We start from the raw sequence: 72,089 nt of genomic DNA, 5'->3' as shown, positions 1-72,089 counted from the left end.
TAACCTGGCTATTGCATTTACTATTAATTCATTTTTGCCACAATTCAATTCAACAAACATTTTTGCCAAGAATTATGAAGTGGAATCAAAAACATTTCCTGTTCCTATGACTAAATTACAGCATCCAAGTCATACAAAATTCAGGCACAAATGGTCCAAAGTGCTATCATCATGATAAACATATGTAAGAATGTTTCTCCACTGGATGATTTAACAACAGAATTATTGAAAGCACCTACTTTGGAGTCAACTGATGTTAGTCACTTTTTTCCTCCTAAGTTCAACCTTTATCCAAACTTTATTATTTCTGTCTATAGCCTATATAAACTAATCCCAATTCCTACTCACACTGGACAAGCTGGATCCCCACGAGGCAGTTGCATTTCCCCTTTAGTGTTGTAGAAGTATCTGTGAGGAGTTATGGGATTTTTATTATCAGTTCACCCCTCCATTGTGATGGCAGCTAGGTGACAAGGTGGATTACGAGACCAGGAGTCAGGAAAACCTCCAAATCAAATCTGACTTCAGACACTATTGCTATGTGATCCTGGGTAAGTCACCTATTTTCCCTCTACTTCCTTTTTCTTCTCTACAAACTAGACATTATAATAGCACTTTCCTCCCAGGGGGTTTTATGTAGATAAAATAAGATATTTGTAAAGTGCTTTACAAATCTTAAAACACAACATAAATGGTGCTATTATTATTATCATCATTATTCTCCCCAATATAAATTGCCAGTTACCTCTACAGTATTATAGATACCATTGATTAGCATCCCACTTTCAATTTAATTGGGCAGCTAGGTAGAGCAGTGGATAGAGCATTGGCTCTGGAGTTAAAAGAACTTGAGTTCAAATCCAACTTCAGACACTAGCTGTGTGACTCTGGGCAAGTCACTCAGCCCTGCTTGCCTCAGATTCCTCATCTGTAAAATGATCTGGAAAAAGAAAAGGCAAACCATTCCAGTGTCTTTGCCAAGAAAATCCCAAATGTGGTCACAGATATTGAAACAATTCAACAACATCAATTTAACCAGTATAGTGAGATGACTTAGTGGAATGAGGAAAACTCATCTTCTTAAATTCAAATCTGACCTCAGCCATTAGCTGTGTGATTCTAAGTAAGTTACATAACCCTGTTTGTCTCAGTTTTCTCATCTGTAAAATTAGATAAAGAAGGAAATAACAAATCACTCCAGTATCTTTGCTCAAAACTGAACAACAAATCAATTTAGCCAATTAATAATAGTTTTTCCAAAAGATATTTACTGAAAATATATGAAAAGAACAAATGCAAAATACAAAAATATTACCTTTCAAATGAAGGCACACTGTCCCTTCCACTATATGGGGAGGTGGGGGGGGTGAGTAAATTTAAAACATTTTCTACAAAGAACTTGTCCCACCAAATTCATTTTTGAATACAGCATATGAACTTTGCTTCAAGAAACAGTGTTTGAGCTCCCAGATTATATACTACAGGCCTGAATAAAGAACACTTTGCTAGGGACATCCTTCTCTGAATTGCTGTTCCTTTTATATTCCTATTCTAGGAAGAAAGAAACAGAAGATAGCTCCATTTCATATAGAGGTTTGACTAGAAGGCCATGTGCTTATGGTCCAGCTCAGGGAAGAGCAAAGAAAAGAATATCCTACACATATAAGCTCCCCAGAAATCAAAGATGCCCTTTCTCCTCATGACCAGTAGGAAAAAAAAAAGGAAGCAAGTTTCTCCTTTGGGGTCTTTTGTATGCGCTCTTATTTCCAGCTCAGAAGCCTACAAAAAGGCCCTTTGTTTACCATTCATGAAAAGAAGAGGGAAAAAGTCATCCCATGCCTGTGCATACTCTGAAGTAGAGAGCCAAGTTCTCTATTCCATATCATCATACACTTCTAGAAGAAGTCTCATGAAACAGCCATGTGGGCTTCCTGCATGTGTCCCAGGCTGGGCGCTCAGTGAATCCCATATTACATGTCAAGAATATCACCATCTTTCCAATCATTGAAGTTTGTTTTAAAAAAAAAATGTTATTCTCAACTCTTCACTTTCCCTCACACCCTATATCCAATGAAATGCTACATCTTGTGGATTTTTTTTATTATTATTAAAGCTTTTTATTTTCAAAATATATGCATAGATAATTTTCGCCACTTGCCACATGCAACCTTTCCTCTTTAGGATCCCTCCCCCCCGTAGAGTCCCTCCCCTTTTCTTAAACCTTTCCCCTATTATTTCTGTTTTCCCTTCTATTTAGTCTACCCCTTCCCTTTTTGCTTTTCCCCTCCCTCTTTTCAATGAAGTGGGAGAAATTTCTCTGTGAAATAAATAAGTCTAATATTTTCTCTTTGAGCCAATTCTGATGAAGTAAAATTCACATTATGTTCATCCCCATCCCTTTTTTTCCCCCTTGGATATAATAAGTTTCCTTTGCCTCTTCATGAGATATAGTACCTCCATTTTTCCCTTTTTCTGGTACAATTTTCTTTCCATCTCTAGATCCTTTTCATATTATAACAGTAATACTAAATTATACATGTACTCTTTATGTATACTCATAACAGAAATACAGTTCTCAAGAGTTCTTTTTACCTTTTTATGCTTCTCTTGAGTCCTATATTTGGAGGTTAAACTTTTTGTTTAACTCTGGTTTTTTTGTCAGAAATAAATGAAATTCACCTATTTCATTGAATGTCCATCTTCTTCCCTGGAAGAAAATCCTCAGTTTGGCTGGGTAAGTTATTCTTGGCTGTGTACCAAGTTCCTTTGTCTTTTGGAATATAAGATTCCATGTCCTTCAATCTTTAATGTAGATGCTGCTAGATCCTTAGTAATCCTTATTGTGGCTCCTCTGTATTTGAATTTTTTTTTCTGGCTGTTTGCAGTATTTTTTCTTTGGTCTGATAGTTCTGGAATTTAGCTACAATATTTCTTGGAGATTTGATTCGGGGATCTCCTTCACTAGGTGATCGATGAATTCTTTAAATGTCTATTTTACCTTCTGTTTCTATAACATCTGGGCAGTTCTCTTTGATGATTTCCTGAAAAATAGGGTCTAGGCTATTTTTTTATTATAATTTTCAGGGAGTCCAATAAACCTTAGATCATCTCTCCTAAATCTATTTTCCAGGTCTGTTGTTTTCCCAAGTAGATATTTAACATTTTTTTCTATTTTTTTCATTTTTTTGGTTTTGCTTGAGTGATTCTTGGTGTCTCCTCAAGTCATTCATTTCCATTTGTTCAATTCTGATTTTTAATTAATTATTTTCTTCATTTGTTTATTTTTTATTTTATTTTATTTTTTGTAATTGTCCAATTGAGTTTTTAAATGAGTTGTTTTATTCTATGGACTTTTTCCCCATTTTGCCAATTTTATTTTTTAAGGAGTTATTTTCTTTTTCCAATTCATTAATTCTGTTTTTCAGGGAGTTGTTTTCTTCTTCCACTCTATCTTTTAATGACTTACATGTCTTATCCAGATCCTCTTGCAAAGTTTCCCTTTCCTTTCCCCAATTTTTTTTTAGCTCTTTTTAAAGATCTTCTTAAATTTCTTCTTCACCTTTGGATGTAGAGACAAACTGTTTTTAGTCTCCTCAGGGTTTGAAATCTGCTCTCTTTCAGTATAGAAGCTATCTATAGTTAGAGCTGGCTTTGCCTTTTTACTCATTTTAACAACAACAAAAAAGCTGCAGTCTGCTTTTGGAGTAACATGGGGTTACGGTTGTCCACTGATATTGTGCTGAGTCCCTCCCAGTGCTAGATGAGTATGTCCAGGTCCCAAGAGACCCTCCTCCAGTCTGCTCAGCGTGAGCTGTTTTCTGTGCTCTCCCTGCCTATCTGCCTGAGTCTGTACCAGGCTTAGCCCTGTCCTGTTCCCGTGCAAGAGCAAAAACAGACCTTTTCTGGAAAATTTCAAGATTATCTTCTATTGGGAATGTGTGGTACTCCCAATGATAGTCAAGCATTAATTCCAAGGCTGAGTTTCATAAAAATAGTTTGAGGGTAAAGGAGAGAGCTCAAAAAGACACCTGTGTCTGCTCTACCATCTTGGCTCCACCTCCTGAATGGATAATTTTCGATGTTCACCTTTGCAAAACCTTTTCCTCACTCCCTCCCCTAGAGCACAAGTAATCCAATATATGTTAAACATACACAATTCTTCTATACAGATCTTCACAAATATCATGCTGAAAAACCCGAAAAGGAATAAAAATGAGAAAGAAAACAAAATGCAAAAACCAACAACAAAAAGAGTGAAAATACTATGTGGTGGTCCACATTCAGTTCTCACTCCTCTCTCTGGATGTAAATGGCTCTCTTCATCACAAGATCAATGGAACTGGCTTGAATTATCTCATTGTTGAAGAGCCCCATCCATCAGAATAGATCATCATATAACCTTGTTATTGCTGTGTGTAATGATGTCTTGGTTACACTCACTTCACTTAACAGGAGTGCATGTAAGTCTCTCCAGGCATCTCTGAAATCATCCTGTTGGTCATTTCTTACAGAACAATAATATTCCATAACATTCATATAACAATTTATTCAGCCATTATCCAATTAATGGGTATCCACTCAGTTTCCAGTTTCTTGCCACTACAAAAAGGACTGCCACAAACATTTTTGCACATGGGGGTTCCTTTCCCTTCTTTATGATCTCTTTAAGATACAGTCCTGTAGATTCTTACAAAGGCCAAAGGGCACTTGGGGCTATCTCCAGTCTGACCATTGGACCCAGATGGCTCTGGAGGAGGGAGAGATTGGTGGCTCTGCACAGCCCACCTCACTTAAATCCAACTCACTTGCATGTCATGACCTGATGTCATGGTCCACTCCAGAAGGAAGGACAATCAGCAACAACAATCTATTTCCACATTATTGGCCCTCATCACCTTTCACCCAGATTTGCTGCCAGAGCTTCCTATTTGGACTCCCAGCTTCCATTTTCTCCTATCTCCAATTCTCTAATAATAATAATAATAATAATAATAATAATAATAATAATAATAATCCTAAATCATGTCTGAATATATCATTCCCCTGTTCATCAAAACATTGACTCACTATTGCCTCTAGAATAAAATAAAAACCCTTCTGCTTGGCATTTAAAGTACTTAATGGTCTAGTTTCCACAAACTTTCCAGGCTTATTATGTGTCCGTTCCATTCACTTTATAACGAGACATCTTTCTATTCCTTCTTAACCCTCCCTTGCTTCCCCTTCCTCCATCAACTGAGAACTCTGCCTCATATTTCATTGACAAAACAGAGGCCATTTGCCAAAAGCTCCTTTTCCCTGTCTCCCATCTTACATCCCACACACATTTTCTGCCACAATCTCCTCCTTCATCTTTCTCTTACATAAAGGATTGGTCCTCCTCCTTGCCAAGGCAAAACTCATCTATATGTAATTTCATTCCATTCCATCTCTTCCAGCTAAATGTTATATCAGCCCCATTCTCTTCAATCTCTTGCTTTCTGGCAATTACTTCTCTACTCCCTATAAACACATCTATATCTCCCCATCCTTGAAAAACCCTCATTTTATCCATCTATCACTGGGCTTCAAAAATAGGTCTTCTGATGCCCAGGACAACATTTTTTCTATTATATATCATACTGCTTCCTTCATATATGTCAGGATGGGGACTTATCTGCCAGAGCACATGACCTGGAGGAGGGACTGACAGGAAGGTTATTTATATTGGAGCAATTGAAATGACTTGTGCAGAGTAGAACCAAACAACATTCAGTTCCTTTCAGGGGTACCCAGATTGTAGCACAGAAATGATTACAACCAGGCATAAGAAACCTTGTCGGCAATAAGATAAGCAGGATCTCTTTCTCAAATTTCAAAACAATTTACAGTTTTATGGAAATAAAGCCAAAGATGACCACAATGAAGTTCCCTGCTCCTTTCCTTATCCCAACTGTAAAGAGACCTCTCCTTTTTCAAGTCACAAGTTTTTTGGAAGAGCTTGTTTCCCAAGCTAATCTGGGGGAAAGTAGAAGAATACTGTAGGTTTGCCTCTTTTCCAACTTGACAGAGAAGTAAGGATTTAGTCTGCTGGGGCAGGGATAGAAGAAGTAAGCAATGAAAAATTACCAGAAGAGGAAGCCGGATCCAGGACACCCAAGGGTTAAGACTAAGAAGGTACCTTTCTTGGTCACCAGAAATATGAACTGAAGGGAATTTAGAATCTCAAGATCAGAGAAATGGAAGGGATTTCAGGGTGCAACAAAGGTGGGTTTCCCCTGAACTGGACATGTCCTAAAACTCCTGGGCTGGAAGTGGCTCATGTACTATTTAGGGTAAACAGACTTTTGGATACATCTTATTTGCTTAACATGGAACCCACTGTGCCAGGTCCAACTGGCTTATTGGTTTTGTCTCCACCTATAAATGGGCAAATGAGTATAGACGACACAACACGGTTATCACTGATGTTTGACTGATACATTTGGTTAGGGCCAATTTTTATTTTTAACAGCAGGGGGCTAAGTCAGGACTCAATGTGAACTGAACCTTCTGAAGGGTGATTTTTTTCTGTTTAGTGTCCTGTTGTTGGAAGGGTCCTCCAAACACTTGGTTAATCCAGGTTATCAGAGATTCTGTAACTGGCCTTGTGAAGGAGAACCTGCCATTGTTCCACCCTATATAGAAAAACAATGTTAATTTTTCTTTTTTTTTTTTTTAATTTATTTTTAAAATTAATTTTATAATTATAACTTTTTTTTGACAGTACATATGCATGGGTAATTTTTTATAACATTATCTCTTGCACTCACTTCTGTTGTGAATTTTACCCCTAGATGGCAGACAGTCCCATACATGTTAAATATGTTATGCTATATCCTAGATACAACATATGTGTGCAGAACCGAATTTCTTGTTGCACAGGAAGAATTGGATTCAGAAGGTAAAAATAACCTGGGAAGAAAGACAAAAATGCAAATAGTTTACACTCATTTCCCAGTATTCCTTCTCTGGGTGTAGCTGATTCTGTCCATCATTGATCAATTGGAACTGAATTGGATCTTCTTTATGTTGAAGATATCTACTTCCATCAGAATACATCCTCATTCAGTATTATTGTTGAAGTGTATAATGATCTCCTGGTTCAATATTAATTTTTCAGAAAGGACATATAATATCTGAATAACTCACTAGGTGCTGGCCTACTTGTTTAATAACTTGTAAATTATTTTCTAGTGCCTCTAAAAGATAGTCCTTTCCTAAAGGTAACAATATATCACCACTGGACACTAGATTACCCCTTGTCTAGCAAAGACTGAAATTTATCTCGGGGACTGAATACAAAATTGCTCAAGATATTAGAATATTAAATCAGCTACCTATAATCTAATTCATGAACTTCTATCCTATCTGCTTTCTCTGTTCACTGTTCCCTACTTTCAAAGGTTTAGAATATTACTAAGCTGTAATCATACAGCTTATTGGAGATAGAATAAAGGGGGAAAAGATCTATGTCAAGATTTATCTCCAGTCAACTCCAGGCTCACCTTTAAGTTGTCCTCCCAGATTCTAGGGAGGATTATTCCTACTATATTCACTGATGACTCATAGAAAAGGTTTAGAAGAAAGAGAATGCTTTCTTTATCTCAGGATTATAGATAAGTAACAAGAGAAGACTATTTCATTCAGTTTATCCTCCTGCAGACCAGATATATGGGAATTCTGCTGGCTGCTAGATGTTGTTTCTGGATAGTAGAGAGACTATCCAATAATCCCTCTTGCCAATTATGCCATATATGCTTAGTCTCCACTTCTGGCACTGCCATCTTAAAGGACAGAGAAATGTCAGAGAAAGAAGATTGTGAAAGAAGTAACAGGGGAAAAAAAAAACAGGAAAAGAGTAGAAAAATCCAACATCATACATCATTTGCCCCCTTTTAATTTCTCTGGCTTTCTGTGCAGAGCAGCTTCTGCTGTCCCTCTTTCTCTAGCTTTTCTCTAATCTCCCTAAGGGTAGTGCCTTGCAAATTATCTTTTAGCCATTTCCTTCTCTCCAAAATTTTCTTGTTACAAAGATATCCTGAGAAATAGAAAGGGGTGGGGGGTGGGTGGGATTCAGAGCCACCAGCTTCAGAAATAAGGAAGCTACACTTCATCAATTAAGTGACTTAATCAAGTTCACACTAACTCCTCTAGTTCACTTCTCTCATCTGGCTTAGGGATCTAAGAATTAAATATACATTAAATCTGATCAAGTATGTGTTGAGTGACTATGATGTATCAGGCATCTGGAGATAGGAAGAAAGGCAAAAGACAGCCACTTCTCTTGAAGAGGTCCCAGTCTAAAGAGGGAGAAAATATGCAAACAAGCTCAATACAGGAACATCAGAAAGAAGGCATTAGCAATGAAGAGGTCTAGGAAAGATTCCTTTTATAAAGTAAGACTTTAATCCATGTAGTGCCTAGATGGATGAATATTGGTTGATAGATGATTGATTGACCAAAAAATGGGTGATAGACTGATGATTGATAGATGACAAATAAATGACTGATGATAAATAAGGTACAAACACAGAGACAGAGACAAATGGCATTTATTGTATGTCAAACACTGTGTTAAGAAATTAAGAATATAAATTCAAGCAAAAAAGACAGACCCTAACTTCAAGTAGCTTATATTCAAAAGAGGGAACTATGAGACTTCATAAGTTGATTATTAAATAGATATTAAATAACTATTTGCTGTAAAAAATGCTATGTTACTACTCCCAATTTTGGATTGTAAGAGACCAAATTAATGTCTAATTGTAGAATTCTAGGTTAGGCAGATAGAGAAGATAATATTAGTAAGAGAATCTTCCTGAAGTCTTTCAAATCACCCCACTGATGACTACTTACTTTATATACACATATGATTAAAGCCAAACACTTTTACTTTGAGACAATTGTTTATTAAGTTACTTGCCCAGATTTACACACATATATTGTAACTAGGTTATACTGTAACACATGTAAAATGTATGGGATTACCTGTCATCAAGGGGAGGGAGTAGAGGGAGGGAGGGGATAATTTGGAAAAATGAATACAAGGGATAATGTTATTAAAAAAAATTGCTCATGCATATATACTGTCAAAATTTATAAATAAAAAGTACTTAGTAAAAAAAAAGAAATTCGGTTCTGCACACATATATTGTATCTAGGATATACTATAACACATTTAACATGTATGGGACTGCCTGACATCTGGGGGAGGGGGTGGAGGGAAGGAAGGGAAAATTCAGACCGGAAGTGAGTGCAAGGGATAATGTTGTAAAAATTACCCATGCATATGTACTGTCAAAAAAAAAAAAAGGTTATAATTATAAAATTAATAAAAAATAAAGTATAAAAAGTTACTTGCCCAGGACATGGCTGTCCCGAGACCATAAACTTATGGAGAGATTCAGACATTCACTTAGCATAGGAGAAATAATGGAAGTATCAAATATAAGGAACATAAAGAAGATTAGTTTGGCCAATTTTAGAATATGGGGGGCAGGGTAGGGAGGGAAGTAATATATAATAAAGTTGGAAAGGTAAACTGGAGCCAAATATTCTCTCCAAACTATAAATTAAATAGAAAGATTTCTACGTATATACATAAAGATGCACACAATGTATGTATGTGCATATGTGTGTGTTTTAAAAGGCAGTATACCCATTGCAGAAAGACCTGGGGATAGAAACATAGGTCCTGTGACTCTGGCCTAACAAGCCATGCAGCTCTCTAAGGCTCTACATTGCAGAAAAGGTGTCATCCTACATTGGTGGGCAGAGTTTTCTCATGTAGGAATTCTCTATCAATAATATCATAAGTCCACTCCCTATCTCTGCTACCATGTGTATACACATACACACACACATACATTTTCGTTTTTCCTACTACTATATTCCTGCTACCCCCTTCCAACATAAGCTGCATAAATGACTGGCCATTCTAGGTTTCTCACAAGACTGTTAAGTACCTTATATTAGGGAAATGGCCCTTTCTTAGCCATCACCCCCTCACACAGAATTTGGCTTGCATATATAGTAAATATATGACACTTAATATGGATTGATGGATGGCTTAGTTCTGGGTCACAGCAATGTGGCAGTTAAGAGGAACAGCCAGAATGGAATCAGAGAGGAGCTCAGAGTTCTGACTGGGCCCTGTTTCCACAGAGACTCTATGGGATGAGGGTCTTCTCAGCAATAACCAGTAATTGATGCTGAAAGGAATTCTTATTTTTTGGGACAAGACGGTGGAGAAGTAAGGAGGCAAAGCTGTCCAAAAGGCTAAACCTCCTCCTGCGGGATTCCTTGACATTAATTCGGGCCCAGGTTCAGACTCTTTCCACTGAAGCCGGGTTATCACTCTGTGGTAGCCCTGGAGCACCGCAGCCGTCACCGAGGAGCCGGCCTCGGCCGAACCCCTGGACTCCAGAGCCGACCTCCCAGATCCCCACTCCCTCTCTATGTGGACCAGGAAGGAAGGGAGGGGCAGGAGTGGGAGCGGGAGCGGGAGCGGGAGTTACAGCGCCAGAGAGCCCCGGTCTATGGCACCCATGAGGCTGAAGAATTGCCTGAAGGTGTCTTCGGTAAGGACCCAAAAGTAATAATCTCTTCATCCCCTTCCTCCTCACTTTCAAAAACATCTGGCTACTTCACAGGCGAGGGAGGGGCAGGAGACCGCAGATATCGGATAGCACCTGAGAACTAGGTGAGGGATAATTGAGAAGGGAGTGATATGTAGATATGTATGAAAGTTACTGAGCAAATACAGCGGAGCAGAAGTCCAGCATTGAGTCAAGAGCTGAAAGCAATCTTAGACATTACCTAACCCAATATTTACATTCAAGGTAGCCCAAGGCAACATTGGGACTTGGGAAGAAAAACGCTTGTAATGAGAAGACTCGGACTATTTTTGGTCATTTGTAGCAGGACTTCTGGGGAAAGAAAATCTCTTTTGAGCTTTCTAGGCTCCCTTTCTAGGGCAAAAGGTCCCCTTGGGAAAGTGTAGTGATTAGGGGTTCTCTCGGCTCTCCATCCGCGGCTGGGGACGTTTATGCGGCCTGCGGGGTTATGGCAAATGGCTGAGGGGCGGAGAAAGAGTCCGGCCCTCCCCCAGTCTGAGGGACAGTGAGCTGGCCCCCTATTTAAAAAGCTTGAGGACTGGGGCAGCTAGGTGGCGCAGTGGATAGAGCACCTTCCCTGAATTAAGGAGGACCGGAGTTCAAATTTGATCTCAGACACTTAACACTTCCTAGTTGTGTGACCCTGGGCAAGTCACTTAACCCCAGCCTCAGGGGGGAAAAAAGAAAAAAAATTTGAGGACCATTGGTCCTTTCAGTTAAAGAAGTTCAGATAAATATATTCTCACTAAAGTATCAACAACAATCCTCAAATTAAAAAAAAAAAAGTTAACAAAATAAGGCAATGTCTAATATAAAGGTATGAGATTAGAATAATATAATTCCAATTTTCAACCCCAATAGTGGGGTTGATTATATTTTGGAGGACTTCAAAACCATCCCAAGGAGCATCTTCCCTTCTGCCCATGTCAGCATATGGCCCACCCAACAGCCCTGTAATAAATGAGATAATATAAGGTACTTTGTCTTAAAGCTGTAAACAGGCATTTGGAGGAGCTCAAGCAGATCAAGGTATCCAAAACGTTATTAATAGTTGAAAAGATAAGACACAACTTGGAGCTAGATTACTGCAAAATTGATTATGGGATCTTAGTTTATACAGAATTCTTTTCTCCATGGAGTAAATCACCGGGACAGTTTTTCTCAAAGGAAAATTTTGCTATCTCCTTGGTTCTTTCCGTGTATTTGTAATTTTGTATTATGTGGCATTTTTACTTCTAAAAGTGACCGCTGGAAATGAAGAAATATCCCTCTTCAAACTGGTCCAAGAGGGCCGGTTCCGAAATCGGAGGGCTGGACTTGTCGCTAGATGATGGGAAGACTGATCAGCAATGGGAGTCCCTGACTCAGTTTCTCCATCTGTAAAATGAGGAGAACCGTTAAGGATCAGAAGCAATCTGCGTGGAGCTCGAGACCACCTTATCTCACTTTGTAAATGCCATTAGAGATAGCCTCAGCGCCACCTGCTAGGTGCTGACGCGTTTAGCCCGAGGCTAGTACCTAACTAGGCTGAGAGTGTGGTTTTCTGTAAAATCCGCTGGTTGGGCGGACGGGTAAGCGCGGGGAGCTTCGGCTTTACGCTAACTAAAAACAAAGAGACGGATGGCGAACGCTAAGGAAAAGACAGAGTTGTTCTGGTTTGGGACGGTATGAATGGATGTTGAAGAGCCTGCTGGGCCGTACCAGGAACGCCACAAGCGCATTCCCAGGCTGATGACCGCAGGGCTCCTCAAGCTGCCAAAGGCATCGGTATCCATGGGCGACTAAGCGCCTAGAAAGCACCAAACGAGGGTGCGCGCCTCGGGACCGAGCCTTTCACCTTCCCGCTCCAGGCCCGAGGCGCCCGTGTGGTAGGGATGAGAGAGGGGGAAGGAGGAGTGAGAAGCGGCTCCCGAGAACGCGCTTTCCAGGCACTGACACGTCGCGCAGAGCTCCCCGCCCCCCTTTTTTTTTAATCCCTTCCCGGGCTAAGGGCCGGGAGCAGCAATCCAGACCGAGGCCGCAGGTCCTGCGCTTGCAGCCCCCAGCACTGTCTCCACAAGGGCCCGCCCGGATGCGCGCGCACCCACAGCGTGGCGGGTGAGCGGGCGGGCGGACGCGAACGTGCAGAGCCGCTTCTCTTGCGTGGCGATGGAGGACTGGGTCCGACCCCGCGGGCTGCGCCGCCGCGGGCGGGGGGAGGCCGCGCCGCTGCTGATGGCGGTGCTGCTGCTGCTGCAGGCTGCGCCCGGGCGGGGCAAGGCTACCCAGGAGCCCGCCGAGCAGCAGCGGCCCCGGGCCCCCGAGGGCGAGTGCCACTTCTACGCCGGAGGTCAAGTGTACCCGGGGGAGGCGGCCCGCGTGCCGGTGTCGGACCACTCTCTGCACCTCAGCAAGGCTAAGAGTAGGTGCTGCCTCAGTCCGGGGTCGGGGGGGGGGGGGTCAGGGCTGGACCCGCACGGGCGGGGCCCTCGGATGTGGGACTGCACCCCTAACCGCAACGCGGTCTGCGCCGGCCACACTGGGATTAGGGGAAGCGCTAAGGATGTTGTGACACGGGAAGCGTCTGCTTAATAAGCCACCGCCGGCCCCGCGACCCGATTGTCCCCAGGGCCCGTTAGCTTGTGTGGAGTTATAAATCTGTGCCCCATCCCGGCTTTGGAATAAGTTTTGCACGTGCCGTTGTGTTCTGGGACAAAAGGAAAGCGCGCGCTAGCGGACATTTAAAGCCACGGGCTAATCCGATCTGTGCCACTTCGTGTTTGGGTGACTTTGGGCAAATTGCTTTGCCACTGGGCCTCAGTTTCCCCACCTGCAAGATAAAGGGGTTTCCCATTAAATTCCCATCTAGTTCTAAATTTGTGATAGTGGTAGTGATGATGTGGTAGTAGTAGTAATAGTGGTAGAAGTGGTGGTAGTAGTAGTTAGTAGTGGTAGTAGTAACAGTAATTAGGGTGATTGGATTATAGCTTCTAGGTTCTCTTTCTGCTTCAAATGTATTGTCCTGTTATCTAAGGGCAATAAAATGATTCCTTTCCAGACCAATAACTTTAATGTTTCTTACATTTTTTGTGTGTGTGTTTCCCAAAACTAATATAGTACTCTTAAGGGACCAGTGGAAGAGGAAGTGGAATGGGTAAATTGCATTAAATTTAGGTTCATAAACCTTTGTTCCCAGCCAGTTTGATTATTTGCCTTTCTAGCCTACTTTAAAAAGGACACGTCAGTGATACTACGTTCAAGTCGTGAGAACTAGATTGTGTGCCCCTGTTAAGAGATTAAAGACTAACACTTGGAGGAAAGACTATCATTTTTAGTATTTTTGGTCAAATTAGTTTAACATCAAAGGTAAATATGTAATTTATTTGTTCGACCAGCACAGTTCTGAAGGCAAGCAAATGTTTGTGGATTGATTAAAAATCCACCATTTTTAATCCACCAATTAAATCCACCAGAACTGTATCTGGAGACACCCTTTTAGTTTAGAAAAATCATACTCTTTGTAAGTGGAAACAATTGCTTAAGATACTTTGCAAATCTTAAAAAATCAGTCTAAATGTGAGTTGTCATGATCACAATCACTAAGTGGCCCATATTGCAGGTATAAATGTACTCAGAGACAAATCTGAACTGAAACAAGTCCAAACATTTAAGCTGATATTATCATTTTGCTTTCTAAAACTTTTTTATTTTCAAGCATAATTCTGTATATTTGCATGCTTCCAATATAATCATACTTTGATGGAATGGCATGGCATGGAGAGGACCCTTGATTTCTCAAGAGTTAAGCCTGGTAATTTTTCTAAGTTCAGGGAAATTCATCACCAATTTTGCTAAGTGGTATTTTTCAATTACAATAAATTTCAAATATAATATATATTGGGGCAGCTAGGTGGCGCAGTGGACAGAACACCAGCCCTGAATTCAGGAGGACCCAAGTTCAAATGTGGTCTCAGACACTTAACACTTCCTAGCTGTGTGACCCTGGGCAAGTCACTTAACCCCAGCCTCAGAAAAATAAAAAAAATAATAATATATATTATTGAGGGAATGCTGGCTGCATTGAAGGGACTTCCCACATAAGTATTTAAAAGATCTTTGAAATAATGTAGACATACACATACTTTTAAGAAGACATTTATAAATCTTGCTATATCAGATCCCTTGTCATTATTCCACAGGGAAAGTGAATCTATATATTTATGGCTTTTATTTTGAAAAAAATTACTGTCACTTCTGAACAATTGTAATTTCCAAATTTTACTGATTTTCTTTAGCCTAGTAAGGTACCTTAAAATGTTTGTGGCATCTAGGCATTTACTAAACAAATTATACCTATCCATGACTTCTCATGAAAACCAAAGTTTCCTCTTTGCCTGAAAGCACATTTTACTTTTATGTATTTGCTTCATTTCTATATAGGCACTTAACAAATTGACACTTCCAAGAGCCCTAGCTGGAGTTCAGTTCATATATATAACTTGCCTCTGAATGTCTACATAGTTTTTCCAAGTACATATATATTCAAGTAATGATACAGGCAAACCTGACTTTGCAAAAATCAAAACTTGCTGAATAAAAGTTAACAATTTTTTTTCTTTTTTCTTTAATCACCTAGGTAATTTTCATTAATCACTTATGAGCATCCCCATATTTTGATCCCTACTGACTCCTTATTTTGATAATTTGATCATTATAATAATCCTTTTAATACTTTCTTAGCACAAAACATAAAATTCAATTCAAATCTGCTATTTGTGAGTGTCTTTGCCCATTGTTGAAACTGCAAAGATTTATTATACTTTAGAAAAATTTATAAATGGGTACTAGCTTTGGAAAGTAGAAAAAACTGGGTCCTTTCTACTTAAAGCATCTTGTTTATCAATATTTGCTGAATACCTGCCATATTTTGGGTGCTGCTGTTTCAAAGTCCAATTCTTTTTGTACAGCAAAATAACTGTTTGGACATGTATACGTATATTGTATTTAACTTATACTTTAACATATTTAACATGTATTGCTCAATGCCATCTGGGGGGGGATGGGGAAGGAGGGGAAAATTGGAACAAAAGGTTTTGCAATTGTCAAATACTGAAAAATTACCCATGCATATTTCTTGTAAGTAAAAAGCTATAATAAAAAAATTTGGGGGGTTCTGTACTGAAAACATAATCTCTGCTTTCCAGAAATTTCAGGGAAACATCATTGTCTTATGAGCCTTCAGAAGCCAAACAGCTATCTAATTTATTCATTATCTATTTTAGTGAAGTTTTAAGATTCTGACAAATGGCATCAAGTAGTAATGATAACTAAATTCTGGAAATCTCTCATGGACCTAGGAGCCCTCTTCCAAAAAACAAGCATATGAAACTTGTCATTCAGTCTTCTGTAACTCTGTGGGCCTTGTTTTGTGTCAAAAGTATTCATTAGTATGAAAGACGATTTTCTAGGAAGCAACCTCAGGCAATTTCTCCAGCAAGTCTCTGTGACATAACCTTTCAGATTAACAATGTGTGCAATTTCTCTCTCTCTCTCTTTCTGTTTTTTTTTTTTTTTTTTTTTTTTTTAAGTTTCAAAGTCAGCACCTTATTGGGAAGGAACAGCTGTGATAAATGGAGAATTTAAGGAGCTCAAACTAAGTGATTATCGAGGAAAATATTTGGTTTTCTTCTTCTATCCACTTGACTTGTAAGTAAGACTCTCCAAAGTATTATACATCAAAACTTCAGTTACTTAGTATCCAATAAAGCAGAACTCTCATGTCAGTTAACCAGAAATTTTTCTCAACATTCAGCTTTTGGAACTATGCAAACTCAAACACAGTAATTCCAATATCCTACATTTACTCTAACTACAGCATTTTTATTCACAGTTATTAAAATGCCTTAGAGGAAAGAGAAATTGGACTTAGAGTCAGGAGGGAGATTTTGAATCCCAGTTGTGACAAGTCATGTAACCATAAGCATGTCACTTAATTTAGTGACTTTACCTGAGCTTTAGTTTTCGCCAAGAAAATGGCCAAGTATGACATTTTCAAACTGCATGAAAATAAGAGTATGCAAAAATAACCCCGGGTTTCCTATTTGAATACAATTTCTAATATTCCATAAAAGCTCTTTTAAAGTGCTTCCTCATGGCATGGAGCTGACTCTGGTTTCTTGAAGTTCATGCCAGAGGAGCATAAGCAAAAGAAGGTTTGAGTTCAGACTTAGTGATGGATTGCATGTTGTCAGATGTTAGCTGAGCTAACTTCTGATAGAATCATCACCATATAAGCTTCAGAATGATGTGCTTTAAGCCCTGCAATTTGAAAGACCATCTAAGCCACAGTGAGGGATTTTTTTTTAATCAAAATCCATAGAGGGAGTACCCATATTGGCAAAATTACAATTTATTGACTTATTTATGATGCCAAAAAAGGAAATAGAAAAATGCTTCCTGGCATATCTGCAACAAATTAATTTTATCGTTTCATTTGAATTCACTTGAAATTCCTTCAGTATAGTTTAAGCTTACTGGGAGACTACATAAGCCCATTTCTATTGGTTCCTCCTTAGATTCCTCCAAATTGGGAAGATTTGGCATTACACTCCATGAATTCTACCAAATCAACTTTATTAAGCTGTTTAGCTGAACAGATCTGTAAGAAAAAATTTCTAATTAAAGTAACATTTGAACAACTGCAGTGTGTAATATGACAATCTAGTAAAAACTCAAACTGAAAAATGCCTATATATGAATGCACAAAATAGGGGTGTGCTAGTAAATGTTTAGCAAACAAGTTCTCCTGGTATTACACATTTTTAAAAATACAATCTGCATTATTAGCACTTTAAAGTAGCAAAGCAATAAATCAAGCCCAGATTTGTACCAGTTGTCAATTTTTGAGGGGTAAATCTCGCCCTGAAAATTTAGCAATCAGGTTCTCCTATTAAAGCTAATTTATGGATAAAATAAGAATGAACATTTAGAATTTGTTATAGTAAGAAGGCTCAGTTGCTTTCACTATAAGGACAAAAAAACCACCTTGGATTGATAAAATAAAATTTTTAAAAGTAGTCTAAGGCAACTGAAAAGGTGTTTGCAATTCTGATTTGTTTTTTAAAAACTCAATAGGAAACAAGTAGTTATTATTCTACAAGTACAAAACATGTCAGTTTTCCTATCCTGGGCATGTTCCCTGGAAAGAGTCCTGAGGTTTTGTCCCAAAAGCTATGTTTTGTGCCTTTCAACAAAGTGATGAAATGCCTGGCCTTTTTTCTGCTACTATTTTTATTTATCTGCCCTAAGTCATTTGGGGAAATCTGGCTGAGAAACCAAAATATTGGAAAATTTAAATTGAGTAAAGGAAACAATTCACTCCTCAATATAACCAGTGTTTCTCCCAGTGAGGAGAGAAATAGCTTTTGGAGAAGACAAAGGGTTGTAAAAACTCTTTAATTACCTAAAAGCTGGATAAGTTCCTTGCAGTAGTCAAATATTAAGTTTTAAGCACTGTTCAAATCACTGGGGACACGAAAAGTTAGAGAGTTCCTCCTCTCATGGAGCTCATAATCTACTGCTGGAGATGGTTTGCAAATAACCAAGCTATATACAAGATACAAGAAATAATCCGCAGAGAAGAATTATCATTAAGGAGGATTAGGAAAGTCTTTCTGTAGAAGGTGGAAAGCCAAAAGGCAGAGTTGAAGGAGGAGAGCCTTGCATGCTTGGGGAAACAGCTGGTGGAATGCCCAGTCAGGACATGAAGTGTCTTGTTCAAAGAACAGTAAGGAAGTCAGTGTCATCACTGGATCACAGAGAAATGAAGGAGGAAGTGGCTTTTGTAGGATATTGAAATGAGTTCTAGGATTCTTGAAGAAAGTGTCGGTCATCTCTAATAAGTTCTGGTATATAAAAGTTTCTGGAATCATCAAAAATATCTTCTAAATTGATTACTGTGTGTGGTAATTTCATATCTAAAACTGATATTAAGTGTATATTAAGCCTCTTAGAGTCTAGAGAATGTTCTGGAGAAAATGGAAATTGTTTTGATACTAAACAAATATGAATAATTTCTGAGAAAACTGAATTGCTTTTTCTTTTTTTTTTTTTTTTTTCTATCTTTCAGCACTTTTGTATGTCCTACTGAAATTATCGCTTTTGGTGATAGAATTGAAGAATTCAAAGCAATAAATACAGAGGTGGTTGCATGCTCTGTTGATTCACAGTTTACCCATTTAGCATGGTATGTGATTTACCTTTACATGTTTTTTACTTTTTTTTAAAAAAGAAGTAGCTATTAATTTATAGATTGGATTCCTTTATGGCAATAAAAATGTACTTAAGGTTTTATATCAGAATATTCAGTAATTGATTTATAAAGTGGGTAATGAACTACTGATCTAATCAAATTAAAATATGAATGCCTAAGAAGACTTATTTACTTTTTAAATGGCAAAAGTGGATTAAATGCAAAATTTATGAAAAGATAAAAATATATGTTTTTGGATGTGGCCAATGTGGGGGTGGATCAAGCCTCTCCAAAAGGAGAGGGTAAATTCAATGATAAGAGAACTATTTCCAAAGGAGAAAGCTTAGCAAAGAAGAAGGGACAAAAAGCATTCATAGAAGTGTAACACAAGTTTTGCTTGTTTTGTTTAATTGTATATTTATTATATATACTTTTTTTTTTTCCAGTAGAGGTGGGGAGGAGAGAAAAAGATAATTGTTCAATTAAACTATACTTTTAAAGAAGGAAAACATGATGTTGATGGGGGAAAATGCTGGATTTTTAAAATTGTGCCTGTATTTGATTTGTGACCTTGAGCTGAGAGAAAAAATAGCTTTGAAATTTGTTGTTTTATTGGCAAACTTTTTTAGGGAGGCATCATGGTCCAGTTGAAAATGCTGAACTTGAGTTCAAATCCCAGCTCTTCCTTTTTTGAATTTGGCAAATCACTAAAATGAATTACTTATTGCTAAAATGAAGGGCTGGACCTCCAAATCCTTTTCACCTCTGAATAGAGGTGATTAATAGAAACACCATAGTGTTTAACTGTTTTTAGCCAATGAGAATCATAATCTATAAGAAATATACACTTGATTTTTTTTTTTTAAAGGATTAATACCCCTCGGAAACAAGGAGGTCTTGGGCCAATGAAGATTCCACTTCTTTCAGATTTGACCCACCAAATTTCAAAAGATTATGGAGTTTATCTGGAGGACTCAGGTCATACTCTTAGGTACTTCCTTCCAAATTTATTTCCTACTCTGCTTTTCTTAAATTGAATTTTATTTGGTTTAATGGATAACAAAGTTTGTTTAAAAAATTATTTACATCTTTAAGGCTGTTGTAAATGCTTTAGGAATGTTAGATGAATGTGATTATATGTGTCTCTCTCTATGTAGATAGATGAAGAAATAAGCCATTTCAATATATTATTTGTATGTGCATATATAATATACATATATGGCATGCTGAAGTAATGCATTGAAAGCCAACTCCTCATTGACATGGATGAAAATTTAAGGGATTTCATTAAACAGTTTTCACTAGGCCTATGATGTTAATGTTAAGTAAATAATTTCCCAAAAAATTGGTTAAAACATCATTAAATGAATAAAGGGGGGGGGGCAGAGGGAGAATAGTGACTTATCCAGAGTCACACAATTAGTATCAAGTGTTCGAAGCTGAATTTGAACCCAGGTCCTCCTGACTCCCAAGCCAGTGCTCTTATCCACTGTACCACCTAGCAACCCCAGGGTAATAATCTTCAAAGAATTTACTTTGGATTTGTAGGTAGAAAATATTTTTGAACTATGCATCTCAGTAGCAGCAGTCAATCCCCTAGATTAGCTTTGCTGGGAAGGATTGTGCCAGTTTTAAGATTAAATTCTTTAAAAAAAAAAAAAATTAGGTTCTTTTGTCAGTTAATTTTGTGTCACTCTAATTTCCAATAACAAGATTTCTGAGCAGCCAGTGATATCTTCCATGTGTAGGAAGATAACACTATAACATTTAAATAACATGTGTGAATTATTTTTCCAATAAAAATTAAGGATTTTATTTTATTTCTCCTGCCTCATAAGTATTGTAGATTGTTATTTAGAGTACAGTCTTTACTATATCATACCATATATGTATCATATAACCTTTCCTTATTAATATGATCTATCCAAATGAGTATAATATCGTATTATAGACACAAAATGAAAGAACACTAAAGGAATGGAAACTCCCAACTTTAATAGGGGCTAATTTCATAAGCCATATAGCCAGTCTGTTTCCTCATTTTTAGAATGGGAATAAGAGTTGCATTTATTTCTTGGGGTTGTAAGCATAAAGTGAGAGTGATAGTTATAAACCTTGAAGTGCTATATAAATTTTAGCTGCTGCTGTTAAAACAATGATGCATCTTTATTCCTATCCCAATGGCTCATCTTGGTGTGTGCATGACCCTAGGTTTTCCAAAACTATCACAGGAGAGGCAAACTTCTGCAGGAAAGACTGCAATCTCACTGTGGACTGGGTGTCTAAGGATTATCCTAGCCAAGTCAGGAGTATGGTATTGAATATTTTATTTAGCACATCAATTCCTAAACACACTTCTAAGTTACAGAGGAGTTGAAATTCTGCTTCATTGGAGGGAATACCTTTACTGATAAATTATACATTCTTGAAGAATCAAAACGAGGAGTAAATTGTTAGTAGTGAACTAATAAAAACTAATTAGTAAATGAAGTTACTAGAAAGAAAAATATTAATCCAGGAAGATTAATAAAATTCTTAATTTCACATGGTAAATGGTTCCATTGTAGTCTCCAAGCTTTTATATTGACTGTGCTTCCTCTTGATATCTCTGATTCCCTTCAAGATTCAGCTCAAATTGAATCTCTTTCCCTCAACTTTCTTCTACTCATAATATAAATAAATATATCATTTATATTTTATTTTTATGCATGTGTCCCTATCAGAAAGCATAACATAAGTGCTTAATAAATGGTATATTGATTAACAATTGATTTGCATAGAAATAATAACTAAATATATGCAAGTTGATGAAGCCACTGAAAGTGTGAAGAGAGAAAGGTTGCCCAGGACAAAAGTCTTTGGGATAGTTAGACAGTGTTATCATTGATGAACCAGCAAAAGACATGGCAGAGAAAGCCTAGTCAAACAGGGAGAGAGAGAGAGAACCAAGAGAAAATGCTATCATAAAATTCTAGAAAGGATAGAATATCCAGGAAGAGGAGAAGGGTAGTCATCATTGTCTGGTGCTCTAGAGAGGTCACATTAGATGAAGACTGAGAAAAGATCTTCTCATAAGATTATTGTTAACATTAGAGAAAGCAGTTTCAATTAAGAAAGGAAGTTAGAAGTGAGATTGCAAAGGGTTTATTAGTAAGTGAGGAGAGGAAGTTAGGGACAACGAATAGACATGTTTTCTAAAAGTTTGGCTGAGAAAGAGAGAGAGAAATGACACTTTTATCTTACAGAACCTGGGGTGGTAGGGAAGATTTGTTTGAATGGGGTAGGGAGAGACCCAGTAGATAAGGAAAATTGCTAAAGAAATAGAAAGACAGAAGAACCACTTCTGTCAGAGATTGAGAGGAGAGAGTACTTCGGGATTATCTTATCTTAAGTTTCTCCAGACTAAATATTGCTTTGAGATTCTTAGTGATAAAATTAAATAAAATGGGTAATAAAAAATTATTGGGTGATACTTTTTTCACTTTTGCTCTCCCAGGATATATTTATCTTGTCTATATTTATGTAACTTCATTGCCCTTTCTTGTAGAGGTAAGTTCCTTAAGGGCAGGAAATGTTTGATTTTTGTCCTTATACTTGCAGTGTATATCACATAACCAATGAAAAACAAACTTGTTGATTAATTCCTTAGCAGAGAGACTTAAAAATGTAGGATGTTTGTTTGTGCACAATTAAAGAAGAAAAGTCCCAGGAGATTGTTTTAGATTCTGTCTCTTGAGTCATCTGTTGTGGATATTAGAGAGTAGAGATATTTGCCTTAACTGAAAAAGAAATTTATTTCTTTTAATTATTCTTCAATTTTCAGAGGTCTTTTCATTATTGATGATAAAGGAATTCTACGACAGATTACAATGAATGATCTTCCTGTTGGTAGATCAGTTGATGAAACACTACGTTTGGTCCAAGCATTCCAGTATACTGACAAACATGGAGAAGGTGACCTTTTCTTTTCTGTTTTAGAGTTAGCAGCTATCACAGGCTTTTTATCTTATTAGTCTAAAAAATAGCAACACAGCTTCCTTTCTTGTACAGAAATAAATTTAGATGTGGTCATTTCAGTCTTCTGATTAAGCTGTAGTTCAAATTGAGAACTAATTCACTTATTATTTGAGGAGTTTAATTTGTTTATAAAATTCATTTCACAGATTGTTACTAATACAATCTTACCTTCCAAATCAAGGGAAAAAATAAAAACAGAATCAAATTACTTAAATTGCACACAATTTGAAATTGGGTTGCTCACTCAAGAATTACTGAATGTAGCCATAAATTTGTGACACTATTTTTTTTCCAGTTTAGATTTCTGTAATTTAAAAGCATGCCAGATTCTTACTGTTTTAATGAGCACTCATTTGTATTTACCCATTGTTCTTGTTTTCAAAAATATAGTAATTTCCTTGAGTCTCCTTGTTGTGACAATTAGTGGAAACCTATCATTAAGTTCCTTTGCTCTAGGGAGTTTTAATGGTGACCAAACTAAATGAAAATTTCAGGTTGTTCAGCTTCTAGTACAGATCATAATTTCTTTAAACATTCAATTCAGTGTGTGGGTCAAAGAGGAAGTTTCTTTTTGTTTTTCAAATATTCCTTTTGCTGGAGTAATGAACCAGGCCATTGGGTACAAAGTGCTAACTTTTATGTGGCTTGCATTTTGGTAAGAATTCTGTGTAAATATCTAAGCTCAACTGTCTAATGATTTTACTTGAACAAATTTTCTAACTAATATTTGAGACGTTAATTCGGTCCATTTTTTTCATTGTAAATTTTTAACTAAACATAAATTGACATTTGTGAGCTTAGGCTAGTTTTCTGCTAGCTTATTCAAAGCATCTGAAATTTTTTTCTTAGGGAAAACAATCTCACATAAAAAATAGAATGCTCAGCCCCAAATTACAATTCTGTAATTGTATAGCAGTAGCATTTGGTTCCAGTAATTAAAAAAAAACAACAAAGATAATTAAAAAAAAAAAGTTAATGTTTGATTATTTGTTTTTCCTTCCCATTAGTTTGCCCTGCTGGTTGGAAACCTGGTAGTGAAACGGTAAGTTTAACTAATTTGACTTGAGACTGGAAGCAAAGTAGATGGAAGGCAAAAATCAGATAAGCTTAAATGTGATTTCTCATGGTAGTACCATCTTCATTAATGAGCCCCAGTGTCAGAAGGCAAAACTTCTTAGCCCTTTAGGAAAGTAATTGGAGCTGGAATATGCAGACTTCTAAGATATTGTCAAAATTTGACTTATCTTAAAATTTACAATATCTTAGAATCTGTTTACATCCAATATAATTTCCCTATAGAGTAGAACTCATGCTTGTTTATTATGGAAAATATCAATTTACTAAGATGGCACAGTTAGTTAATGGATATGGGACTACAAATCCAGTCTCCTGATACCCAGATAATATCACTGGTTAAAAATTCACATTTATACAATTCTTTGCAATATACACAGAACCATAGGAAGCTGGTTTCCGTTATACCAAGTTCCTCTTTAAATAGTACAAAGCTACATGAAATTAATAAAAATTCCAAATGAAATACAAAAAAAGTATTTTAGTGTATGCTTTAAGATATATGACAATGACTTGGATTTGATTAACTTTTGGATGAGTTACCTGTATTTTACACACTAACAAAGGCAAAAGACTCCTTAAAAAAAATTAGTATTAAGGAAGAGTTTATTTGTTATATAAATTGTTTGCTTTGCATGCAACTTGTCAAACTGCTATTGCAAAGTGTAGCGTTGTATCACAAACTTGTTTCTAGTTACTAAAATATCAATGCACTTAATACTTTTTTAAAAAATATATTTCAGCAAGTATTTATTTATAGACAGCAACTGCATCCAGGGTATTCTCCCTAAGTATTAAATTTTTTAGTTTGGCAACAGTTAGATTTTGAGAATCACTGACCCTTTTTATCCCGCAAAAATTATAAATTAGAAGAACTCTAATTTTCCCATTAAAATTGAGATCACTTAACCAAAAATTTTGTCTGGGAGGAAATTACTTTTAAAATAAATTAACATCTGTAGACATGCTCTATCAATGTGCTTGATTTAATTAGATCAAACCTGAAGAAGCTATGAAAGCCTGGTGGCCAAAAGAAGAGTTGTAAGTATATTGAGGGAATTTGTATACAGATGTTAATCTACTAAATAAAATCTAAATCTGTTAATGGAGCATTTCAAATGAATAAATATGAAGAAACAGGACTTACTCATTTGTGCTAAATGTGCCCATGTATTAATAGTATTTCTGGCCCTGGCAGGCAAGTGCCTTCATCAGTTATATAACACTTGGGGTCCTTCCCAGGTCCTTCCCCATTCTAGGCCTATGATCCTTTGATCATCTATGAGAAAAATAACAGTTTTAAGTCATAGGAATGAGCAAGGGCAGCTATTCAGTTAAGTGATTTTCAACTGTGAATATAAGTTTGCAAACAATTCTCTCCTGATGTAAATTCACATTAAAAAAAAAAACCCACCTATGTGAACTGGACTGTTTCCTCTCTCCCCACTCTTGCCCTTCCACCGAGCCTCCCACATCACCTCACCCCCAAAAACCAAACAAGAACCTTGCCAGTGAAGGCTGTGCAGAGAGAGGGCCACCCCTCTCCTCGAGACCTTTGCTCTTCTCTGCTTTTGCCCATGTATCTGTCTGGTGTCCACATATCTGGTTCCTATGTGTTCATCCTCTCATTTGTAGCCATGTCCTCTGCTCATTTCTCTTTCTCTTCTCATTTCTCTCTCCCCAGAACCCACGTATCTTTAAACAGTGTGCTGGATCCATTTCTTACTCTCTCCCCCTTTGGCTCAGGGCCTCTTTCTGCCTGGTTTCCTCCTTTCCCCCACATGCAGGAAAATTCACATTACATAAACATTGCTTTACATAGAGTTGTATTGAATGGTCCACTTTGATAAAGGGAGAATGTGTGTACTTTGAATATGATAATGAGCCTTCTGAATAAATTACTTTCTTCTTTCTTACACAGATAATTCCAGATCCAGCTGGAAAATTGAAGTATTTTGATAAACAAAATTAAAATGTTTGCTCAGGTCATGTCAAGTTCCAAGATTACAAATAAAATTTTAGTGGTTTTGATACTACTTTGTGTTTGTAGTGATTGGAATGTACCTTAATTGGAGGAAACAGAAGGGGGCATGATGTTACAGCACCAGGAACACTGCTTCCCATAACCCATGGTATTATTCCTTGATGAATTATCTTGGAGGACTCACAATAAAAAAAGAAAACCTATTGAGAATTCTTTGTCTCCTTGGGAATAGGAAAGGGACAAGCAGTCAAGTTTTCAGACCCTTCTGAGAAGAGGCAGCAAACATATTGCACGTAAAAAAGAAAATTCTTGTCATCAAAGGCATGATAATGTGAAGTTGTGAAAATGTGGTACAATTGTGTGACAGGAATTCTTATAGACTATTTAGCATATGCAAATGGACTATTCAGGTGAGCAGTATAATTCTCCATTGTGTCATATACACCTCAGAAATTTACTGATGTACATAAAAGCCCTTAAATATCTACTCATCCATCATCATTTAATATATTTTATACCCGTTAGTTCTTGCAGTTCATATATCTACTCTGAGTCACAAATTATTTAAATTGTGTTCTTTGAGTTCCCTTTTACTAGCTGAAAACATTTCTTCATACTTTTAATATCATTAAACCAATAAATATGTATTAAAGCATTATATTTAGGCACTGTGCCAAGTGGCAGGAACACAAAGATAAGACCATTAACAGTTTCTGCCATCAAAGAACTTACATTCTAATGAAAATATATATAATTGTATATAGAAATATGTTTTGGGAGGTCAAATGCATTAGTGGCTGAACCAAAGAAATGAGGAAAGACTTCATATGCAAATTGGCTCTTGAAGGGATTTCAGATGGCGGAGATGAGGAAGAAATTCATCCCAGGATTGGAGGATAGTCAGTGCAAAGGAACATGAAGGAGATGGAATGGTGTATGAGGAAGTCAGTAGCCAGATCCTGTGATAGGTGAACTGTAGTAAGATTTGGAAAGGTGGAAATGGAGTAAACATGGTAGAGAAAAGTCAGGAAATTGCATAACCTCTTCCCCAGTTTCTCTTGGAAACTGTTAAATCAAACCTCTAAAGGGATTTTGGAGTGATAGAACCTACAGAAAAAATAAAACAGTTTTTTAGCTTAAGATAATTTAGGACTTCAAGGAAGGTCTGTATATAAAAGGGGGGCACAGTCTAGTGCAGACAGTGTCTGAGCAAGCCAGAAAAAGGCTCTTGGCCATAGCATAGACCAGCTATCCTGACCTCTTGGTCCTAGCTTAGGAGGCTAACAGGACAGCAGGCCAGCTGTGAGGTCTCTGGAAAGCAAACTGCTAGTCCAGGAATCCCTAGCACATCAGAAGCACCTAGGCTGGGTTATATCACCACAAGAATCTTGGGATAGTCTCAATCCTATTTAAAATACTAGAAAGTATAGGAATAAGTGGAATTTTATATAAAATGATTAGTATCTTAGCTGAAACCTTCAGCAAGCATTATAGATGATGGACATAAACTAGAAATTTACCCACTAAGAATGGGTAGGAAGCCCATTATTATTACTCAGTATTGTACTAGAAATGTTAGCTTTAGCAGTAAGAAAAAGAAGTTGAAGGAATTAAAATAGGCAACGAGAAAATAAAACTCTTTGCAGATAAAGGTATCCAGTAGGTAAAAACCTACTGGAAATAACAAGCAAAGTTACAGGATGTTTTAAAAAAAAAGGCCACATAAATCCATCAGTATTTCTTCGTATTATTAATAAAGCCCAGCAACAAGAGATAAAGAGAAATTTCATCTAACATAACTATAGATAATATGAATGAATTTGGGAGTTTACATACCAAGACAAACACAGGATGAATAAATTTACAAACACCACTGAGCTAAACAATTGGAAAAATATCAATTGCTTATAGGTAGGCCCAGCTAATATAAAAATGACAATATCTAAATTTACTTACAGTGCCAATATCCAAACTACCAAAAAATTATTTGATAGAGCTAGAAAAAATCTGGAAGAACAAAAGGTCAAGATGATCAAGAAAATTTATAGGAAGAAAATGCCAAGAGAAGTGGCCTAGCCCTACCACAGCTAAAACTGTAAAGTGGCTGTCATCAAAACTATTTGGTACTGGCTAAGAAATAGACTGGTGGATCAGTGGAATAGATTAGTTACAAAGGACACAATAGTCAATGATTATAGTAATCTTTTTGATAAACCCTAAAATGCCAGCTTCTGGGATAAGAACTTAGTATTTTACAAAAACTGCTGGGAAAATTGGAAAATAATATGGCAGAAACAAGTAAGTGACCATCTCACATCATATACCAAAACCAAGGACAAAATGGGTATAAGATTTAGACAAAAAATATCAGCAAATTAGAAGAGCAAGGAATAGCTTGCCTGTCAGATTTGTGAAGATTTTATGCCCAACAGCAGATAAAGAACATTATAAAATACAAAACGGATAATTGACTAAATTAAAAAGGTTTTGAACAAAACTAATGAAAACTAAGATTAGAAGGAAAGCGGAAAGCTCAAAAACAAAAGCCTCATTTCTGAAATAAGAGAACTAAGTCAAATTTATAAAAATACAAACCATTTCCCAGTTGATAAGTGGTCAAAGGATATGAACAGGCAATATTCAGGTGAAGAAATTAAAGCTATCTATAGCCATATTAAAATGTTTTGAATCATTTTTGATTAGAGAAATGCTAATTAAGACCACTGAGGCATCACTTTACACCTCTCTGGCCAGGATGACAGAAAAAGATAAATGTTGGAGGGAATGGGGAAAACTGGGACACTAATGCATTTTGGTAGAGTTGTGAACCAATCCAACTGTTATGGAGAGCAACTTGGAACTATGCCCAAAGGGCTATCAAACTAGGCATATGCTTTGATCCAGCAGTATCACTACTGGGTCTGTAACTCAGAGATCATAAAAAAATAAAATAAAAATGAAAATAATCCACATGTGCAAAAATGTGTAGCAGCTTTTTTGTGATGGCAAAGAACTGGAAAATGAGTGAATGCCCATCAACTGGAGAAAGACTAAGTTGTGATAATGTGAAATTGTAATGGAATATTCTATATTCTATAACAATGGAATATTTATTATTGTTCTATAAGAAATGACGAGCTGGCTGATTCCAGAAAAAACAAGAAAGACATGAACATGATGCTGAGTGAAGTGAGAAAACAGTATACTCAGCAACAAGAAGATTGTGCGATGATCAGCTATGATATACTTAGCTCCTCTCAGCAATTCAGTGATCCAAGACAATTCCAATAAAGTTTGGATAGAAAATGCCATCCACATCCAGAGAAATAACTATAGAGATTAAATGCAAATTAAAGCATACTATTTTTACCTTTTTTCCCTCTTTCTTGTGGTTTTTCCTTTTTGGATTTTTCTTTCCCAATATGACTCACATGGAAAACTAAAAAATGAATGTACACACATAATCTAATACATTTTGTGTGTGTGTCGAGGGGGGGGGATTCAATAGCATTTTATTTTTCCAGTTACATGTAAAGATACTTTTCAACATTTATTTTTGTAGGATTTTGAATTCCAAATTTTTTTCCCTTTCTTCCCTCCTTTCTAAGATACCAAGAAATCTGATATAGGTTTTACATGCACAATAATTTTAAACATATTTCCATATTAGTCATTAAAAAAAATTTTTTTTAAAGACTTCTATGAACTGATACAGATTGAAGTGAGCAGAACCAGGAGTAGTACATTAGGTATGATAATAGCAATGATGAGGTCTAGATTTAGGGAACCAAAATGAGATTAGGGTTTCTGGTTGTCAGGGAATTAAATGATAAGGTCTAGTGGCAGGTTTGGGGTTCAGGGAACCAAATGGAGAGGTTTGGCTCCCCTGAACCCCCTTGGGATTCAGCACAAGGGTAGGGAGTTTGGGGGATTCCCTTCTGACGGTGCAGAGATCCTCTGTAAAAGAATTTACAGACCCAAAAACCTAGACATAAAGTCTGGTTAGGGAAATAGGTGAGGGTAAAGAGAAGGTGGCACTGGAAAATAATATTCCAGGGGATAGAGGCTCCTTGGCATAGCAAGCATGGCATAGCTGGCATGTTTGGGACTTCTGCAAAGAGGATTTTAGATTGGCTCTTTTATAATAGGAGTTTTAGCTACAAGCTGAAGGGAACTCATGGGATATAATTCAATGAGTTTCTTTCTAGATAACAGAATGAAACTGTTTGTCCTTCGGGCAGGATCCCTTGAAGATTTTCTCCTTCAAGGATTTTTAGAGTTTCAGGGGCCCCTCTTCAACAACACTGTGTGATAATCAACTATGATAAGACTTGGTTCTTTTAACCAAAACACAGATCAAAGATAATTCCAAAAGACTCATGATGGAAAATGATATCCACATCTGGAGAAAAAAGCGTGGAGTCTGAATGCAGAATAAAGCATTACTAGTTTGACTTTTTTTTGGGGGGGGGTGTTTTTTTGTTTTTTCTTTCTCATGGCCAGATATAGATCAGGACCATCAGGCATCTCCAGATGCCCCTGGAGGCAGTGGGAGACCTTGGCCTTTTTAAGCTAAGGTCTTCAACAGGTCTCCGTTTGACTAAGGCCACACCCATTCAGACTTGGTGGCAATTGAGGCAAAGAAACTCAACAAGTCAAAACAAAACAAAACAAAACTCTAAATCAGGGAGGGGAATACTCTTAGGGTTTTTGGCCAAAGCAGAAATGATTACTTTTTACATTCATCTGAGTCAATTCAGGACCCAAAAGATGACCAATGGGGCTTGTTTGGCCTGGGATCTCTTAGTGGCCAGTCAACGAGAATCAGGGTGTTTTGGGTTTAAGGCATAGTCCTTAAAGAAATCTAGCCAGTAAAACCCAAGTTATATTGGGAGTGGTCCAAAAGAAAAAGAAAAACGTTTGAGAGCATGTGTAGGTAAAGGTAAGATTCCCTATGTGGACAGAGAAAGGGGAAGGATGGAAGGAAGAAAAGGAGGAAGGGAGGGAAGAAAAGAAGGAAGGGAGGGAAGAAGGAAGGAACTAACTGTTATCCTCATTTGAAAGATGAGGAAATTACCTCAGATTGAGTGACTTGCTTAGCATAACACAACTGGTAAGAATCCAAGGTCAGATTTGAATTCAAGTATCTTTTTACCTTGCCTATCTAGAAGACAAATTATTTAAATTCCCTAAACCCCAATTTTTTTCATCTGCAAAATAAGTGGATTGAATTAAGTGTAAACTTCAAGCTTTAAACATGATCCTCTGATCTTAAATACAATTATTATTACCTATAAAACTGTCTTGAACTTAAATTTTAAAAATAGGAGGCTTATGAATATATTTCATAAATTTCTACAAAAGTGCCTGTCACTATGATAACCAATGGGGCTTGAAGATAATCGTGAAAGTCTTTCTTCACAAAGTTTATATTCTAATGGGAAAGAAAATGTGTTCATTACAAAGGTATGTGCAGAATGTACAAAATATATACATATATCACCAGAGATGAACCACTGAAAAAAATGTCTTTTCATGTCAAGGATGGATACCTTATAATTAGGAATTGAAGGAGAAGGAATATATTTAGTCCCTACTCAGTTACAGTAATAGATATAGCCATTCCTTGGATTCCAGCAATCCCCAAAGCACACTTAGTATCACCCAGAGGCCACTTCATTTTTCAGTGACTAACAAAGTTTGTAGATTTGCCAGGATCTATTGCTACGACATACACAGAAGTCAATTTATTGGCCTTTGTGTACTTTGTTCTATAAGAAAGTAGCAGGAGCAAGAAAAGGGAAGCAGAGCTCAAGCCACCCAATTTCAATCACAGAACCTGAACTATTATCTATTAAACATCTTTCCATCTTGTCTACAAGTATTTCATGAAAAACATCTGGCAATGTCTTACTAAAATTCATATGCAGGGTGTCCCAAGTCTTAAGGCTGCTTCAAGCTTCTTTTGGGACACCAGGACTTTCAAAAATCTGAGATCCAATTTCGAGATGACAGCTGAGGATTCAATAAAGCCAGTGGGGAAAACAAAGGCCCAGAGAGGTGGGGGTCTTGTCACACAGCTAGAGAGAGCAAAGACTAGAACTCTAAATTTGCTGTAGCAACAGGGATTCTGTAGCTGACTAGGAATACCTCTGAGAACTACTACAGACAACTGGGTTGCCTGGCTTCATGGCCAGAAACCTGTAAGAATACAGGGAATATTATCTGTATGCTCAATTGCTTTCATTCAGACGACATTTAGTTCCAAGAACCTTCAAATCAAGATCATCTCAATCTATCTTAGTGACTACTCTTTTCATCCACTTCATTTTCCACCTTCTCTTCCTAGTGTTATTATTTCCCCTCCATCACCACCATCACCACTCCCCAAAACACCTATCAAAGCTGTTTTTGAAAGGAAAAAAATCAGGTGTGAAGGGTTTGGGGAGAAAGAGGCACATTTGTGTATTCTTCATAGAATTGTAAATTGGTCCTGCCATTCTAGAAAGCAGTTTGAAACTATGAGAATGGGCACAGAATAAACATTAATATAGCATAGATTATGTGTCAGGAACTAATGCTTTTTGCAAATAGCTCTGTGTTTCAAGAGTTACTAAATTGTACATACCCTTTAACCCAGCTAGATTACTACTAAGTCTATACCCAAAAAAATCAAGGAAAGAGAAAGACCCATATGTGTAAAAGATATTTGTAGCAGTTCTTTTAGTGATAGCCAAAAATTAGAAATTAAGCATTTGTTCTATCAAAAAATAACTAAACAAATTGTGATATGAATTCCATTATGATGTGGTTAATGGCAGTGCAGAGAGTTGTAAGAATTGGGGTGGGAATCCCCTTGGGGCAAAGGTCCAACATGAAAGAATTCACGAATCCGAAAAGTCTGAATGGCAAAAGGGAGGTTTATTATTGGCTGAGAAGCCAGCTTTGCTAAGAAGACAGCCTTCTTAGTGGCAAGAGGTCCTGTTAAGGAAATAAAGGTTAACACTGAGAAAAGGGTCTCTTCAAAGCAGGCAAGAGTCTTGGCAGGCACCTGTGCCAAGGAGAGAGGTTCCTTGGCAAAGCACAAATCCTGCTTCAGACTTCTGCAAAGATTTGGGGTTCAGAGTTGTCTTTTTATTGGCAGTGTGGGGGTAGGGCTTCCATTGAATAAGATTCCTTCAATATTGTCACTGTCCCCAGCCCTAGATATCCAGTTGAAAAGAAAGTTCTTGGAAGTTTCAAGCCATTCAATAACTGGGAGTTCAAGCTACTGGGAGTGGTCTTGGGCTAATCTTAATGAAACCACTTAACTGCCCTGAAGGATGAGTCTCTGTCAGAGAGTTTCAGAGCTCACCCCTATGACTTCCCTCCTAAAGTCAAGGGAGACAGTTTCAGGGTTCACCCCCATCAATTATACTAAAAATTACAAAATTGTTGCAGAGTTATCAAATGGAGAACAATTTGTACAAGAGCATAGAGACTTGGGAATTCTGATCAAACTAATTTAAGTTAGAGAAGAAACTTGTGTAAGCCTCAAAATCTAAACTAAGACAGGAATAATTGAATGGCTAATATCCCTAAGAGGAGAAATAGTTATTTGACCAAGGCAAGTTGTAGTTAGAATACCCAGAACAGAGTCAGTAAGCAAAGCAATGCAATTACTCCTTTGGGGGTAAAGAAAAGTATAAATTGATTTCTGAATTTCAGAAAAATGGAAAGAGGGAGGAAAAGTCTGGGAAATTCATTGTGAATGATAAATTGTGAAAAAGAATATAGAGCAGATTGGAGGGTTCGAGAGCCAAGAAAGGGAAGATGCTGGGGGCTGAAGGTGGCAGAGCAAAGACTAGAAACAGCCTTAGATAGAATTCTGTAATTTGGTTTGAAGGGATACCTTTCCAGTTTTATTTCTTATTTACCATCCCCACACTCTCCTTAGGATTTATTATGATCAGACTCACTATACATGTTTTAAAAAGCTTTTTGCATTCATTCATTTAATCCAAGTTATGAAAATGCCCACTATGTGCCTAGAAGGCTGGGTTGGGAGGGAGAAAATTCTTGGAAGCAAAGTGGTTTGCCCAAGGCTGAACATATCAACAGTATCAAAGACAGTATTTGAACCTATATCCTCTGAATTGAAAGGAGATATATATATATATTGGTCATTTGAATCTGGGCAGCTCACTTAAACAGCAGGACAGACAAGTCAAATTTAACAGCAAGGTAGTGGAGATTGGTAGAAAGAACCCAGAGGCTGAATTGGGAGACACTCGATTCTAGTCCCAAATCTTCCATATTCCAGTTACATCTAAAATCTGTTCTTGCTCCAATAATTAACAAATACTTATTAAGTCCCATGTACTAGGAATAAAAGAGGCAAAAGTGAGACAGTCTCTGTCCTCAAAGAGTTTATATCTTAATAAGAAAACAAAATGATAAAATATATACAAAATAAATACAGTGTTTAATATGAGCATGGAAATAATAATTGGCAAAATCCAGAAAGGCTTCTTGAAGATGACAACTGAACAGAGCCTTGTAGGGAGCTAAGAGTTACAAAAAGTGGAAGTAGGGCGAAAGAGTCTATCTTTCAATTTCCTACAACATTCAAGAATACTAACAAGAAGCTACCACTTAGAACATTCTCCCACTCATCTTATATGTTAGAAAACTAAGGGGAAGATAATAATAAAAATTAACATTTACATAGCATTTTAAAGATTTGCAAAGTCCTTTAAATATATCATTTGATTCTAACAACAACCCTGAGGCAGGCGCTGTTATTACCCCCATGTTACAGATAAGGAAACTGAGCCACAGAGAGATTAAGTGACTAGTCCAGAGTGATACAGTTGCTAAATGTCAGAGCCAGGATTTGTGCTCAAGGTATTCCAGTACTGTGCCAAGCTGCCTGGGGTGAGAAGAACAAAAGAACAACAACAAAAAAGAACAAAACACCAACAGAATTCTAGATTAAAAAACAGGGACAATGGCAACAAAGTTTTAAAAAATGGCAAAATGATCAGACTGAATTTTTAATGTTGATATGTAATACATGTGCAGCAAAATAATGTGTTAAGTATTTAGAAAAATCATCTTTTTCTGCTTTGGCAGAGAAGAAAACAGAAGCAATATAGTACTAAATTAGGTTATGAACATAATTTAGATTAAGAAGAGTTTGTTTTTTTTTTTTTTTTTTTTAAATCAAAAACCTCTTTTCTGGCAGTTCTTACAGGTGATCCTTCTCCAGGAAGACAAGAATGCTTTTTTAGTCAAACAACTCTATTCCTACCCTCCTTAAATGCTCTCTCATCCTTAGTTTCCAAAAGGTTGCATTTTTTAGGGTGTCACTGGATAACACTTTTTCCAACGGTTTTTTGATGCATTGTGGACATGAAATGTCGCTGACCATCTAAATATAACATGGAATCTGAAACAAAAAAAAAAAAGATTGTTACTTGAGAAACTTACATCTCAGCAAATCAGGACACGAGCAGATAATGGCAAACAAGTGAGCAAATGACAGTGACATACCACCAAAATCTTCTAAGAGGCTTCTCTGACAATCACTTGCTAGATGGAAGACCACTCAGAATATCCCTTAGCTCCGATCTGTCATCCAGCTCATAGGTTAAAAAATGAAGGGGAAGATAAACTTGTTCTATTCCCCTGTTCCAATGTAAGCTCCTTGATCATTTGCTAGATAGAAGATTAGGAGACTCTAAAAAGTAGTATGAGAAGATTCCCATTCTTCAGCTCTCAGGCTGGAGGTACTGACTGTGGAGCAGTCCCTGGTTGCTACCACCAATTAACTAATAGTAAGAGTAAGTGTCTCCCATGGGTCCTCACAGACTGCAAAGACTATTCAAAAGCTGTAAGCAATATTTCTCCCTCCCTTGGTTGCAGAACTGAGAAACTATGCATAAAAAAGTGAAAAACTATATCTAACACTAGATTTGCTTATTCATTGATTTCAGATAACTACTTTTATTTTACTGTCTTCTGTGTTAGAAAAAAAGACTTACTGGGAAATGTGGAGGGAAAGGAAAACAAAGATGACATAAAAACAAAATTGAAAAACAATGACAGAAAAGGGCACATGCTAATGCAATTGGTTTACATTTTGGGAGCTGAGAATCAGGGATCCTAAGAATTTATTCTCCAAATAATATGTCTAGGAATCAGAACATAGAGAGCTATGTGAGTGAAGGACTCTGTGTGAATAGTTGTGTTGTGTGTGTGTTTAAACATAATAAGTTTTAACCTATGTCAGACTGTTTGCTGTCTTGGGGAGGGAGAAAGAAAAACCTGGAACACAATGTCTTGCAAAAATGGATGTTGAAAATTATCTTGACATGTATTTGGAAAATAAAATACTATTGAAAATAAATATAACAAGGACATAAAATTCTGACAATGCTTTCCCCATCCTTAAAAACACCACCATTGTTGCTTACCTCCATAAGTTTTGGGAATCACCAATGGCACATCTTTTTCAACAAAAAATGTGAAATGGAAGACATTGGTAGTCTTGTGTTCTTTAGTACCAGGAAAAGATACTTCGCTGTGCACTCTAACTTGAATGTGGTTCTTTTCAGTAAAACAAACCTAAGAGAGTATTTTTAAAAAGAAAGAATAACTTAGACAACCACATTACTAAGAATGGGGGAAAAAAAGGCAGTTATAAGAGGGAAAAAACCCTAAGATAAAGAAATAGGGTTTTTTTGTCCTTCCTTTCCCATTCCATTAGCAATTTCTCCCTCCTCAAATTATTTTTACTATTTCTAAATATATAGGTATAGATAGAAAATATTATTTAATTTCTCATTTCACACCTACCTGGGAAGAAAGGAATAGTAGTGATCCAATTTCAACAGGGCTCTGAAACATAATATCATCTACAGCAACTAGAAAAGGTCTGGTACCACTATTGATGGAAAAAAAGAATTATGTTTCAATGATTTGGTAACCTTTCTTTATTTAAGGGAAAAACACATTCAGACCCCACTCAAATATTTAGAAGTACTATCAATATATACATCACAACTTACGCAAAATTACAAGCAGTAGCCCAACCAAGTTCAAATGCTTTTCTCATAAGGAAACCTCCAAAGATTCTATTGAAAATGTTCCGTTCCTGTGTTTAAAAAACACAAATTTATATGTAACAACACAAATGAAAGAAAGAACAAACTATACTAAGGGGAAGGAATTGAGCCTAAAAGAAGATTCTCAGAATTCACAGATACATGTGAATCACTCATCAATAGGCATTCTATTTATTGACTATTTTCTTTCTAATATACAAGCATAAAATTACACTACCTCAGGATGGCATATATGTAGGCTCTTCAATTTTGTATCTTCCATCCACACTGAATCAGGAGGTAAAATTCGACTTTGAAAACTTATACTCCTGTGCAAATTAAGATCAGTTCAATTATTTCAATATGAGAATTTTATTTTTTCTGTTTCTTTTTTTTATGCATAGATAATTCTTCAACATTAATCCTTGCAAAACCTTGTTCTCCGATTCCCCCCACTTCTTCCACCCCTTCCCCTAAATGGCAAGTAGTCCAATATTTGTTAAACATGATAGCAGAATGTTAAATCCAATGTATGTATATTTAAACAATCGTCTTGCTGCACAAGAAAAATCAAACTAGAAAAAAATGAGAAAGAAAATAAGATGCAAGCAAACAATAACAAAAAGAGTGAAAATGCGATGTTGTGAACCACACTCAGTTCACACAGTCCTCTCTCTGGGTGTAGATGGCTCTCTTCATCACAAGATCATTGGAACTTGTCTAAATCATCTTATTGTTGAAGAGAGCCATGTCCATCATCATATAATTTTGTTGTTGCCATTTACAATGATCTCCTGGTCATGCTCATTTCACTTAGCATCAGTTCATTTAAGTCTCTTCAGATACCACTGAAATTATCCTGCTGATCGTTTCTTATAGAATAATATTCTATAACATTCACGTATCATAACTTATTCAGCCATTCTCCAATTGATAGGCATCCATTCAATTTCCAGTTTCTTGCCACTACGAAAAGGGCTACCACAAACATTTTTGCACATGTGGGTCCCTTTCCCTCCTTTAAGATTTCTTTGGGATATAATCCCAATAGAAATACTGCTGGATCAAAGGGTATGCATATTTGAAAACTCTTTGGGCATAGTTCCAAATTGCTCTTCAGAATGGCTGGATCCGTTCACAGTTCCACCAACAATGTATTAGTATCCCAGTTTTCCCACATCCCCTCCAACATTCATCATTATCTTTCCTTGATATCTTAGCCAATCTGAAAGGTGTGTAGTGGTATCTCAGAGTTGTCTTAATTTGCATTTCTCTGATTGATAGTGATTTAGAGCATCTTTTCGTATGACGAGAAATGGTTTCAATTTCTTCATCTGAAAATTGTCTGTTCAAATCTTTTGACCATTTAACAACTGGAGAATGACTTGAATTCTAAAAATTATAGTCAATTCTCTATATATTTTGGAAATGAGGACTTTATCAGAACCTTTGAATGTAAAAATGTTTTCCTAGTTTATTGCTTCCCTTCTAATCTTGTCGGCATTAGTTTTGTTTGTACAAAAACTTTTTAACCTAATATAATCAAAATTATCTATTTTGTGATCAATAACGATTCTCCTCCACGGATCTAAGAAGTAAACTAGCCTATGTTCTTCTAATTTGTTTATAATGTCATTCTTTATGTCTAAATAATGAACCCATTATGACCTTATCTTGGAATATGATGTTAGATGTGGGTCAATGCCTAGTTTCTGCCATACTAGTTTCCAATTTTCCCAGCAATTTTTGTCAAATAGCGAGTTCTTATTCCAAAAGCTGGGGCCTTTGGGTTTGTCAAACAATAGATTACCATATTCATTGACTATTTTGTCCTATGAACCTTACCTACTCCATTGACTGACTACTCTATTTCTTAGTCAGTACCAAATGATTTTGATGGATGCTGCTTTATAATATAGTTTTAGATCTGGTACAGCTAGGCCACCTTCATTAGCATTTTTTTTCATTAATTCCCTTGAAAGTCTTGAGCTTTTGTTCTTCCAGACGAATTTTGTTATTATTTTTGTAGATATGTAAAATAATTTCTAGGGAGTTTGATTGATATAGCATTAAATAAGTAGATTGATTTAGGTAGTATTATCATTTTTATTATATTTGTTCAGCCTATCCAAGAGCACTTGATATTTTTCCAATTGCTTATTGGAACTTTATTTATGTCGAAAGTATTTTATAGTTGTGTTAATATATTTTCTGACTTTGCCTTGGCAGAATATTTTATATTATCAAGGTAGACTCCCAAATACTTTATATTATCAACAATTATTTTAAATGGAATTTCTCTTTGTATCTCTTGCTCCTGGATTTTGTTGGTGATAAATTAAAATGCTGATGATTTATGTGAATTTATTTTGTATCCTGCAACTTTGCTAAAGTTGTGGACTGTTTCTAGTGGTTTTTTAGTTGATTCTTTATGTATACCATCATATCATCTACAAAGAATAATAATTTGGTTTCCTCATTACTTACTCTAATTCCTTTAATCTCTTTTTCTTCTTTTTTGCCAAATCTAACATTTCTAATACAATCTTGAACAGTTATAGTGATAGTGGACAACTTTGTTTCACCCCTGATCTTATTGGGAATCGCTTTTTTATATCCTGTTGATAAAATGACTGTCATTCACAGGGCCATTAAGTCATCTTCATTTTCCAAACCTCCACCATGTCCAAAGGTTTTCTGATCTTTTTTGATTTTTCCTCTGGAGTATATCCTGCTCACATTAGTTTTTTTTTCTACTTACATGGTCTCTGCTCTAGTTCAGGCACTTGTTATTCCTCACATGAACTGTTACTTGTTTTTTGTTATTGTTGTTGTTGTTGTTCTGTTTTCACATTTGTTAACCTTAGAAATAACTAATTAAAGTTATTTTTTGATCTAAGTACAGGTTGTTTCCTTAAAGTGAGTTCTCTTTGAAAGCCAAACCAAAACAAGGCATATGCAAAAAAGTAACACCTAGGTTTTATGCTTTATATGCCACAAATAGATTTTGTATAAGGCAGAATTTGCCATCCCACCAAAAAAAAAAAAACCCAGTCCAACAATAATGCTTCCTGTATTTGGAACAGTATGTCAATTTTCTGATTCCTTTAATGTGCCAGAAGTCTCTTGATGTTGTTTGTATAAAATTCTTGGGGCAGAGCCAAACTAGTGGAGAGGAGACATATCTTTTTCTGAGCTCTTTTCACAATCATGTACTATACCAGTAAATTTAAATATGTCTTATTTAGAAACATCTGAGTCTCAAAATATATTAGATTCAATGAATTTTAAGGATGGAAGTAACTTTGAAGATCATGTAATCTCTCATTTTAACAAATGAAATAACTGAGCAGCTAAGTGGCACATTGGCCAGAATGCCAAGCCTGGAGTCAAGAAGACTTGAATTCATTTGACCTCTGATGCTTACTAGCAGTATGATCTTGGGCAAGTCACTTTTCTCTGCCTCAGTTTCCTCATCTGTAAAACAAGCTGGAGAAGGAAATGCCAAACCACGCCATTATCTCTGCCAAGAAAACCCCAAAGGGGGTCATGAAGAGTTGGTCATAGCTAAAGCGAGTGAACAACTGAGACCAAAGAATGACTTTTCTGAAATCATATAGTTTAGCTACTAATAGCCAAAAGCAAGACTCTATCACATACTGCTGTTTTTTCTTTTTTGGGGGACAGATGAGGAGGGTTGTTTGATGTTTTTTAAATTTGTTACCCAAAATACTAAATATGCTACCTTATAATCAAAGATCTTATAATTTTTGTGTCTTTCTCCCATGATTCCCACTCAATTCTACCTCCTTGCTTTCAATGCAATTAATCTTTGCTGCCTCATTTTCCTCTTCTTCACTGTTTACCTTCTCTGAAAAGTTAAAGTAAATTACTAAGTATATAAAATTCTCTACCAAAAGCCCCTGGTGCAAGAAAATGTAAGGATTATTACAAAGTGTAATAATACCTAGCAACTAGAAGGTACAAATGTTGAAGTATGATATGAAGACAGAGTTGAGTCAAATCAGGAAAAAAGGAGAATTAGGGTTCTTGACTGTTGCACAAGTTGGATATCTCTGGAAGTTGTTGGTATTAATCCCAACTTCCCTTCAGGATTCCCCTCCTTCCTTTCTTCTGCCTCATAGAATACTGGGCTTCCTTCAAGGCTCAGTTTAGGTACCATCTCCTACATGAGGCCTTTGAGATAGAAGAACCCAAGTGTTTTCTGTTAAGCCAGAAATGTCTATTAAAGAGATCTAAAAAAAATTATATTCTCTTCACCAATCTTTTTTTGTTTTGTAAAAATGGTTATTTTCATTAAAAGTTTACTTATATTAATATGCAATTAGCTTACTATTATTATTTTTAAGTGAATTAATAAATATCTTAAATATTACTGTCTTTCAGTTAAACAGATAGATATAACCCATGTAAATAAAAGCTTTTTGAGCAGTCCTCAAAACCTTTTAAGACTGTAAAGGGTATGTGAGATCAAAAAAAATTTGAATATCACTTCATTGGGGGAAAGGACTATTTTGGTTTTGTTATTATATTCTAAGTGCTTAGCATGGAATCTTACAACTTGGAACAGCCAATGAAATGCAGTGGCCTCTAAGTCATTTCCTACAATACCCTTCTACATTGTCCTTTTCATTTCAGAATGTAATCTAGAGAACCAACTACTAACATTACACCTAACCTTAGATTTACTGAAGAAAAAAATAAAGCTCAGAGTTTATCAAACAAGTGTGGGGAAAAAAAATTACACTCTTTTCCTAGAGGCAAAGAGATAAACTTTTGATACCTTCATAGGTCTAAAATTTTTCTATTCTTGAAATGACAGTGAGAGGTCAGGAAACATTATCTTACTGGTGACCCTAAAGTCAATGTCTTCTTGAATCTAGTATAGTCTGGGGTACCCCAAGAGCTACACACAAAATGCAGACACACTTTTCATCACATAGTTGTATTTTCACTATACAAAGTGGAAAAATATGTAGCTTCAGAGATACTTCAATTCTTCAAGAGCCTGAGATTTCATTAGTGAAGAATGCTGCCTCCAACAATGCAAACCCATATAAAAAGTTTCATGATTAGCTATGGATGAAAAAATTCATCCCCGGTGGTCAATTTTCTGGTGATGGGATTCTTCAAACATGTATACAGTGATTCCTGAACCACATGTATGTTGACATCCCAGTTCCTAGAAACTCTGTTTCTGCCAATGTTTGTGTGCCACTGATCTAGTCTTTTAAGATTGCATGGTCACTTCCATGATATCATAAGGCACTGGAGAACAACTCAATGCTATGAGTAATTTTAAAATGTATATGCCATTTTGAAATCCATTAAACTTAGGTCATCCAAAATAATCCCATATTCAAAAGCTACTCTCCCTCTTATGGTCTGCTGCAACTTGCCTTGGATCCAGTGTGTTAAGGAACATGTCATGAACAGCATTTCTTTCTTCTGCAGTGGGAGCCATCTTCAATAAGGATGCAGTGCTGGAGGCAAACCTCTTCCCTTTATTCACTAGAAAATGGGAAATTCAAAAACCTCATGATGTACTACAGTTAGAATAGTAAGCAGCACTCAAAAAGTCTATACTATACTCTTTCAGTCACTTGCAACTAATATAATCTTGTCTCTCTAAATAGGAAATTCAAAAATGTCACAGTGCACCACAGTTAAAGCAAGCAATATGCAAGAAGTTTATGCTATACTCTTTCAATCATTTGCAGCTAACATAATCTTGTTTCTCTAAATGTCTACATCTTTACAGCATTATGAAGTATCAAAAGAGCTGAATCCAAATAAATACAGGTTCAACAGAATTGATATTTGTGCTATATTCTAGATTCTAAGTAGTTTAAGGAAGTATAGAAAATAAAGTTTATCTTAAAAATGTATTTATTATTTCTTTTTTTAAGGAAGCAATTGGGGTTAACTGACTTTTCCAGGGTCACATCTAGTAAATGTCTGAGGTCACATTTAAACTTAGGTCCTCCTAACTCCAGGGCCAGTGCTCTATCCATTTTGCTACCCTCAGTTTATTCTTTATAGTAAAAGAAACTGATTTATCTTCTCCCCACTAAAGTATACTTTCACATGAAGTATAGTAATAGTTCATTTATCTAAAAGCATTACATGGGTAATTTCAGGCAAAAAAGGCCTGGCTCAATTATAATCTCTTCTAAGTAACCTTCTCAGCTTCTCTTAGCCAAAACAATCTCCCTTACCCCTGATAGCCCACTGCCTTTAGTATCTCTCATATTCTGTTTTGTGCTGTTTGTATCCTTCTTGTTTCTTTCCCACCTCCCAATCTCCCCTCTCTCTACCCACTTGACTTCAGTATCCTAGAAAGCAGAGTGATGTACTATACTCATATTTTTGTTGCCTTTCATGCTTCCCAGCTCAGAAGACATTCAATAACTTTGATAAATTCATTAGAATACATTAAATAGTCTGGGGGTGAGGGAAGACTTTGACTTAGTTTATAAATCAGAAAAAATTTAGTAGCATTTGAATTTGGAATTCCTCAAATTAACAATTCAATCCAAGTCCCTCATCAAAGTGGGTGAGACTTTAAGAGACTCAAAGTCTCCTCAAAGACTCTTAAAAAGCAAACCTAAAAAATTAACAGCATCCCACACGAAGAGAACATTTGATTTGTACATAGTTTCAGTAAACAATCTTAAAAGCTCCCCAGGATTCTATTGACATACATTCTCCTTGCTTGAAGAGTTCCTCTTCCTCTGGACCTTCAGGTACTAGTGGATTTATAAAAGCTGGCCTGAAGAGAGAGAAAAATAAATAAACTTTTGATCCAATTCTATGATTTCAACAATATGCAGATCTGTTCTGCCATGGAAATTTTTTCCACTGATTCAGATTTGCAACTTGTCTCTTTCTTGTAGTTTTAGAGAACTGCCAGGACGATGTGACTTTCTTGTGACTAGTCAGAGTCAAAGTTTGAATCTAGATTTCCCTCTGCCAAAATGGAAATGGGGACTGAGAAAAAGAGAAGCTTGGTCTGACAGGAGTCATTTGGAGGCAATCAAGTATGGACAGGGACAGGTACTAACTTGGCATCTCATTAGTACAATGAACTCCAGGTGAAGAAACTCCTACCACTTTTCTGTCATTTATATGTTGAAGAAGTTGCCTAGAGTCCTGAGAAGTTAAAAGTGACTTGCCACAGGTCAAGGCCAGGGTCAATTCCCATGACTCCACCATAACTCTGAAACCCTCTCTGTCCACTTCTCAAAGTGTAATCTTCAGATCTCTGAGGATCACCTTTTAGAGGGTTCTCAGTATCAAAAACATTTTTTTAGCAGTACTAAAATGTTATTTCTAAGTATTAAGATACTCTTGCCTTTTAAAATTACACATGTAGATAACAAGCCTTAGATTGGATACATAAGTATAGAGGAGTGTGGAGCTGTCTTTTATTAAGCCAGGTAAATTGCTATTAAAGCAATTGCAAAAATATGTAAAACAATGCCCCTCTTCTCACTAATTTTTGTTTTGGAAAATAAGTTATTTTTCACAAAAATGTGCCATAAATATTAACATATAATAGGTTTGTTACCATTGTTGATGACAATAAATATTTTAATTATGTTTTAATTTCTAATATGACAAATACAAATGTTTATATATGTATATATGTATGTATACATATATACACACATATATGTATGTGTATATATGTACATACATATATAGATAATATACATATAAATAAACAAGTTCTTTGGGGTTTTCAGGGACAGCTAAGTGGGCTCATTGGCAAGGGCACCAGGCCAGAATTCAGGAAGGCCTGAGTTCAAATTTGGCATCAGACACTTACTAGCTATGTGATCCTAGGCAAGTCACTTCACTGTGTCTGCCTCAGTTTTCCTCATCTATAAAAAGGATTAGAGAAAAAAATGACAAATCACTTCAGAATCTTTGCCAAGAAACCTCAAATGGGGTCATGAAGAGTCAGACACGACTAAAAAATGCCTGAACAATAACTTTGGGATCTTCAACAATTTTCAAATCTTGGAAAGGGGTCCTTAGACTAAAAAAGTTTGAGAATAACTACACTAGACCGCACTATCTTTCAAACAAATATGGCATGCTATAAAAGTGTACAGGTAGCACACATCCTTGAATAGATAGATAGATAGATAGATAGATAGATAGATAGATAGATAGATAGATAGATTAATTGTCCCACACCACGTACATTAGTTGGATAAAATGAAGGTTCTGCTTTAACTTAGGCATATCATATTTGGTATTTGTTTGTTCATTTAATAATAATTTATTTTAAGAATTTGACCGATTTTGTTCAAAGCTAGTACACAGCTAAAGGATGTCGAGATAAAACTCAAATTTTATTTGTGGTTAACTCTACTGCAGTAAACAAAAATTGGTAATAAATATCCTCATATGTAAATTTGAGGATAGCTAAAATATGTTTAAAGTGAATTTAAGGGAAAAGTAGCAGGAGGAGTGTATAAGTAAGGAGAATATGGAATTTAGCTGCTTCTTAGCTAAATAAATTAACTTAGTTAATTCCACTAGAAATAACTAAGCCAATTAATTTAGAAATTCAATTTAGTTCCTGTGGAACAAAAATAATAAAAAATTCCTGAGACATATTGTAGCTTCAATTTTAGATCAATAATTACCCTTTGTTTTCAGAATCACGGGCCACCATTACAAATGTTGCATCCAAGACAGGATGGTAAACTGTATCATGTAACTAAAATAAAAAAGGAAAGAGTTCAGATAGAACAGATATTGGTTATAAATAATACTGCAATTCTAAACAAATCCCATAGCTTTAGAAATAATCACTGAAAATAACTTTGAACATCTAAATCATTCTTATTTAGTTATCTGACTCTGACATGTTGATAGGCAACATGGGAGATTGGGTGGTGAGCCCAAGAGACAGAAAGACCTAAATTTAAATTATGCTTCTAGCACATACTGGTTAAGGGACCCTAGAAAGCTCTTTAACTTTTCAGTGTACAGGCAACTCTCTGAAATTACAAATTAAACACTGGGTGTTAATCTGCATCAGTGGAAGGAATTTCATCACCAGGGATTCTCAATACTAACAAAATCACAAATTCTATCCCCCCCACCAAAAAACCCTCTCATATACAATGTTCCAAATTTTTTCATGAACACATTAATCTTATCAATAAACTCTGATAGAGCATAGGCCATAAAGCCAGATAAATCTTATGAAGCTGAATCTTTTACTGTCTTTATTGAGACACATCTAAACGAGCAGGTGATACTAAAAATGGAAAGAAAAAAGAACAGATACTGACATAGACTACCACCAGCTAGGTGTTATAAGGGATAGAATACCAGACTTAAAAGTCAATAAGATCCAGCTTCAAAATTTATCCCAGATACTTATTAACTACATGACCTCGGACAACTCACTTAACCTTTTTAGGCCTAAATTTCTTCATCTGAAATATAAGAGATTTGAACCCAATGGCTTCAGAAGTCCCACCCAACCCATAATTTATGTTTCTTTACCAGCTCCTAAAAATGTTTAACTTATGCAAATAAATAGATTGAAACACATAACATATTCAGTGCTTTGTAAACCAAAAGGCATTATATAAAAAGTGCTTAACTGCCAAAATGTAAGAATCCACATTAATCACCAAATGCTTGAGCACTTTGCCAAGTAGAGAGATACTATGGGTTAGAGTACCCCAATTTTAAGAACATAGTTTTTAAAAATATATTAAAAAGGAAGATAGTGGGCAATCTTGTGCCTGTCATACTGCCTACAAAACAAGCTTGCAGACGGCTTGGCCAGAGACCCAAGTGAGTTTAAGGAAGCAGAGCATTTAAGGCAGAAGCTGGAAGGAATATGACAAATAGTTGAAATGGGGGAAAGAATTGTATAAGATTTTAAAACAAATTGTCTATTCCATCACTGATAATGGAACATCCATGTATGGAAACAGTTTTAACACCAGCTGTCTCTTAGATCAGGTTCAAGACTGAGATATAATGATATATTTGAAAATCAATGACCATTTACCACAAAATGGATTTTGTCCTAATATGGTAGGAATGTACAACAGGAATATAGGGGAACTTAGCTCCTTTAGACACAGTCCCCCTTGTGCCCACACGCAGACACATCTATGGTCAGCAGGGCAGAGAAAGGCAAGATTACTCAAAAGGGCTTCAGAAATCCATCAAATCCAAGGGATCTAGATTTCATATGGCTGATACTTTTTATGCCCTTAAATGATCAGGAAGGAGGGAACAAGCATTTATTAAGTGTCTAAGCACTTTACAATGTCTCATTTCATCAGAGAATCCAGGGCCAATTATGTAGGACATTCGGGGCAGTTTTATCTTCTTTTAAGTAAAACTTCCCCATGTTGTGGATGGAAAGAAAGAAGAAGGAAAATGCTAATCCTATCATAATTCACACCAGTGAGATTCCAGATCCACTGAAATATTCATAAGTTAGTTTGCAGAAAATAAATTTTGCAGATTCTCTTAAGTTTTACAAGAAATACATAAAAGCTATGCCCTATAGGGTATTTCTTACCATCAAATTTCTTCCTCTATTTCCAATAATTATTCAGAAAAACACCAGTGGTTCCCAATTACTATAATAAAACAACTACTACTCAACTTTATTTATTACTCTGTGAAGGAGGCACTACAATGACTAGATACTACACAATCCACATTTAACAGATGAATCTAAAGCTAAAAGAAATTAACTAATTTTCCTATAGGTCAATAAGAGTCTGAGCTGTGATTCAAACATTTATATTCTGACTTCAATGTTCTTTCCATTATACCATACTTGCACTGACATTTAGAATCAAATGAAGTGGAGAGAAGAGATGGTGGCTATGTCAGGATCAAATGAGGAGGTACACGTAAAGCCCTTTGTCAACTTTAACATTACAGTACATAGCTATTTTTATTTATTCTTAATATATTTCAGTTTTGTGTAATTCTTCAAGCAGAACTAGAAAAAAATTACTTAATAAGGAGTTGCCATCCATGATTTCAAAAGGATAAGAAGACACTAAATAATGTGGGTTCTCACATATGTAAAAAGGATGTTATTGCTGCACCATTAGTATATTTTTTATTGTTTTTCCTAGTAAGGGTGAGAATAGTTTTTATTCTTACTTATTCCTTCCCATCACCAACTAGCAAACTGTTAGCAAGATAGCAACTGTGATGAAGGGTATGGTTTATTCTTTTAAGAGGAATTATCTGGTCACTCATAAAGACAGAAGAGCAAGTATAGGATCATAGGTTCACAGATTTAAAACTAGAAGCAATCTCGGAGGTCATATAGTCCATCCATTCCCCTCTTTTTACAAAATTCAAAAAAACCAGGAATTCAGAAACAAAGTTGCTGCTCACCTGACACATGTGCATCTTGACTTCCATAGATGTCTTTCCAACCCAGCTCACATGTCCAGTGAACTTAATATCACATTCTGGACTTATGACCTTCTTACATAAATCTGAAAAAAATGCAATGAAAAAATTCACTGAATAGATCTATTCAGCCCCCTTTACCCTACTCTGAATCTGGATCACTAGGCAGAATGTTTAGAAAATAAGATGAATAAGGCAATAAAGCCAGATTAAATTTAGATTTAGTGCTTAATAAATACTTATTAACAAAATGAAATAAACAAAGGTTACAAAGGTCTCCTATCTGGCTTCTCCTTTGAGAAGATAGGAGTCTGGACAATGTCTCCAGAGACAGTATAGTATGTTACACATTCAGTATAGGAACCAGAAAGGGCAAATCTTTGTAACTAACTATAAGGTTTCTCCTACTCCTTTCTTCTTGTAACTCTCTAGAACAGACGTTCTTAACCTCTTGTTTCAGGAGAGCCTTCAGAAGTTTGATGAAACCCCTTTAAGGACTTCTTTTCATACAGATGTTTTTAAAGGCACAGAATTAAAATACATGGGATTATGAAATCAAGGGTTAGTGAAAATAAAAAATATCACATTTTCCCCTTCCAATACATGGATTTTCTTAAACCCACCCCAGGTTAAGAATCCCTGCACTAATGGGCAGAAAAATACAGAGGCATGTGTTTCTAAAAGCATATATTTTTACTTCTCTTAGTTTGTACTTGGTTTCAATTTAATTAAATTGCCCTTATTTATATGAGAATACTATTTCTTTAAGAGCTCTAAATATTTTATAGGAAATATTATATACTAGTAAAAGGTAGCATTTGACTCACTAAATATACTATATTATGACATGAAAGAGAGTTATCTAAGATGAGAAGGATGGAGTAGGTTTTACAATCTAGATCAAATCTGTAACAACTCACATGTATGTATTGCTTTAAGTTTTATAGAATACTTTCATCTTAACAACCCTGTGAGGAGGGTAGAGCAAGTATTATTATGGAAGGGGAGATGAAGTTAAGGGGAATGATGTGATTTGCTTGAAGTCACCCAGCTAATAAATATCAGGGCCATGATCTGAATCTGGATTTTCTGACTCCAAGTCCAGAATTCTTTCTCTACCCTAAGGAAAAAAACATCTTTTAAACAAATAATAATATGAATATTATGTTACCATTTACATTAAGCCTTAATGTTTTCAAAATTTACAAATATTTCATTTTATCCTCTCAACAACTCTGGAAGATAGGAACTATTATTATCCCTATTTTACTGATGAGGAAACTGAGGAAGAGTAAAGTTAAGTGACCAGCTCAGGATTACATATCTGGTAAATGCCTGGCAGTATTTAAATGCAAATCTTCCTGAATTCAGATCCAGGATTCTAACTACTGTGCCCCCTAGCTGCTTGCTATGTACAAGTGAATTAACTGGGTTGCCTTGTTAGGTAGGAAGCTTGCCTTTATTGAGTATGTGCAAGCACAAACTAGGTGACCATCCATCAGACACTATCGCAGAGATTCCTGTGTTGAGCAAGAGATTGGATTTCTGAAGTCTTCAGAACCTAAAATTATGATTTTTTTAATGCTCAGATCTCTCATAAAAAGTTTCATTTAAAAAAAAAAATGTATCACTTGGGAGAGTTTTTATATAACTCAGGCAACTAATTGATGAAGAAGTCCCCTAGAGAAGCTTTGCTTTGCTGGTCTCACTTTGGTACCAGAACTAGGCCAGGTAGCTCTGGAAAGAAAGATTGAGGAAAGACAGACTAAGTTCTAGAAAACTGACACAATCAAATTTGAAGTCAATTCCAACAGTCATACATGAAGAACTAATCCTAGCTTTAGAAATGGGTACTAATAAGTTGGGAAGAAATAAAGTGAAGCATAATAAAATTTCATATGAAAACAAATTGTTTTTGTTCAAATTAACCAATACTTATTAAATATTTTGATATTCAATTGGTTATTGACATTGAATTGAATTCAATTGAATGTCTGATGACATAACTTACCAATTTTGTCAACCAAGGCCGTCACGATAGAGAACGGGGACATCTTGACAGACTCCATTTTGGTGTGAGTATAGCAAATGAGAACTAAGGAGAAATGAAAGAAATTGTTAGTGACAGGGAAGAGTAAAAGTATTTCTCAATATTTAGCTCCCTGACTCACAACATATAAACAGATAACACCTTGTAAAGTTCTGGGCCTTCATTTGACATGGAAGGTGCTGATCTCATCTTAGAGTTTTGACATAAGCTGTTTTGACTAAAAGACTCCTTAGAGAAGTCAGTTTAGCTATCTTATTTTAGCAATAAGGAAAGAACATGTCAGAGAAGAGAAGAGACTTGTGCAAAGTCACATAATTGGTAGTGGCAAAGTCCTTGAATTATAGAGTCATGGTTTCTAGTACAAACTTCTTTCCAACCTATTATATTGCTATTATTTTATAAAGTTTTGAAAATTAAGGGAGTTGAAAATTTCAAACTGAAACATCATTTTTTGGAGGGGCTGAGACAATTTGGATTAAATGAGGCCAGATTTGAATTCAGGTCCTTCTGATTTCAGGGCTGGTTCTCTATCCAATGCACTACCTTGCTACCCTGAGACATCTTTTTTGCTCTTGGCTCTCAGGTACTAAATTATGAAGCAATTTTCTGATTGAAATCTGGCTTTTATTCTCCGGTACACACATCCTCAGGTTTATCATCCCCACTCTAGGCCCTCTCACTCACCTTGGAACAACAATACTTTAACCCACTCATTTGTGCAATCCCCTCCTACTACAATTCATAGTTTGAATAGTCTAACTTTCACCTTCCTTTAAGTAAGAACAGACTTTCCACATTCTAAAATAATAAACAAAAAAATTGTGCTTTTTAGCAACTATTTTCTTTCTGACCATTTATAACTGAAGTCAATATATAATATATGTTTTCTGTGATAATTGTCTCCACACCTTTCATTTGCCCCCACTGATCTGGTTTCCAATTTTGTTTGCTGAATATAGCACTTAAGAATTATGACATTCTATTGGTCAACCTGCCATCTGGGGGAAGGGTAGGGGGGAGGAGGCGAAAAGTTGGAACAAAAAGTTTTGCAATTGTCAATGCTGAAAAATTACCTATGCATTTATCTTGTAAATAAAAAGCTATAATTAAAAAAAAAAGAATTATGACATTTTACACAAGAAAAGGGAGACCTTTGTAATAGACGGAATCTTTGCATAAACTCTGGCAAAAGAACATAAGGCTTTTAGAAGAGAAAGAATAAATATGGCAAGGGCACAGAAAACTCTTCTATCAACTCAGATTTTTTAAAGACACATATAAAAATTCACACTAGGGGAAAATGAATACAACAGAATGAAAACATTCTCTTTGAATGTCAGAAACATCAAAACACAAAATGAGCTGGTTTTTAAGGAAGTTCCAAAAAATGGGATTTTTTTTTGAAACTCTATTGCTGAGGTAAAAGAAAAATACTGAGGAAAAATAACAATCAGTAAATTCGAGTTCACAATCTCATCATCATCATGTTTAACTGTATTCCCTCTTCCTTAACTTCAATATTCAATTAGCTGCCAAGACTTGTCAGTTCTACTTTCATAACATCTTTTTCCTCTGTCCTCTCCTCTTTATTCACAGCTATCAACTTTGCTCAGACTCTTATCATCTTTCACCCAGATTATCTCTTATTGGATTTCCCTATTTTTAGTCCTCCCCATCTGCAATCTACCTTCCACATAGTTGCCAAAAGTATCTTCCCAAAGCATAAGTCAACCATTTCTCTTATTTGGTCAAATATGTTCAATGATTCCCTGTCACCTGTAGGATAAAACACAAACTACTTACGCTGTCATACTTTCTAAGGTGTCTCTAAACTTTGATTCATGACTTCATGAAAAATGATCTCAAAATCTGCATCTTTTCCCAATTTTTATTTAGTATTTCATATGAATGATGCAAATGCTTTAATTTAATAGTTCTGTCATATTTTAGCTCTTCTACTACCCCTTTGCTATCTAAGAATTTCATTCTTAGTGCATTCAATAAACATTTGTCAAGCATCCACTTTATGCAAAATATTAAATAGAGTTGCTCAGTTCCCATCCAAGTCTTCAATCTGTAGATAATCATAACTGTAGATCAGACACTTGGTAGATTGTATTAATAATATTCTATTTCACCTTAAACTGGTTGATTTACTCAATTGCTAATATCTTCCTAAGAAGTTTTTACCAATATCTAGTGGTACTACAGTGTAAATGTATTTCAATGAAGCCTTGGCAACAAAAGGGAAGATATAACCTCAAAATATTACTTTGTAAGGCTCAAATGCTGTTTTTGCACACTAAGGGCCCTTATCAAAGACAAACAGATATCAGTTCAAGAAATTCTTGGTTTAAAAATAGAAGCATCAATAAAGGCAAAGTCTACTAATTTGCAGAAAGCTGATAAGCCTTGTTGGTCCAGGATGTTTATCTTACATTTTTCCGAGGCACACAGTATTTTAAAAACAAAATATATAAAACACAAATTACTGATTTCAAAGAATTCAATTAACTTAAATAAAACTGTCAAGATGCTAATTCTAGACCTATGATAAAAGTCAGATATATCAGAACCATAATGCCAATGAAGAAAGACTAAAAAGAAAATAGCTTGTTAGGTTTAAGGAAAGGAAGCCTGAAGTTATGCCCAAAATGGCTTCTCAAATTTTCAAAATTATTCTTCAAATAATAATTTATTTTTATTATTGTTATTACTATTACTAATAATAGAAGTTTTTGGAACATCCTGTACATTAGGACAAGCCCCTAAGTTTCTTAAAGCTAAGGATTGTATCTTTTTTACTCTGTTCCTGTCTCAAGACTTAGCACAATGCCTGTATACAGACTTCATAAATATTTGAGGAATTAAAGGATCTTCAGTGGAAGTCTAAAGTAGGGAGTAAGGTTTAAGAACAATGGAATTTCAAAAATTTTAAGGGCTGTAAAGTCATTGATGGTATCCTTGTCTCAAGTCTCTCCCTATCCTGTAGAGTCATCTACACAAAGTGAATCATATGAAGGAAGGGGAAATGATTAAATAACTTTGATGAATCCTTTCAACCACAGGGTTCCCTGATTCTATGTAAACAGCAATAATTACAACTGTACAGAAAAATGTTGGCATGCTTTAGTACCTCCTAAGCTGTCAAGATCCTCAAGAATCCTGCCAAATCTGTGAAACAAAGAAAAGTGGGATTTAACAAGTAGAAACCACAGTGCATTTATTTCCTTTTAAAATTTAAACCACAGATAAAAACTAACCCTGTTACCTTACACTATTGAATACTGTCAAATATTTCTCCCGTAACAAAGGTTGAGTTCCTAGAGGCAAAATGACTTCAATATAACTGTCCTTCATCCTCCTTGGAGGCAGGTCTTTCTGGTTCTTAGGCAAAAGACTATGAAGTAACTTTCTCTCCTCCATTGTTTTCACATGGTCACTGAAAAGAAAGGAAGAAAGATACATATAACATACAATCAAGACTATTGTCAACACTCCAGCAAACCAGGTTCCCCATTATCTTATCTGTACTAAGCTCCCCTGCTTCTTGAGTCCCCTCCTTTCCCAGTCTTCCCTCTGCCACCCCACCCTATGAGGAAAAAAAAAATAGAGCCTCTTTAGATAAAGTTCTTATGACTATTAGTTAAAAGCAAAGTAAAAATGTAAAGTTAATACTTAAAAGTACTCTAAAATATCTTAAAAGCATTTTTTAAAAGGGGGGAAGGAATAAGAGAAAGATTTTTTTTTTTTTTTTTTTAAATGAGGCTGGGGTTAAGTGATTTGCCCAGGGTCACACAGCTAGGAAGTGTTAAGTGTCTGAGACCAGATTTGAACTCCGGTCCTCCTGAATTCAGGGCTGGTGCTCTATCCACTGCGCCACCTAGCTGCCCCTAGAGAAAGATTTTAATAAAATAGGGTAACTAGACAGACACTAGAGCCACGAATAATATCTGACATGTATACAGCATTTTAAAGTTTACAAAGTGTTTTATTAACAATTTCCCATTTCTCATCCATAAAGAAAGAAGAATTATTATTTTCATTTATTGGTGAGAGCACTGAGACTCAGAAAGTAAATGACTTTCCTCATGTCCATATATCCTAGTATATCACAACAATAAGAATAATAGCATTTAGCATTTTTTTCAGAAATGTATCATTTGGAAAGGGCTTTACATGTTAATTCATTTGATCCTCACAATCACCCTGTAAGACAGATGATATTATTTCCATTTTATAAATGAGGAAACCCTGAGTATTTTCTCATGTTAGCTTCAAAATCAGGAAGGGCAACTATAATGATACTCATTTTACAGGTAAGAAAACAGATTAGTGGGAAAGCAAGGGTCACAGAAGGGGTTAAGTAGCAATGAATAAATGTGTGTATTAAGGAGTCAGTTTCCTGATAAGAACACAGCATTTATAAAGCACTTTTGAGATTTACACAAAATCATAAAATTGGAGTTGGAAGGAACCTCAAAGGTCATCTGGCTTAACCCCTTTATCTGACAAGTGATCACCCACTGCAGGTGAGACCAATTTGTCCAAGATCAAAAAGGGCAGGTCCTTCACATGCTCTTACCTTGTGAGGTAGATAGTAGCAATAGTATTTTTTAAAAATTCCAATGCAATGTCAAATACAAGGGAACTCTTGATATGGAAAATTTCATAATTTTATCTGGGGAACTGAAAGGGGAAGTCACTTGCTAATTTGTGTCAGAGGCAGGACTTAAATCTGATTCCACTGTCAGCCTTCTAGCCACTAGGCCATGCTAACTCTCTAATAATTACTATGGGTATTATTATTTTCATTTTATGAAGATGTTAAATGATACCAATGGTGTTGGTCTCCTTGCATCAAGTCTCTCCTTACTCCAGACCATTCTTTATTCAGCTACTCAATCCTTCTTAATATCAAGATCTTCCCTCTGTTGATTAGTTCCTATTTATCTTGAATATATCTTGCTTTGTAAATATTTATTTGCATGCTAACTTCCCCATGGGATTGTTGCTGTTCAGTCATATCTGACTCCTCATGACCCCATGGACCACAGCACACCAATGCTATCCTTGAAGTTTTCTTGGCAAAAATCCTAGAGTGATTTACTCTTAAGGACCACGCCTAAGTGTGAAACCCAGAAAGCCTGTAAAGGGTTAAAGGGGACTATTCCCTTAAGGGGCAGGTCAGTTCTCGAAGAGCCTCCATAGCTATGAATCATAACACACTTCAAGGAATTGCAAAATAGCCTTTACTGAGAGAAGTCAGAGAATGCAACTGCCTCTCAGTCTCCTTGTTTCATTATCATTCACTCACATGAAGGGATATATTTTGTTGGATTAGATCCCCAGCAGCCACTAACAGGTTGCTTCCATAACAGTTTACCATTTCCTTCCCCAGTAGACTACAGGAAATAGAATGAACAAGTGATTTGTCCAGGGTCACCCCGCGGTTAAATGTCTTGAGGCCACATTTGAAATCGGGTCTTTCTTCCTGATTCCAGGTCTAAGCCTCTATTCACTGAGCCACTCAAAAGCCTCCACATAGTAGATGCTTAATAAATGTTTAATTGATTCCACCCCAATCAATAAATTCCAATGACTCACTATCTCATCTAAGATCAAATATAAAATATTGTATTGGAGTTTTAAAGCCCTTTACAACATTGTGGCTTCCTACATTTCCCATCATTTTACACTTTACTGCTATTATCATCCAGGAACATGGCCTTCTTGCTGTTCCTCAAACACAACACTGGACTTCCCTTTTCCCCTCCACCTCCAAGTTTCTCTGGCTATCTTCAAGAATTAGTTCAAAGTCTCTGTTCTGCAAAAAGCCCTTCCCTTCCTAGGACATTCCCTCAAAGATTTCCTTTCATTTAACACAATATATAACTTACACATACGTGGTTATTTGCATGCTGTCTCCCCTATTAGAATGTGAATTCCCTGTGCTGTTTTGCCTTTCTTTCCCTAGTACTCAACATTGTGCCTGGCATATTTTAAATACTTAATGAATGCTTGATGATTGACCAATACGATAAGAATATATCAGATTTTTCTTGTGCATCATGATAATTATGGAAATGTATATAGAAAAATTGCACATGTTTAACATATATTGGATTACTTGACATCTGGGAAAGGGGATGGGGGAAAGGGAAGGAGAAAAAAAATTGAAACACAAGATTTTGCAAGGGTGAATATTGAAAACTATTTATGTCATGTATTTTGAAAATAAAACGCTTTATATTAAAAAAGACAAAGAAAGAAAAAAGAATATATCAGAGATGGGATTCCAAAGGAAATTTTTCCTAATTCTAAGCACAATATACTTTTCACAGCACTACATGCTACCTCCCCTGATCCCATTATCTCTTCTTACTACAACAAAAAATTCACAAATGCTCTCTTTCTCATCTTCTCTACTCCTCCCCCTCTTCCTCTTCCCTTCTCCTCCTCCCCTCACCTCCTTTTCTTCATAAGAGGTTCATTGATACTATCAACCAAGCAACGCATCAATAATCATCAACATACCTCCAGTGGGTGGATATTCCTACTATCTCCCGAAGTTTATCCCGAACTGAAAAAAATAAAGATCAGTTGGTAAAATTTATAAAAGTAAATTAGGAGAATATGAAAAAATTAAGCCACTAAACTGAAACTCTATCTTTATTCATCCACTTAGAAGATATTAAAAACAGCAAAGGCAAAATTGTAAACAAAACTTTGTTTTTCCAACTTTAAAGTTCACCTCCAGGGGTCCTTCTGTTGCATAAAGGATTCTTGAAGGCTGTCATACCTGTTCTAAGAGGTCCTACCAATCCAGAAAGGCCTCAAAAATGCATCCCCAATAACAGTTCAATTCTGCTTTTTTTTTTCCTTTCTTTTTTTTAATCTAAGTTCCAGTCTAACAAAGTTCAGAGAGGCCTCATTACCAGGGTCTCTAAAGGTTAATAGATTCTTCAGTTTTCTCTGTTCATAAGCCTATCCCTGAAGCTACTGAAGGGGCTGTAACCTATGCTGGTGAAGGTAGTATCCATCCCAGGGAAATCATGGATCCTTTAAGTGTTAGATCAAAAGTTTTAGAGACTATCACTGGATCCATAAAAATATCCAAATCTGCATAATTATAAGCTGATTTACAACAAGGCTCTAGTGTATTTCCCCTCAGTTGTTGACTAAATTTAAGCAAGAAAAACAAAGAATTCAAGCAAGGCAAGATAATTTTAAAAAATATATTTTATTTCAGTATCTCCCCCCACCTCTACCATAAAAAGCAAGGGAATATTAATGCTAAAAACTAAAAATGGAAAAAAAATTCATACAGATTACCACATACCATTAGTCATAGGAATAGGCGAGCCTGCTATATGAATGGAGAGAAAGTAGACAATTAGTTAATCAATACCAGTAGAAGCAGAAAAAAAAAATGCATAATTTCAAATAATAGAATGAGTTGCCATTTATCTTTCTAACAGAATTTCACACTTTATATATTAGTATTGTGAACTAGGATGAAAGCAAAATCCATCAGTTTAATTTGGTTAAAGACAATTGTGTCTGGATTAACATCAATTTTCACTTTTGTGCAAAATATAGGTGATTATTTTACCCAGTGACTCACTTAATGGACATTTCAAGGAGTATTATTAATTAATGTCAAAAGAAATTTCAAACAATAATATCTAAAAATTAGTCTAGTTAATCCTAATGAGTAGTGAAAACTGTGAAGAGAAAACAGCCCAGAAAACTAGGCTACGATTAAATAACGATTACAATATGAGCATGAAATAATAATAATGAGGATAATAAGCATTCATATTGCATTTCATAGTTTACAAAGCATCATGCCAATGGATAGATTATTAAAGTGAGTCACAGGGAAATAAAGTGATCAGACCATAGGTGATATAACTAGAACTTGAACCAAAGTCCAAAACTATTTCTACATTGTGCCATACATGACACATTTTGATCTATTACATCACAGGCCCACAAGTTAGGAAGCAAACAGCCAACAAATGTTTATTACTAATTACTCAGTGAATAAAGTTGATTTAAAAAACACTGAGTTCTGTGTATACACAGCATATACATACATTTGTAGTTTTTCGACTGTCTCAATCATGTCCGATTCTTCGTGAACCCATTTGGGATTTTCTTGGGAAAGATACTGGAGTAGTTTGCCATTTCCTTCTCCAGTGCATTTTTACAGATGAGGGAATTGAGATAAAAAGGGTTAAATGGCTTGTCTAGGGTCACACAACTAGTAAGTGTCTAAGGCCAGATCAAACCACTATCACTCTGCCTAGCACATAGTAGGCACTTAGTAAATTCTCATTGACTGAAAAAAAAATTTGTCTTTAACATGCTTCTACAAATGTTTGATCAGCCAAGTGACATATGACAGAATTCTAACCCACATAATTGAGGCATATCAGAGTAGAAGCGACAATATAGGTACACCATCACCAAAGGTTCATTAAGTACCACTTACCTCCTTTCGTAGTAAAGGTTCCCTTGGTTCCATTATTAAATGTCTCTTGGCCAGGTATCTTGCCAAGACTTGCCCGCCCCTTGTTTAACACACAAAATCTGAAGATGAAAATAAAATCAATTTAGAATTAAGCTTGAAATGCTGGAAAGCCCTTTTCTCCCACTACTGAACAAGAACCTTTTCTTTCTATCCAGATACTAGTAAGTAGTTAGATGCCAGCTTTGTTTTGTTCTGTGGTTGTGTCACCTCCCTAGCTAGAAAATAAAGTCCCAGAGTCTTAATATTTTGAATGTCACAGACCCTTTTGACAATTTGGTGAAACTGGTAGATCCCTTCTCAAAATGATGTTTGTAAATGTATAAAATAAAATGTGTAGTATTACAAGTAGTTGTTCAATCATGTCTGACTCTTTGAAACTCCATTTGGCATTTTCTTCCAGATAATGGGGTGGCTTGCCATTTTCTTCTCCAGCTTGTTTCACAGATGAGGAAACTGAGGCGAATAGCAGTATTTATTTGCCAGGTTACATCACGACACTTTACTGCAGCCTTTGGTTCTGAACACACAACACTTTGTCCTGCACATGCCCTCATGCCACACAATGCCAACAAATGCTGCCAGAAACACCTCTGCTCAGGCAAAATGCGATTGAAAGTGGGAAAAGTTTAAGTGGTTTATGAAGCGGGAAAAGCAGATAGCCCAAGCCCAGAATGTAAATGATCAACAAAACCTTACATCCTTTAGAGAAAAATTCATTTCTTATACAAACTTACAGTCTCTGGAGAAACTCCTTTGTTATACAAACTTCTCCATATCCTCTGAAGCAGAGAAGGCTTATCAGATACAAATCCTGTTCTATTATCCCCTTGTGTACAAAATAAAGATCTCAAGCCATGCCTCCTTGCAATATGATTTCTCTCTGGAAGCATATTGCCCACCAAGACATCTAGGTGTTCTTTTCTAATCAATAAAGACTTTCTTGTCACAGCTTTAGTAGGTGAATTTTTTCACCACGAATCTGGCCTTGGCACTTTGGAAGGAGGAGGAGAGAGAAAGAGAGAGAAACAAACAGGCAAAAAGAAATCACAGACCCATCTCTGCCCAGAGTATACCACCCTCTTCAATTTATACATTATATGGTCTTAGTAGGTAGACTAATTTTTCTTTATTACTGTACCATATCAGATTCTTAGTATTTAAATTATTCCCTGGAAGGCATATCTGAAAAATGTGGTAAATAGCAATTGTTTCTGTTTTGTCCAAAAACCCTGAAGGTCTTCCCCTCCCAGACTTTTAAAAAAATTTTTTTTTCAAACTAGGTAAAAGAGGCCATTTTTTGCCTCATTTCTTCCCTACCCTTAACCACTGAATGGTGAATGCCTCAATCAAATTAAGACCTGGGAAAGACCTTACCTTTAAAAGGCCAAGATCTCCCACAGCATCTGTGGTCATCTCTAGACCCTCTCAATACTATCTAGCCACTGAATTCAGATGCTCTCAGAGAAAGTGAGACTGGTGACTCTGCACAGCTCTCCCCTCATAAATCTAATTCAAGATGCAAGTCATAGTATCACTTTCCTGAAGTCATGGGCCCCTTTGAGAAGGAAGGACAAACAACAACAACAAGTCAAAGTTAAGTAAGGTAAGGTCTGGAATGGAAGGAAGAATGTAGAGTCCCAATGAGGGTACTTAAATGACTTGCTTAGGGTCATACATAGATGATATAGAAGAGCTTGGATTTGAAGCCGGGTTCTCTGAGGGTTACATTACACTGCCTCTTTCAGGTCAAAAGAATTAAGAAATGCAATCATTTACTAAATGTTGTCACACTTGCTCCCCCATCCCCAAAGAAAAAGTCAATATAGCTTCAGAAGGGTTCCTAGCACTCTCAACAACTAATTAACTTTTAGTCTAAGTAAACTGGGCTTACTATTATTTATTATTGTAAAGATCTGTGATTTTTATCAACATGGGTACCATATCACCACCAGCATAAATCATACAACCCCACTATATCTTAACAGATGGGCTGCAGAAATTGATATGGTCAAAGAAATTTACCACCTCATGGTCAGCATTCTGGTGATTTCTCTTAATTTTCCTGCTTTGGTTTACAGCTAAGAAAGGCAGAATGTCACAGCCTTTCCAGATTGGTATGAGATCCTTAAAGTTCAGAAGCATAAAACTACCTCGATGACCTTGAGAGAGGGGGGAAAAAAACATCATGGAACCTTCACTTTCCTCATGTGCAAAATACTGGATTTCTCCTTCTACCTTCTACCTATCCTATGAAAATCCATCATCCTTTCTAAAAATATGAGTCATCAGAGTAGCATGTTATGGGAAGAACAATCTATTAATAGCAGTTAATAAAGAATATTATGTTACTTTCCACAATATATTATTACCACAGCATATGGGGAAAAGGAGTGGATTCTATGTCAGAGATCTGGATTCAAGTATTGTCTCTGACACTAATTAGTTTTATGAACTTAAGCAAATCACTTGGCCCTTAATTTCCTCTTCTGTAAAACAAAGGAATTAAACTAGACAACTTCCAAAGACATTTCTTATTCCTAAAAATATGCTGGTTATGGGTTCTAATCCCAAATTGAGATTACTTAATAGCTCTCTAAACATGGACAACTCACTTAAATTTATCTGAGCTTATTTTCTGATTTTGTAAAATAGGGATGAAAATAACACCAAAGTTGTTGCAAAGAAAAATGCTTTGTAAACTTTTAAGTTTAACTATATATGTGTGTGTTATATTTCTTCAGTAAAACAACTTTTGCCTGAAATATTTAGAAAATGGTAGAAATACATGCCAGAATCGAATGTGATCAAACTCTAGAGCTAAAAGGGTCCTGTGAGGCCAGCTAATCTTTAGTTTTACAGATGAGGGAACTAAGGCCCAAGAAGTTTAAGTAATTTGTCTAAAACAGGAATTAAGTATCAGAGGCAATATTTGACTCCAAGTTAATGAATTGCAGAACTAGGGATCTTTCCATAGCAGCACACTGGCTCACAAATTTAGCCTCCTGAAAATCTAAAGGAAATTGGTAGAGTCAAGGAAGGGTAATTCAAACTATATGATACTTTAAAAGATTTGCATGAACTAAATATCTTATTTAAATGGAGTCTTTTATCTCTGAACAGAGTACTCAATCAGCCCAAATTAACTTTTTATTATAATATAGTAACCTAAAGAATGTCAGTCAATAAGCATTTATTAAGCACTTACTAAATACCAGACACTAATAAAACTGAGGAAACAAAGGCAAAAAAACAAAACAATCCTAGTTCTAATCTAGAGAAATTTAATTCTAAGGATGAGAAAAGAAAAGTAACTAATTACATACAAGATATATACAAAGCAGTAATCTGAAAGAGCAAGGTGACAGGGAGATAGGAAAGGAGACAGGGAAAAGTCCCTTGCAAAAGGTAGAATTTGAGTTGTCTTGAAAAAAAAGAGAACAAATGAGATGATAGAAGAATAAGAGGACAGAATTCCAGGATAATCCTGACCTGGAGAGACATACCAGAGGATGTCTCTAGGCCAGTGTAACCGGATCACACTTTAAGTGTGGAGAAAGGTAGGAAGCTTTTCCAGTCTCCTCACAGGTTCACAGAGCAGAAAGGAACCTTATATCTCATCTTAGTCCAATGCTTTCATTCATAAAATGAGGCCCAGAAAAGGAACTTTACTGGAACATACTGCCCAAATCAGAAGAGTAGTGATTGAGTTAAACAGAGAGTACAGAGGTAGTGAGTGATTGTCGAAACCTCTACAAGAACCCTGGTCTTTAGTCTTTTCACAGAATTGTGACTCAGGAGGCAAAACTCTCTTTCAAATAATTCGATCTCACACATTTGCGCTTAATACAACAAAGCCACAGCTGTCAAATATTAGTCATCGAAGAATCACTTCTCCATAAAAAGTATTCTAATTATGATAAATGGTACTTTCCAGGCAAAACAGTTCTTCCTGTCAGGAGAGTGGGCAAACTGCTCTTGGCACCGTGGAGCCATTTGCCACGAATGAGGCTGAGCCCAAATTAGTCCGACACGCTGCCAGTTCCCAAAAACCTAACAAAGGCCCTTTATAGGTGCAACATACACCTGAATCCTTAGTTTCTGGGAAAGGTTTATGACAATTTCCAATCACATCCTATACTCACGGTTAAAACCATTCCAATAAATGCCCACCTCCCTCTCTGCAAAGGGCTCCCCGGTTTTTTATCATCAAACTCCTAGGCCACGCGCCACGGTTTTATTACGGGGGAGGAGGAGAAAGAGAAGGAAGGGGCAGAAACTACACAGCCAGACCACACCCATGATCTGCAGGAGACCAGCTGACCACCATCCGCTAACAAAAATACGGGCGAGAAGAGAGGGCGTTGCACAAATACCCACGGCATTAGTCACGGGTGGCACTCCTCCCAGAGAAGGGGCGGAGTCACGCTACCCGGGGGCCCATAGAATGGAGTTCAAAGATGGCCAGGAAGCCTTTTTGACATCGCCCTGCTTCAATCTGGGCTCCAGCGAAATAAAAGCAGCAGAAAGCAGAACGCAAACAGCTGGCTGCCCATCAGCCATAATGCCCCGGGCGGGAATCCCTATTCCCTCTTTTAAAAACTTAAAGGGACCTAGGTGGGGCACTGGCAAGGAGAGGGTTGGGCGGGGGCTGGACATAAAGCATCACTCCAAAGAGAAGAGAGAAGGATGGGGGAGAAGGGGGAGAACAGGATGGGAGCAGAAGGCGAATGGGAAAGATGAAAAACAGAGGACACGGAGGATGAAAGGAGGGGAAGACTGAGAGAGAGGATGGGGAGAATGAGAGGAGAGGGAGGCAGGGGAGAAGAAAATGAGGAGGGGTTGTTGAGAGAGAACGGGGAAGAGAAACAAGAGGGCAATGGGGAAGGAGAAAAGTTGAGGAGAAAGGAAGAGGGGGAGAGGGAGGGAGGACGGAGAAAAAGGGAGAGAAAAAGGAATGAGGAGGGGAGGAGGAGCAGGAGCCCCGCCCGGCCCCCTACCCTCACCTGGAGCTGGGAGGATAGGCGGGAGCCCCATGCCAGCCCAGCTCCCCCCAGTGCTCCGGAGGGCGCCTTACCGCGTCGCTCCCCGCCACATGGTGCAGCTGGTTGCAGCCCCAGCAACTGCAGCCCAAGAAACGCGCCGACGCGGACCTGACGGCCCAGCCCAGTCCTGCTTGGGGGAGGAGGGAAAGAGTTGCAAAGCTCCCCAAGCCAAACTTCTCTTCCAGGTGGCGACCTCTACCGGTGGCCCTCGCGGAGTCCGGGGCACGGGGAAGGGAAGGGGAGGGCCGGGGGAGGGCCCTAGGAGGCGAGGCTTCAGCTCGGGGTCCCGGTGGGCTGCTGCAGCTGTCACCGATGCCCCAGAAGCCATTGCCCCCCGCCCTGGCTTGGGATAAATTTAGATGCTCACCCTGCTTTCCTTCCGCGTTTGCTGAGCCTGGGCGCTCTTAATCCGGGCTCCGTGAAGTTGTTCCCGGAATATTTTGGTAACTTTTCAGTGTTACAATTTCCATTGCAATCCCGTACATTTCATTTTATGCCTCTAAAAATGTCAGTTTCCGGAAGGGGTCTGTAGGCTCCATTAGAGTGGCAAAGAGGTCCTTGCACAGTAAAGGTTAAGAACCCTTGAAACACAGGATGCATTGCTGCGGACCCAATGATATTTACACACTTCTTTGCAGCAAGTCAAGGAATAAGGCAAAGTCTGTCATCCTTTTTCACCACTATCTCTAAATCCTACCTCATCCTTTAAAGTTCAACTAAGTTCTTCAAAGCCTTAGCTGAGATAACTTTCCATTTACACTGCATGTACCTTGTGTATACATAGTTCTTTGCCCATTATCTCCCTCCATTTTAATATAAGCTCCAATGGGCAGGAACCCTGTTTTTGCCTTTCTTTGTTTTACCATTAAAAGCACAGCCCTGGGGCATAATAAACATTTAATAAATGTTTAATAAGTGCTTATCAGCTGACTGGCTGACTAAAATCTTCCCAGATTGCCCACTTTTACCCAGAGATCTCTCCAAAGCTCACTTGATGATGATTAATTGTGTATCGATTGTTGACCCACTTGTATCTTTGTATTTCCCATGGCACTAAGACAGTACCTTGCCCTCAATAAGCGCTCAAATGTCTTGTGACTGAGTTTGGTTTTCCCTGTGGCTTAAAATTTTTATTGAACCTAGGAAGGTTCTGGGGAGAATGCATTTGAAAAGAAAAAAAAATAATGTATAGTGGAGTGAGCCTTGGACTTGAAGTCAAAAGTTTGGCTTCGACATGATTAATAGCACAAGCAGTAATAATAATTACTCACATTAATATAGCTCTTTGAAGTTTGCAAAGAATTTGGCATGTCTCATTGGAGTGTCACAACAAACCTGTATTAGCCCCATGTTATAAATGAGAAAACTGAGTCTCAGAGCCACTAAATGACAGCTTACCAATACCAAGTTTGTTTCCCAATGTAGTCATAGAACCTCTCTGAACCTCAGTTTCCTTATCTGTAACAACACAGTATAATACTTGTATCAGACTGTTATTGTGAAGATAGAACTTTATAAACTTTATAAACCATACAGTTTTACTTACATTTGAGCTGTCATTAACTACATAATAAAAGTTGGCTGAAACAGTTTGCAATTTTGTGCAACAAGTAAACATAGTCAACTATGTTTGGGAAGAGTATGCTAACATATATTAGCAGAGCATATGTTGTGTCCTGCTTTCTAGAGCCCCCAGTTGGGGTGACAAAACATACCATGTTTTCTAGAGCCCCCATGCCAGGGTGGTTAAACCATACTGTCTTAGTGGAGGCAGGACTTCTAAGGAAGGTGGAAATAAAGAGTCCATTTATTCCCAGTCCTTTCACCCTTATATACCTTTATGTAACCAAAACAACACTGGGCATTACTAAGTATATACCATGGGGCCACATAAACAACTTGCTATTGTGTGTGGTTTGCCACCTGGTATCACTCTGCCACCTGATATCACTCTGCTTCAATTACAACACAGGTTGTCACCACCCTCAGGAAAGCTGAGGGCCCTTAGGGGAGAAAGGGAGCTGAACCAGACATTGTTAGCAGGTTCCCTCTGGACTGAAGGGTCTTATACCTCATCCAGAGTTTCCCCCACTGTCTATGGCCCTCTACAAGTATATAATTGGATATCAATGCCAGTCAAAATTTTTTGTAAGCATAGCTGCTAGAGAATTGATTCCGCATTATCCCATGGTAGAGATGGGATCTTCCCAGAATTCAATGATCCAAACAGAACATAGTATCAGGTGAGAAAATTGCAGTTTTGGTTTTAGCTTAAGAAAGAATCAGTAAAACATTTCACTAGAAAGCATTTCCAGAGTATACTTAAGAGTCATCTTAGCAATTCCACAAACGGGCTGCCTAAGAGATCTTTATTCTCATGATAGAGTATTTTTCTGTTTATTAACTAGTTAACTGAATTAACAGTATTGTATATTTAGTCAGAAAGCTCTAAAAAAGCTTCTTGGATTTTGTTTGAGCTCTCTTTAAATCTAACCTATTTAGGTTACATTTAACTACCTGTTAATGTCAACTCTGGATTATCCAGTTATATAGATGAAGGTTCATGCTTCTCTTTTAATTTCAACACTAGATTTGGAGTCAGAAGATCTGCAGCTTTTACTATTGCCAATCAGTACAATCCTATATAACAACTAGTTAAAGCTGCCTGCTTAATTGTTCATCTAGTGGCACTGATAGAAGAAAGGAGGTGAGTGATTTCTTTCCCTAACCCTGCATATATTCCTTTCTTTGTATCCGGAGGATAAGCACAGTTCCTGGCACACAGTAGGCATTTAAGAAATGCCTATTGACTGACACTACCAAACAATTGGTATTTACTAGCAAATTTGTTAAGAATCCCACATTTGCCAAAGTATTCATCATATGCTTCAATCCTGAAGCTGACCATTATTTATCAATTGTCTACTATGTGCCAGGTTCTTTGCTAATCCAGAAAAGCAATGAAACTGAAATATCTCAACAAGGTCAGACACATCTCATATTTTCCTCCTTCTTTTTGGGATCCTAGTGGTAGTCATGTCTACCAAAGTTAATTCATGATGAGTGGTCATGACCAAATTCTTCAGATATTGATTTATCAGAGCAAGGAAAGTTACTTTGTGCTAAATTTTGACTTGAGGATCCAGGCCTTCAAATTGACATATTCCTCCATGGTCTACTGACTGCTCTAGTTGATAAATTTGATCATTAGCAATTTCAGCCCCAAATGGTTTCCAGAAACCTCCTTGAATTCTCAAAAGATGAATAATCCAATAGAGGGCTATTTTCAGTGAAGAAGAGAGAACACCACCTTGGTTAAGTCTGTGGGCAATCTCTGCAGCTAAAAATCCAGCAACAACTGGAATTGGTCCAGGAACCCTGGGAAATCCTATACTGAGTTGGCAGAAGAATCTGGCAGAATTCCAGGTATTGTCTGGAGCCAAGGCTACTGACTCTAATGTCTAAGCCAAGAGTTTACTTCCTTCAGAGACATGAAATTTGTCAATAAATTCCCACAGCTCTTAGACAACTGTCACTGCAGCTCCAAGGTCTCTGAAGCCCTCTGCTGGATGACATGGCAAATAACTAGCAACTGATGTGGGCCACCTAGCATTTTGTCTGCTTTAGGAAAATCATTAATACTGTTTGTTACATATCACTGTAGAAAAACCAACAGATGCTAGAGGTAGATGTCTACCAAAGTAAAGGAAGAAGATTCTGAAGAAGTCAAAAGAGATAGCCCAGCATGCAAATAATTAACAGAGAAACTCCTGCCTTAGAAGAGGTCAAAGGAGATAACCTGAGACACAAATGATTAATAGAATTTTACATCCTTAAAAGAAATTCCTCTCTTATTTACAAGTCTCTCAGGAACCTTTTTTATATACAAACATCTCTATATCCAAAAGAAGCAGAAAAGTCTTTTTCAAATACAAACTTTGTTTTATGACTCTGATTGTGTATAAAATGAATCTCCAAAATTCTATTCCTTTCACTAGGCTTTTCTCTGCCTTGTGCCTGCCGACTTTGCTGCTGCGTCCCCTTTCAGGCAGTCTGGACTTTCTCCCTGGAGGCCAAATGCCTGTCTATCCCTTTACTAATCAATAAAGATTTTGTTTTAACACAGCATAGAATAGGGAATTCATTCGCTAAAGTCCCTGGTCTTGGTACTTAGGAGGAAAAGGAAGCATTGAACCATCTTTCCCTTTGAACCTCTTTTTCGTCCTCATCAGATTCCATACTTGGGATTAGGGTGGTATTTCATTTAAGAAATGTGCAACATAAACCAAAAGACCCAACTGGATTGGTACTAGAATATATCTGCAGAGTCCCCAATCCAGGAAGCTCGGATGAGTGGGGAAAAACTGAGTACAAAAGCAAAAATTCAGTCCAGGAGATCAGTATCAGATTAAGAAACAAGAAATGCTATAATTATTTGCCTGGTCAACCTGTCTCCTCAAAGTTTCTGTCTCTTTATGATGATTTCTTGTCCTTCATACTTTGATGGAGTGATTGATTCAGCTGTACCCATCTATGGTCTTATAAATATGTCAAAAACACTAAAGCTTAAAAATGAACTGAGATTGCCAATAAACCAAAGTAGTGTTCTATTAAGCCGAAGGCTGTGGGGAGATGCCTACCAGATAGACTTCTGCCCTTCACAGGATACTTCTGTCTGCCCTAGTTTTCTATCAGTAAGTTCATATCATCCAACTCACCCATAGTACACATGGTTATAGACAAATTATGTCCTAACCCTGATGTCCAGTTTGTGCCTTAAAGAATAGGACCAGAAGGGGGCCCCATTTCAGTCATGGCAAACAGGCCTGGTTCTTTGGATATTTCCAAGGAACACAGAGATCAATGTATCATTCACTTTAATAAGGCACAGAACATATGGAGGCAGATTCTGAGGACAATGCAAGGAAAAGGGTGGGAGAGAGAGAGACAAACTGTAAGGAGACTAGATAGAGGAGAGAGAAGGACATAAATCACTTACATAATTGCTGATTGGAGTCAGGAGCAATCAGGCAGTATGAACCTTTAGTAATGAGAGAAGTTTTCAAGGGACAATGTTTTAGGGTATCATTCTTATAGACTTCTGAGTGGTCATCATGTTGAGGATTGGCTCAGCTTAACAATATCATCTCAAAGTTATTAAGGCTAAGGGATTAGGAATCCCTTATTAGCATAATGTTTTTCTGTTTTTACTATTTGCCTATTTACTATTAGAGAAGATTTAATATGAGAAGATGGAATGACCATTAATGAGAGATAGAAGACAAAAAATACAGAAATCCTTAATTCTTATTTTGCTTCAAATTTTTTTGCCAAAGAAAACTATTTTAGGGCTGGGAAAAAATAAAGCAAAAAATGGTTAACTAACCTAGGAACTGGTAAGAGAACATTTCATTGTCTTCAGTGAGTTCAAGTAAATCATCCTGAATAAGAATACATATGAAGACACTGAATAAGTTAATGTTTTCATTGAACATCTGAGAGATTCTTAAAATATCAAAGAAAAATAAGAAATGTGTCACCAGACTAGATGCAGACAAATAGTGGACAAACTTTTCAGAGAGAGAAGAGAGAATAAGAGAGAAAAAGAGAGAGTACAATTCATTCAAAACAAGAATTATTACAGGCATGGAAGGTAAGTTCATAGAAAAGGGAAAAAAGTAATCATGGGAAGTTAATATGGGTTCATCAAGAAAAAACAACGCAAAACAATGTCATTTCCTTTTTTTTTTTTTTTTTTTTTAAATAAAGCTGTTAGACTAATAGAGCAGCTAGCTGGCTCAGTGGATAAGTTCTGGATAGAGAATTAGGAAGACCTGAGTTCAAAGTTGACTTTAGAGAGTTACTAGTACCCTGGACAAGTCATTTGACTCTTAATAAGATCTTAAGGCTGAATTAATAAAAGGAGCGGTGGTCATGGTGGTGATGGCGGCAATATGGTGGTTGTTTTCCATTCGTGTCTAACTCTTTATAACCCTTTTTGGGGTTTTCTTAGGAAAGATACTGGAGTTGTTTGCCATTCCTTTTTTTAATTCATTTTGTTGGTGATGTGGATTGGACTAGATAAGTGGTCTACAAAGTTGGGGCTAGGACTTCTGGGGAGCCATGGCCTGACCCAACAAGTATGTGATTAACCTGTCAGAAAGTGGAAAGAATGAATTGCATTCCACCCTTCTCATAAAAGTTAATTATGGGGCTTATACACAGTTATATCTATCTTTTCCCCTCAATATTCCTTTTTTTCTGTTCTATTCCTTCCCTGTACAAACTTACAACTTGTAAGAAGTTGGCCCCATAGACAATCATAATCTAATCATAGTCATAACTCACCCTAATGTCCAAAGTAGTAGTTAAGCATATGCTTTCTCCTATTTGTTCAACTTCTAGATTCCAGATTGCCTTATTATTGTAGCAGACACTTCTCAGAAAATGGCTTCTCCTGTCCCTGAAGGGTAGCTGGTTTCTGTGATCCAGAATAGTGACCAGTGAGCAAAAATTCCATTCCCTTTTCCATTTTTCCAATCAGCAGTTATATAAGTGACATATCCCTCCCCCTCTTCTACTTCCATAAATTGTTCTGCTACCAAGTGAGCCTCATAGAATGAGCAGAAATGGTTAGATTTTGATGTGCATCTCAAATCTCATTATATTTTCTTTCCCAAAACCTACCCTTTTTTTGTAATTCCCCTATTTCTGTTGAGACCCCCACCATCCTCAAGTCACCTAGATTCATAACCTTGATTGGATCCTCTTTTTCTAACCCTTTCTCACTCTATATATTCAGTCAGATGCCAAATCTTGTCTTTTCAACTTCTATGACATCTCTCCCATCTGACTCTTCTCTACTCGTTTAGTTACCACCCTAGTTCAGAGCTTTATTACCTCTAACCTGTATTACTTTACTGATAGCTTTATAATTGCTCTCCTTGCCTCAAGTATCTCCTTTCTCCAATCCATCTTTCATATAACTGTCCAAATGATTTTCCTAAAGTACATGTTTGACATTATCTCTTCCACACAATAATATTCTAAGATAAAATATTTAAACTTTGTCATTCTTTCTTAATTTCTACTTTTCAAAGTTTTATAATGCAAATAACTATTAGTAGTACTATATCATATTTATCATATGCTATGGAGGAAATATGGCATCATGGCCTCAGAACTAGAAAGCCCTGCATTCAAATCCCAAATCTAGACTAGATAACTTTAATAAAATCACTAAACTATTTCTCTCTGTGTGCTCTAGGCAACATTAACACTATAAGTTGCTATATAAGCATCAACATAAATTGATAAAGAGAATTTTTTCTTCTGAGAGTTCCCTATATCATTTTTATAGTCCCCCTCTCTTGTATACTATAATTTATAAATAAGTTAATATTCACATATTGAAGATATATACTCAAAAACTTTCTGCTGATGGAAGTTTGTCATAAAAAATAAAAGTTAGGAGATCACTGGAACTAAAAGACTTTTTTAGATCCTTCCAACTGAGGTCCTATTTTTGTAATCATTTGTCCCAATCTCCTCAGTTTATAAGAAGGGGAAGAATGAAAGGCCTAAAAAAGTTATCTGATTTACCCAGTAACCCAAGTTATCTGAATCCCTGACGAGTGCTCTGTCTAATATACTGCTACCCTCAAGGATTAAATTTATTTTCTCTTCATTTTTATTTTACCTACTATATACATACAAAGTTAAAATTAGTTGTCAGATAGATTTATAGAATTACAGAGTTGGACGGAATTCTGGGTCACCTATTCTTTTTCATAGATGGGGGAATTCAGGTACAATGACTTGCCTGAGGTCATGCAGGGAGTAGCAATAAATCTGGGACTAGCTCCCAGGCTTCTTCATTTCTAATACAATGAGGTTTTCCCCCCCAACACTGTTTACCTATTCTGAAATCCTTAATTTACTTTGTTATAATGCATGTTATATAACATAAAATTATATATCA

General features: G+C 36.6%; 2 protein-coding genes across 7 annotated transcripts; one reads left to right on the top strand and one right to left on the bottom strand.

Moving 5' to 3' along the window:
• Positions 1-12,465: 12,465 nt before the first annotated feature.
• PRDX4 (peroxiredoxin 4) lies at positions 12,466-25,994 on the top strand. 2 transcript variants are annotated; one of them, XM_074300928.1, is made up of 8 exons: positions 12,652-13,038; positions 16,205-16,322; positions 18,745-18,861; positions 19,736-19,858; positions 22,691-22,821; positions 23,892-23,926; positions 24,953-24,999; positions 25,880-25,994. In XM_074300928.1, the coding sequence occupies exons 1-8, from the start codon at positions 12,786-12,788 to the stop codon at positions 25,881-25,883; spliced, it is 828 nt and encodes a 275-aa protein (XP_074157029.1). In that variant the 5' UTR covers positions 12,652-12,785; the 3' UTR covers positions 25,884-25,994. The 2 variants fall into 2 exon arrangements, with proteins under 2 accessions (XP_074157027.1, XP_074157029.1); XM_074300926.1 differs by lacking the exon at positions 24,953-24,999 and having other exon boundaries at positions 12,466-13,038.
• Positions 25,995-34,335: 8,341 nt separating this feature from the next.
• Positions 34,336-64,319, bottom strand: ACOT9 (acyl-CoA thioesterase 9). 5 transcript variants are annotated; one of them, XM_074300921.1, is made up of 16 exons: positions 64,141-64,319; positions 59,028-59,125; positions 57,870-57,896; positions 57,065-57,110; positions 53,799-53,969; positions 53,664-53,701; positions 50,489-50,572; positions 48,460-48,563; positions 45,711-45,784; positions 43,755-43,822; positions 42,450-42,561; positions 37,268-37,358; positions 36,994-37,079; positions 36,782-36,869; positions 36,400-36,550; positions 34,336-35,372 (listed from the first exon to the last, which is right to left on the bottom strand). In XM_074300921.1, exons 1-16 carry the CDS (start codon positions 64,158-64,160, stop codon positions 35,290-35,292), a joined length of 1,341 nt encoding a protein of 446 aa, XP_074157022.1. In that variant the 5' UTR covers positions 64,161-64,319; the 3' UTR covers positions 34,336-35,289. The 5 variants fall into 5 exon arrangements, with proteins under 5 accessions (XP_074157022.1, XP_074157026.1, XP_074157024.1 ...); XM_074300925.1 differs by having other exon boundaries at positions 64,070-64,226; XM_074300923.1 differs by lacking the exon at positions 64,141-64,319 and adding an exon at positions 63,237-63,324.
• Positions 64,320-72,089: the final 7,770 nt, after the last annotated feature.

Source organism: Sminthopsis crassicaudata, chromosome 3 (genome assembly GCF_048593235.1).
Source record: "Sminthopsis crassicaudata isolate SCR6 chromosome 3, ASM4859323v1, whole genome shotgun sequence".
Taxonomy (NCBI): domain Eukaryota; kingdom Metazoa; phylum Chordata; class Mammalia; order Dasyuromorphia; family Dasyuridae; genus Sminthopsis; species Sminthopsis crassicaudata.
The sequence above is the reverse complement of the archived record's forward strand: the minus strand, read 5'-3'. Positions and strand labels throughout refer to the sequence as shown.

Coding starts and splice junctions, on each gene's coding strand:
- ACOT9 (XM_074300921.1), bottom strand. CDS start 64,160: ATGTGGCGGGGAGCGACGCG. Junction 57,111..57,869: donor GCCTATTCCTATGACTAATG/GTATGTGGTAAT, acceptor TATTTTTTTCAG/TTCGGGATAAACTTCGGGAG. Junction 50,573..53,663: donor GGATCTTGACAGCTTAGGAG/GTACTAAAGCAT, acceptor ATTTCTCCTTAG/TTCTCATTTGCTATACTCAC.
- PRDX4 (XM_074300926.1), top strand. CDS start 12,786: ATGGAGGACTGGGTCCGACCCCGCGGGCTGCGCCGCCGCGGGCGGGGG. Junction 13,039..16,204: donor GCACCTCAGCAAGGCTAAGA/GTAGGTGCTGCC, acceptor TTTTTTTTTAAG/TTTCAAAGTCAGCACCTTAT. Junction 19,859..22,690: donor GACTCAGGTCATACTCTTAG/GTACTTCCTTCC, acceptor TTCAATTTTCAG/AGGTCTTTTCATTATTGATG.